At 45.0% G+C, this 72,089-nt stretch overlaps 1 long non-coding RNA gene across 1 annotated transcript; it reads right to left on the bottom strand.

Annotated features, from left to right (window-relative positions):
* Nucleotides 1-15,797: 15,797 nt before the first annotated feature.
* Nucleotides 15,798-51,547, bottom strand: LOC137332063 (uncharacterized). Its single transcript, XR_010965562.1, has 3 exons — nucleotides 51,360-51,547; nucleotides 50,086-50,160; nucleotides 15,798-16,235 (listed from the first exon to the last, which is right to left on the bottom strand). It is a non-coding gene; the product is annotated as an uncharacterized lncRNA (long non-coding RNA).
* Between the last annotated feature and the right edge of the window lie 20,542 nt (nucleotides 51,548-72,089).

Here is a 72,089-nt window from a genome sequence, read left to right as displayed (position 1 = left end):
CAAAAGGCATACGGGATAATTTCCTTTATTAGCCGAGGCACAGAATATAAGAGCAGGGAGGTTATGCTGGAATTGTATAAAACACTGGTTCGGCCAGAGCTTGAGTACTGTGTACAGTTCTGGTCACTACATTACAGGAAAGATGCGATTGCACTAGAGAGGGTACAGAGGAAATTGGCAAGGATGATGCCAGGACTGGAGAATTTTAGCTATGAGGAAAGATTGGATAGGCTGGGGTTGTTCTCTTCGGAACAGAGGAGGCTGAGGGATGATTTAATTGAGGTGTATAAAATTATGAGAGGCCTAGATAGAGTAGATAGGGAGGACCTATTTCCCTTAGCAGAGAGCTCAATAACCAGGGGGCATAGATTTAAAGTGATTGGTAGAAGGATTAGAGGGGAACTGAGGAAAAAACTTTTCACCCAGAGGGTGGTGGGGGTCTGGAACTCACTGCCTGAAAGGGTGGTGGAGGCAGAAACCCTCAACTCACTTAAAAAGTACCTGGATATGCATCTGAAGTGCCGTGACCTACAAGGCTATGGACCAAGTGCTGGAAAGTGGGATTAGATTGGGCGGCTTATTTTCAGCCGACGGGGACACGATGGGCCGAATGGCCTCCTTCTGTGCCGCAAATTTTCTATGATTCTTTGATTCTAGGAAAGACATTATATAAATGCAAGTCTTTGTTACATTCTACTGAAAGCAAATGCATGCCCTAACCTGCTGCAATTAAAATGAGAAATTTTTTCATTAGAACAGAAAGCTAAGAGGAGATCTGATAGATGTGATCAAAATTACGAGAGAGCTTTGATAAGGTAAATTAAGAAAAATTATTTCCCTTTTCACTGAATCAGTAATTAAATGACAAATTTAAGATCATCACCAAAAGAACAAAGGGAGAGGTTGGGAGAATTATTTTTTTTATGAAGAGCGTTGCTAGGACATTGAATGTCTGATCACAAACAGTAGTGGAAGCAGAATCCATCGTAGCTTTTAGAAGTGCATACACATTTGAAAAAGAAAACTTTATAAAAGGATACGGGGAAAGTACAGGGAAATGAGTCTTTCAGAGAGAGACACGGGTGGAATGGGACGAGTTGTCCCCTTCTGCGTAAAATTTTTTGGTTCCATAAACTCACAGGCCTGACCATTGTTACTGAAGGTCTGAAAAGGTTCTTCATCCTTCTTCATCCGAATTCCATCGTTCTACAGCAGCAGACAATGCTGAATGGCGGCGTCCCTTCATTAGTGGACAATGGTGCAGCTCCCTCCTAAGTGTCAGTTTGGATCAGTGGCTGTACTCTTGGCTTTGAATCAATAAACTGGGATTCTAAACTCTTCTCTAGAACTTGAGCGCATAACCTAGACTGACGCCCCAGCGCACTACTGAGGCAGTGCTGCACTGTTGGAGAGATAAGACGTTAAACCAAGGCCCTGCCTGCCCTCTCAGTTGGATGTAAAAGATCCCAAGGCACTATTTAAAGAAGAGCAGAGGAGTTTGCCTGTTATCCTGTCCACCATTTATATCCCTCAACCAACACTATTGAGAATAAGTTATCTGGTCATTATCTTATTGCTGTTTGTGGGACTTTGCTGTGCATAAATTAGCTGCTGTGTTTCCCTACATTACAACAGTGATTACATAGGAACATAGAACATAGGAACAGGAGTAGGCCATTCAGCCCCTCGTGCCTGCTCTGCCATTTGATAAGATCATGGCTGATCTGTGATCTAACTCCATATACCTGCCTTTGGCCCATATCCCTTAATACCTTTGGTTGCCAAAAAGCTATCTATCTCAGATGTAAATTTAGCAATTGAGCTAGTATCAATTGCTGTTTGCGGAAGAGAGTTCCAAACTTCTACCACCCTTTGTGTGTAGAAATGTTTTCTAATCTCGCTCCTGAAAGGCCTGGCTTTAATTTTTAGACTGTGCCCCCTACTCCTAAAATCCCCAACCAGCAGAAATAGTTTCTCTCTATCCACCCTATCTGTTCCCCTTATTATCTTATAAACTTCGATCCAATCACCCCTTAACCTTCGAAACTCTAGAGAATACAACCCCAATTTCTGTAATCCCTCCTCGTAACTTAACCCTTGAAGTTACACTTCAAAATTACTTCAATAAAGCATGTTGGGATGTGCTGCAGGTGTGACAGTCACTATACAAATGCAAGTTCTTTCTTGACTTTTGTGAATGGTATTTAATGATGTAAAATTTACTTAGCTTGGCTTGTTTTATAAATTATATCTGGAGTTAATTTCCCAAATTCTGCTGCATTCATTTTCTCATTCAGCTGGGAAAGTAATCCTTAATTTTTTTTAAGTTCCCTCCCAGTGGTGCTCAGCTTTTACAGTTGAAATGAGTAACATCACTGATGGAAAGGAGTTGAGAGATGAGACCCAGCAGAGAAGCACTGGCCAGATGCAATTTCATCAATAAATTGTGTTCTCAAGACTGGTAGAGCATTTGTAAATCAACTTTATTGTCACCCAAAATATAATGGTCCTCATTTGTGCAGAATTACAGGAAGCTTTGCCTTGCAGTCTCAAATCCACGGGAAACCAGGTTAGGACTGACCAAACTCATCTCATCGAGGCCTCGTACAGCGAAGGGGCTCAGCTGTCTGCTTTTAATTCATTGCGCCAACTCTACTTCACTAAAAATCCTTCCTTTGACTGTTTATTTTACAGGGATATCTGAGCAAGTCTCCTCCCTCCTGTTTTGGATTTTTAACCCACATTCCTTTGTCCAGCAGCTGAGAATATGAGGGTCATTTTGACTTTGGGCGATAGTGTAAAGTGGGGGATATCGATTCACCATCTGCTTATACATCTCTCCCGATTTTCATTTCTACTGACGTCAATGGAAATGAAAATCGGGAGAGATGTGTAACGGGCGGCTGGATCAATATCCCTCATTTCACACTATCGGCCAAAGTCAAAATTACCCCCAAGGAATGGATTGCCTCCAGTATCTGTTTCAGCTCGATATTTGGAAGAAGCGGATTGATGGGAACTATTCCATACAACCACTTAACATATGTGTACCAAATCTTTATAAATCACTGGTTAGGCCTCAGCTGGAGCATTGTGTCCAATTATGGACACCACACTTTAGGAAGGATGTCAAGAGGTGATTTACTGGAATGGTACTAGGAATGAGAGACATCAGATACGTGGATAGACTAGAGAAGCTGGGATTATTCTCCTTAGAGCAGAGAAGGCTATGGGGCGATGTAATAGATGTGTTCAAAATTATGAAGGGTTTTGATAGAGTAAATAAGGAGAAACTGTTTCCACTGACAGGAGGAACCAGAAGACACAGATTTAAGGTAATTGGCAAAAGAACCAGAGGGGAGATGAGGAGAATTTTTTTTACGCAGCGAGTTGTTATGATCTGGAATGCATTGTTTGAAAAGGTGGTGGAAGCAGATTCAATAGTAACTTTCAAAAGGGAATTGGATAAATACTTGAAGAGAAAAAAATTGCAGGGCTATGGGGAAAGAGCAGGGGAATGGGACTAATTGGATAGCTCTTTCAAAGAGCCGGCACAGGCCAGATTAGGCAATTGGCCTCCTTCTGTGCTATATCAGTCTATGATTCTATGATGATTCCTGTTCTGTGCTATCTCAGTGCAGCTGTTAACCCATTTTATATTAAATGTGTTAACACCTGCAATAAGAAAGGAAAACTGGAGGATTTTAGTCCCAACATGTTAAGCATGTATATAGGGACCAGTTGCTGGTCAGAAGGTTTACCTCAGTGTTATATCAAATGTGTTATTTAAAGAGAATTGCCTCGAATTTATAACACCATCTGACCCAACTGGTCTATGCCAGTGTTTATTCTCATCCCACCTTACTTCATCTAATCCTTATCAGTTTATCCTTCTATTCCTTTCTCCCTCATGTGTTTATCTAGATTCCCATTAAATGCATCGGCGCGATTCGCCTCAGCTGCTCCGTGTGGGAGCGAGTTCCACATTCTAACAACTCTCTGGGTAAAGAAGTTTTATCTGAATTCCTTATTGGATTTATTAGTGACTATCTTATATTCATGGCCCCTAGTTTTGGATTCCCTCAAAAGTGGAAATATCTTCTCTACATCTACCCTATCAAATCCGTATCAAAATGTCTATCAAAATTTGCGAAGGAATTTGGACTTTTGATATGGACATTTTGTTGTCTGATCTTTTAGTAAAAGAGCAGAATTTGGTTAAATGTATGAACGGCAAATGATGCATCAGTTATGTGCAATCAATACAATTGAGGTGAAATTACAGGTAGACTAATTTGGGATCGATAGATTAGCCGAGGAAGGGATTAATTGTATTAAGATACCAAAGGAGCAAAGCACGATGTTTAACTTAGCGAAATCAGAGTGCATGATAGTTTTTGCTTACCGTCCATGATTTTGAAGACAAAGGTATCATGGATCTTGCTGTTGCTAAGTTGTCTTGAGAAAGTACGCATAGTAGACTAGCAAGGAAAGGGACAGGTAAGCAGAGAGTAACAAAGGACAGCTGCTTTGATGAACCCTAGGAAATGAGAGAAAATCAAGAAGTTAAATTATGGTTATTCTGCCCAGTTACTGACCTTAGAAAGAAAGACATAAAAATCACAGGCTCACAGTAATTTTTAGGAGATTGCAACAAGCAGACAAAGAAGAAAAATTAACCACCCTTCGCCCAAAACCAACAAACTGATCATCCTGATTCTAAAGTTGCACTCCCCAGAATAAAGAAAGTAAGAACTTGCATTTATATAGCGCCTTTCACGACCTCAGGACGTCCCAAAGCTGTTTACAGCAAATTAAGTACTTTTGAAGTGTAGCCACTGTTGTAATGTAGGAAATGTAGCAGACAATTTGCGCACAGCAAGGTCCCACAAACAGTAATGAGATAATGATCAGTTAATCTGTTTTAGAGATGTTGGTTTAAAGATAAATATTGGCCAGGACATTGGGGAGAACTCCCCTGCTCTTCTTTGAATAGTGCCATAGGATCCAGTGGGCTCGATTTTCGGACCTCCGAGCCGGCAGGTTTGTGGCGGAGGGGCTCCAAAAATCGGGGATTCCCGGGGCGGGTCCAGAGCCCAGCTCCAACCTGCCCACTTCCGGGTTCCCCAGTGACGCGCTTAGATGCGCGCGCAGCCCCCGCATGTGGGACTCCCGCCGGCAATTAAAGCGGACGGGATCCCACTTGAACCAATTAAGTAGGTACTTCAGGTCGTTTGCAGACCTGATTGACATAATATTTTAGGAGGGGTGGGATTTTCAACTCAACTGAGACTGTTTCCCGTACTGAGGGAAACACTCCCAGTTGAAATGGATGTGTTGCAGCCACCAGCCTGTGGCAGCTGCAAAGGTCCATTTGACAGGTGGTGGGGGGAGACCATCACTCATTGCAGGAGGCCACTCTGTCACTTCGGACAAAGTTTGGCCCGCACCACCCCCCTTCCAACACTAAAATTCACCAACTTGGAACCTCAACCCCGAAGTGCGGACACATGTACCTACCTCGCGGACCCCCTCAACGTACATCTTCCGGATGGGGACCGCCGTAGCTGCAGTCATGACCTCCTCGGAGGGCGAACAGCATCACCAGCCTCGCCAACCACGCCGTCCACCTCTGACACGTGGAGCTCCACAACACAGTGCTGTGACACATCCACCTGCACAGCAGGAGGGAGGGCAACCACAGAGAGAGATGCATCGCAGAAGGCACTACCCTCGCCACAGGGTCTACAGACTGAGGCTCAGCTTCCTGGACCTCTCTGAGGAGCAGTGCATACAGAGGCTCAGAGTCAGCCGCCAGGTAGTCGCGGACATCTGCAGCCTCCTTAATGCCGAGCTGCTCCCGGATGGACCGAGCAGCATCTTCTTACCTGTCGCTGTCAAAGTCACCACTGCCCTCAACTTCTTCACCTCCGGATCCTTCCAGGGTGCCACTGGGGACATCACCGGGGTCACTCAGTTGTCTGCAAACAAGTGCATAAGGCAGGTCACCGACGGCTTGTTCTGCAGGGCCTCGCACTATATCAACTTCCCCATGGATGACCTCAGCCAGATGGAGAGGGCAGTGGGATTCCACGCTGTGGCTGGCTTCCCATGGGTGCAGGGTGTAATCGATTTCACCCAGAAAGCAATACGAGCACCTCCACACAAGCCATGACTGTTCATCAACATGAATGGCTATCACTCCATCAACACTCAGCTCATCTGTGACCACTGCAAGAGATTCCTTCACATGTGCACCAGATACCCTGGCAGCTGCCACGATTCCTTCATCCTCAGGGAGTCCAACGTCCCACCCCTCTTCCACTCACCCAACACCTGCAAGGGCTGGCACCTCGGGGACAAGGGATATCCCCTGCACACGTGGCTCATGACACCTCTGAGGAACCCCACCACTGAGCCACAGTGTCGATATAATGACAGCCACATCGCTACCTGGTCTACAATTGAGCATTCTATAGGGCTGCTCAAGATGCGCTTCAGGTACCTCGATCGTTCTGGGGGAGCGCTCCAATACGTGCCAGACAGAGTGGGACGCATTATAGTCGTCTGTTGTGCCCTGCACAATGTGGCACAACAGAGAGGGGTGCCGCTGGAGGAGACCCCATCCCACATCTGCCACCCATATTGAGGAGGAGGAGGAGGCCGAGGAGGAGGAGGACGAGGAGGAGGAGGACAAGGAGGAGGAACAACCCATGGGCAGAACAGCAGCTCACCTGGCTGCTTGTGAGGCCAGGGAGTCACTGATATGTGAACGGTTCTCCTAACATCAGACAGTGTGAAGAGTCCAGTCCTCACCACCTGGACAGAGGAGCGGCCACACCAGCCCCGCCACCTCCCCTGCCCCCTGCACGAAACAGTGGTGCAACTACACCTACACCTACTGTAGAGTGACCCAATGGGTGGCATCAAGTGTGCGTGTTCATGTTGAACCTCATGAAAGGGACCTATTCCACAAGCCAGTCAAGAATGGGCAAGATGTGGCAGTAGTGGTGATAATAATAAGATTTATTGTGAATGTGGAAGAAAACAAATATAAATAAAAAACATGACAAATCGTCAAACACCCTTGTGCATCCCCTTTGTGCTCACAAAACCTTCGCCTTACGTTTACGGGAACCCCTACGTGGTGCTACCCCTGTGGCTTCAGCAGAGGTAGTGGCAGGTTGCTCTTGTCCATGCCCTGACCGATGAGATGCTTTGCGCGGACGCCCTCTAGGTTTCGGTGCCCGAGAAGATCCCTCCGAAGACTGCTCCACCTGCAGACTCGAGCACCTTGAGAGGAGGCAGCACTGCGGGTACTGGTTGAGAGGGGGGCAACGGGTGAGACATGGAAGTCCCCACTTCCATGTCCCCTTTCGCCATCATCCATCTCCTGGGCCTTCTGGCATCTCTTCTCCTATCAAGGCAAAACACAGAGAGGCGTGATTGAGTGATGGTCGCGTAATGAGCCGCTGCATGCATTGGTGTGGGTGGGGTGACCGTGAGGGAGAGTCATGGGAGGGTGCGTGTGAGACATGGCCATGAGATTGTATGAGGATTGGGTTGCGTGCTAGTGTTCGAATGGGAATGCGGCGGTGAGTAAGTGCAGGCAAGGTTCTTGATGATGGCTGAGTGGATGTGAGGAGTGATGCGAGAGCATTGTGGTGGCAGTGCAGAAGGAGCTGTGTGGTGGTGGAGGTGATGTGGAAGACGGAGTGTTGGAGAATGCGTAAGTACACTCACTTTGTCTGACCTGGTTAGGTCATTAAAGCGCTTCCTGCACTGGACCCAGGTTCGGGAGATGTTACTGCTGCTGCTGACCTCCTCTGCCACCTCGAGCCAGACCTTCTTGGTGGTGGAGGGAGGCCACCTCCTCCCGTCCGCAGGGAGAAGCATTTCCCTCCTACTCCTCACCCCATCGAGCAGCACCTGGAGTGAGAAGTCAGAGAACCTTGGAGCAGCCTTGCCTCTGGCCTGCTCCACGCTCCTAAATTGGTTGTTTGCTGCAGGAGGAGCATTGGAGGACTGCCCCTTTAAATAGGGCTCCTCCTGCTGACAGCCTGTGATGCGGCTGCGCAGTGCGCCCGCTGCGCAGGTCCAGGACGGGAAACCTGGAAGCCAAGGTAAGCGCCTTCAATTAGGCTGCGATCGCGTGCGGAGCACCCCGAATTCACTGGGCACGTTACCCACGCGCCCAGTCGACCCCCCCCCCGCTGCCAACCTGCCTCCCTCCTAAAATCGAGCCCATTATGTCCTCCTGTGAGGCCTTGGTTTAACGTCTCAATCGAAAGGCTAAGGCTATGTGGCATCTTTATTTGGAGAACTGTTGCGTCTTAACATCAAAAAAATTATTTAGTGTTTTTAAGACCATTGTAAGGTGTTTCAGTCTCGGTCGATTCTTACCTTCCTAAAGAGTTAAAAACCCTCCATTTGACTAGAGTTGTAGTGTGGCACCTCACTGATCAGTTGCACCACTGCTTTCTGCTAGAGAATAAACATGTAAATATCAAATTCTAATTATGCTTGAAAGTGGAATGCAAATTGTGTTTGGAAACCTTTCCTGTGAAGTACAAAAGAAATTGGAATTGAGACTCGAACCTGGAATAATTTGGGACTTGGCTTAGGTTTGTTTATTTGAAGTCTTTGGCAGGAATTTGCTTATCGACTTCTTGGTTTGCATAAGATATAAATTTAAAAAAAAGCTTTTCACCTCAGTGGTGATCCTTCTCTCTCTAGCCCCCAAACTTTATCTTTCCATCACAATCCTGGCTTCTCCTAATTCACCAATCCCATTATGGTCATTATTCCACTGATCTTTCCTTTTTTGAAAGAAAGGAAAGAAAGATTTGCATTGATATAGCACCTTTCGCAACCAGTGAAGTACTTTTGAAGTGTAGTCACTGTTGTAATGTAGGAAACGCGGCAGCCACTTTGCACGCAGCAAAGTCCCACAAACAGCGATGTGATAATGACCAGTTTTAGTGATGTTGGTTGAGGGATAAATATTGGGCAGGACACCGGGGAGAACTCCCTGACTCTTCTTTGAGATCATGCCATGTGATCTTTTACGTCCACCTTAAATGCATATTTTAAACCCTAAACTACCAATTTAAACATTTAAATTAAAGCCTGGCTGGTAACCCGGCCAATAAAAAGCCCAGATTAAGATCAGTGATATCATTATATCAACCAGTAAACTCACCTGAAGCGCACAGATAGTTAAAAGGGAGCTCTGAAGGTGAGAGTCCCTCACTAATATCCTGCCAGCTTTACTAAAGCATCCTTTTAAATTTCATAAAAATATAACACATATTTTCTGAATACTGGAACAAGACTGTTCTCTAATAAGCCGAATTTGCATGTGCATCAATATTAGCATGGGGGGTATAACCTGTATCTATCGTAACAGCAGGAGTGAGGCTTATTCAGAAATTATTAATGAAGGTGTGGAGACACTATTGCTTCTGACGTCACCAAGACTAAAGCTGACCCCAAGGCCCTTCCCCTGCTCATATTCTTTGACCTGTTACATAAGCAAAGCCAAAACCTGAGATTAACAATATCAAAGTAGAGTCAAATTAAGAAGAAAGCATCACACAGAGACAAAAAGAAAGCCGTGGAAGCATATGGTCTGTCAAGGGAGGATGAAAAGTGTTATTGTGTTGTCTGCTTTGGAATACATTTGGTTTTATCCCCGTGCTGTTCTCACATTTTTCGATTAGTCAAGACAATGAACTTCGAGAAATGTGGCTTTTGAAGGGGCAACAAAATGCTCATCTGTCGCACGGGCCGTCCAATTCCTAATAATCCCCCCCCCCCGCGATTGCATTGCTCGCCATCCCATTGACTGTCTACTATAGACAGCTAGCCAGCAGGGAGCTATTAAAGCGTTTGTTTTGTACCAAGACTTTCATCTAATCAACTGCACACAAAGCACTTTAAATTTCTGTTTGTTTTGTGCAGTTTGATGTCTGGACAACTCCTGTCACTTTTCTGAGTTGTGCAAATCCCACCATTAGAACTCTTTTGATTCGGGTGGATTGTAAACAAAGGGAAGCCTTTGAGGGGGGCAATCGAATTAATTGGAGAGAGGGCTGATTAATGTGCTAATCGCAGATCTGTAGTGTGCAGCAATTCCTCCAGACATCAGAATGCACTCTATAACGTATAGTTACAACTAACGCATTGTGAAGGTATTTGGCTCGGATAGCAAGCACAGTGGATGGTTTGGAGAACATTTAATTAATTAATCAGGATTAATTAATGATCTCAACGTAAAGGATCCCTTAGGAAGCAGTGATCATAACATGATAGAATTTCACATCCGGTTTGAGAGCGAGGATCTTGGGTCTGAAACTACTGTATTAAACTTAAATAAGGACAATTATAAAGGAATGAGGGTGGAATTGGTTAAAGTGGACTGGGTAAACAGATTAGAGGGTATGATGGTGGATAAGCAGTGGCAAACATTTAAAAAGATATTTTATGACTCGCAACAAAAATATATCCCTGTGAGGAGGAAAGACTCCACAAAAAGGGTGAACCAACCATGGCTAACTAAGGAAGTCAAGGATGGTATCAGGTTAAAAGAAAAAGCATACAACATGGCAAAGATTACTGGTAAGCCCGAAGATTGGGGAAACTTTAAAACCAGCAAAGGATGATGAAAAGAATAATAAAGAGGGAGAAAATAAATTATGAGAGTAAACGAGCAAGAAATATAAAAACTGACAGTAAAAGCTTCTACAAGTATATAAAAAGGAAGAGGGTAGCTAAAGTAATCATTGGTCCCTTAGAGGATGAAGCTGGGGAAATAATAATGGAAAACAAGGAAATGGCAGAGAAAGTGAACAGACATTTTGTATCTGTCTTCACAGTAGAAGACACTAATAATATACCAATAATAGTAGAAAATCAAGGGGCAAAGGGGAGGGAGGAACTAAAAACAATCACTATCACGAGAGAAAAAGTACGAGGTAAACTAATGGGTCTAAAGGCTGACAAGTCCCCTGGACCTGATGACTTGCATCCGAGGGTCTTAAAGGAAGTGGCTACAGAGATAGTGGATGCATTGGTTGTAATCTTCCAGAATTCACTGGATTCTGGAAAGGTACCAGCGGATTGGAAAACCGCAAACGTAACACCCCTATTCAAGAAGGGAGTGAGACAGAAAGCAGATAACTATAGACCAGTTAGCCTAACATCTGTCATTGGGTAAATGCTAGAATTCATTATTAAGGAAGTAGTAGCAGGACATTTGGATACTCATAATACAATCAAGGAGAATCAACATGATTTTATGAAGGGGAAATCGTGTCTGACAAATTTATTAGAGTTCTTTGAGGAAGTAACAGGCAGGGTGAATAAAGGGGAACCAATGGATGCAGTATATTTGGATTTCCAAAAGATTACTGCACAAGATAAGAGCTCATGGTGTTGGGGGTAATATACTGGCATGGATAGAGGATTGGCTAACTAACAGAAAACAAAGAGTCGGGATAAAAGGGTCATTTTCAAAATGGCAATCTGTAACTAGTGGGGTGCCGTAGGGCTCAGTGCTGGGGCCTCAACTATTTACAATATATACCGGTGGCTTGGATGAAGGAACAGAGTGCCTTGTGGCCAGATTTGCTGATGATACAAAGATAGGTGGAAAAGCAAGTTGCGATGAGGACACAAAGGGCTCGATATTACCGGGGCGGCGGGTTCGCGGAGGGGGGTCTATTGGGCGCCTGGGTAACGCGCCCGATGAAATCACTCTGCCCCGCGCGCAATCACAGGCTAATTGGATCCACTTACCTGGTCTTCCGGGTTTCCCGCTGCTGATCTGTGCGTCGGGCGGGCTGCGCATGCGCAGTAAGGTCTGTCAGCTGGAGGAGCTCTATTTAAAGGGGCAGTCCTCCACTGACTGATGCTGCAAGAAATAGGAAAAATTACAGCCTGGAGCAGCCCAGGGGGAAGGCTGCTCCCAGGTTTAATGATGCCTCACTCCAGGTATCATTGGATGGGGTGAGGATGAGGGGGAGGACAGAGATCTTCCTCCTGGCGGGCAGGAGGAAGCGGCCTGCCTCTGCCACCAAGAAGGCCTGGCTCAAGGTGGCAGAGGAGGTCACCTGCACCACCAACATATCGCCCAACTGCATACAGTGCAGGAGGCGCTCCAATGACCTCAGTAGGTCAGCCAAAGTGAGTACACTTTCTCATTCCCCAACACTCCGTCTGCCACATCACCGCCCCCACCCCACATCTCCTTCTGCACTGCCAACACTACTCTGTCACATCACCCCTCACACCCACTCAAACCTCATCCTCATCTTACCTGCATGTACTCACCTCGCCAGTACTCATCCCGCCACTACCACTCAACCCAATCCTCATACAATCTCATGGCTCTATCTCATACTCACCCTCTCGTGCATCTCTTTCACAGTCAGCCTCACTCAACCTGCCACTACCTGTGCTGCAGCCACAGGGCATGTATCACATCTGTGCAGTAGGCAGCGTAAGGCAAACGTGTCGTGAGCATGAAGGGGATGCACAAAGGTGTTTGAGGGTTTGTCATGGTTTTTAATTTAATTTCTGAGCAACTCACATTACATATTATATTGTCACCATTACTGCCACGTCTTTGCGAATCTTGTCTGGTTTGTGCAATAATGCCCTTTCCTGAGGATCACAATGAAGACCCACACCTGATGCCACCCATTGTGTCACTGCAGAGTGGGTGTAGGTGTATTTGCAGGGCTTTTTTGTGCAAACGACTGAGAGATGTCAGCGATGTCCCCGGTGGCAACATTGGCGATGTCCCCGGTGGCACCCTGGAAGGATGCGGAGGAGAAGTTGTTGAGGGCAGTGGTGACTTTGACAGCGACAGGTAAAAAGATGGTGCTCGGGCCAGCCGGGAGCAGCTCAGCATGAAGGAGGCTGCAGATGTCCACGACTATATGTCGAGTGACTCTGAGCCTCCGTGTGCACTGCTCCTCAGAGAAGTTCAGGAAGCTGAGCCTCGATCTGTGGACCCTATGGCGAGGGTAGTGCCCCCTGCGACGCATCTCTATCTGCGGTTAACCTCCCTCCTGCTGTGCAGGTGGATGTGTCACAGCACTGTGTTGTGGAGCTCCACGTGTCAGAGGTGGACGGCGTGGCCGGCGAGGCTGGTGATGCTGTTCGCCCTCCGAGGAGGTCATGACTGCAGCTACGGCGGCCCCCATCCGGAAGATGTACATCTGAGGGGGTCCGCAAGGTAGGTACATGTCTCTGGACCCTGAGGTATGTGTGCAAGTTGGTGAATTTTATTGTCAGGAGGAGGGTGGTGGAGGCCAAACTTTGTCCAAAGTGACAATGAGTGAGGGTCTCCCCTCCCAACCTGTCAAATGGACCTTTGCAGCTGCCACAGGCTGATGGCTGCAACACGTCCGTTTCAACTGGGACTGTTTCCCCCAGTACGGGAAACAGTCCCAGTTGTTTGCAAAATCCCACCCCATGTAAAATATCTCCTTAATCAGGTCTGTAAACAACCTGAAATACCTAAATAAATAGCTTAAGTGGCACCCCGCTGGCTTTAATTGCCGGCGGGAGTCCCACATGCGGGGGCTGCACACGCATGTCAGCGCGTCTGTGTGAAACCCGGAAGTGGGCGGGTTGGAGCCGGGCTTCCGACCCGCCCCGGGAATCCTCGATTTTCGGAGCCCCCCCACCAGTAACGCACCCGATCGTGGGTGCTAAAATTGACCCCAAAGTGTCTGCAAAGGGATATTGACAGGTTAAGCGAATGGGCAAAAATTTGGCCGATGGAATATAATGTGGGAAAATGTGAAGTCATCCACTTTGGGAGGAAAAATAAAAAATCAAAATATTATTTGAATGGAGAAATACTACAAAATGCTGCAGTACAGAGGGATCTGGGTGTCCTCGTACATGAAACACAAAAAGTCAACATACAGGTGCAGCAGGTAATCTGGAAGCCAAACAGAATATTGGCCTTTATTTCTAGGGGGATGGAGTATAAAAGCAGGGAAGTCATGCTACAACTGTACAGGGTGCTGGTGAGACCACACCTGGAGTACTGTGTACAGTTCTGGTGCCCTTATTTAAGGAAGGACATTGGAGGCAGTCCAGTGAAGGTTGATTGCGGGTATGGAAGGGTTGTCTTATGAGGAAAGATTGAACAGGTTGGGTCTGTACTCATTGGAGTTTAGAAGAATGAGAAGAGATCTTATTGAAACATACACGATTCTGAGGGGACTCGATAGGGTAGATGCTGAGAGGATTTTACCCCTCACGGGGAAATCTAAATCTAGGGATCATAGTCTCAGAATAAGGGGTCGCCCGTTTAAGACAGAAATGAGGAGGAATTTCTTCTCCCAGAGGGTCATGAATCTTTGGAATTCTTTACCCCAAAAAGCTGTGGAGGCTGAGTCATTGAATACAATCAAGGCTGAGTTAGACAAATTTTTGATCAGCAAGGGAGTCAAAGGATATGGGGAAAGGGCGGGAAAGTGGAGTTGAGGTAAAAATCAGATCAGCCATGATCTCATTAAATGGCGGAGCAGGCTCGAGGGGCCGAATGGCCTACTCCTACTCCTATCTCTTATGGTCTTATGGTCTTATTTCAAACATAATCGCAAAGACTTGCGATCAATTAATTTGAAGGCAAATTGTGCATGATATTAAAGCCATGTAAACCCGATTTTGACCAGCAACATCTCTGTAATTCATGCCCCTAATATATTTTTTAAAGTATATATAGCACATGCTTGTCACTGATTGCACCATGGCATAATGCAGTCAAAGGAACATCACTCTGAGCTGCTCATGGGCAACTCTCAACAGCCCGTTCCTGATCACTAGTATAGATCTTGGCATTAGTCGTTCTACTGGGGATATTTTTGCATATGTTATGCACCTTTGGATCTATGATGATGAACACTTTGATAATTTGTTTACCATCACCACCATAAACTCTTAAAATGTCATCGTATTGTCTTGCACAAAGCCAAGTTCATGGCTATCTAGCTTCATCTCCATTCGCTCTATTTGTGCTGTAGTTGATAACTCATTTGCTAAGTCTTTTTTGGTCAACTGAGAGGCTACCCGATAACTGCGCTTTGCCTCCTACTCTGTTTCATAGAATCATAGAAATTTTCCGCACAGAAGGAGGCCTTTCGGCCCATCGTGTCTGTGCCACCCGAAAAAGAGCCATCCAGCCAAATCCCACTTTCCAGCTCTTGGTCCATAGCCTTGTAGGCTGTTGCCCTTCAAGTGTATATCCAAGTACTTTTTAAATGTGATGAGGGTTTCTGCCTCTACCACCTTCTCAGGCAGTAAGTTCCAGACCCCCACCACCCTCTGGGTGATAAAATTTCTCCTCAACTCCCCTCTAATCCTTCTACCAATTACTTTAAATCTATGCCCCCTGGTTTTTGACCTCTCTGCTAAGGGAAACGGGTCCTTCCTATCCATTCTATCTAGGCCCCTCATAATTTTATAAACCTCAATTAAATCTCCCCTCAGCCTCCTCTGTTCCAAAGAAAACAACCACAATCTTTCCTCATAGATAAAATTCTCCAGTCTTGGCAACATCCTCGTAAATCTCCTTTGTATCCTCTCTAGTGCAATCACATCTTTCCTGTAATGTGGTGACCAGAACTGTACGCAGTACTCTAGCTGTAGCCTAACTAGTGTTTTACACAGTTCCAGCATAACCTCCCTGCTCTTATATTCGATGCCTCGACTAATAAAGGAAAGTATCCCGTATTCATTTCTTATCCATTTTGATGACCTTCACTCACCATCCAACTTTATCCTTTATTTTGCTTATTGGCTACACTCTACATTTACATGTAAAAATCTCGATTCCACTTGTGGTGCAATAGCTGAATCACTGCATCTTCAATCTCCTCCATGTCCCTCTGATAAGGCAATGAAACGCATGGTCCTTTCGATTCTTCACATCTCTCACAAGTCCGACCACCATTGTGACCTTTGACGGTTGCATCCCTTAGTCTTGCTTCGTCTGTAGACATTCTTGGTCTCGCTGTTTCCTCTAATCTGAAATGGAGCTCCTCTAGGTCCTGCATTGCTAAAGCTATCTCCAAGTGGCAATGGTTTCTTTTCCCGTGCCGAACCCTTTTCTTCTTAAGAACTTTCAACACCCATATCAAGCCAAAGTGAATCCAAGGCTAGAACACTGCTCCCTTCCATGGTGATGTTCTTCTGGCATCCCTCTTTCACTCCTGGACAGGATAGAAGAAAAGTTGCTCTGCCATTTTCTTGTTCCCCATTATAAATTCTCCTGTTTCTGACTGTAAGGGACCTACATTTGTCTTCAGTAATCTTTTTCTTTTAACATACTTGTAGAAGCTTTTACAGTCTGCTTTTATGTTCCTTGCAAGTTTACTCTTATACTCTATTTTTCCCCTCTTAATCAATCTCTTGGTCCTTTTTTGTTGAATTCTAAACTGCTCCCAATCCTCAGGCTTGCTACTTTTTTCTGGCAATTTTATATGACTCCTCTTTGGATCTAATACTATCCTTAGTTTCTTTTGTTAGCCATGGTTGGGCTGCTTTTCCTTTTGTGTTTTTTGCGCCAGAAAGGAATGTATAACTGTTGCAATTCATGCATTCGTTCCTTAAATATTAGCCATTGCCTATCCACCGTCATGCCTTTTAATGAAGCTTCCCAATCTATCATAGCCCGATAAGTTCCATCCTTGTCCTCCAGCCTCCATTGCAACCTTTCTTGCCTTTATTTTATTGATAGCATGGTCACGTTGCTCTGAGCTTTCCTCTCTTGTTCACCTTAAGCTCCAAATACATTGTGTTGTATTCTTTTCCTCACCTCTGCATCCTTACCTCATTCAACCCTCCTACAATCTACAATCTTTTCAAAGGTTTCAGCCGTGTCTCAGTCAGTCGCACTCTTGCCTCTGAGTCTGAAGGCCGTGCGTTCATGCCCCACTTCAGAGACTGGAACGCATAATCTAGGCTGACACTTCAGTGTAGCACTGAGGGAGTGCTGCACTGTCGGAGGTGCCGTCTTTTGGATGAGACCCCATCTGCCCTCTCAGGTGCGAATGACCGGGTAATCTGTTTTTAGGTATTGGTTAAGGGATAAACACTAGCCAGGACACTGAGGAGGACTCCCTTTCTCTTCTTCAAAATAGTGCCGTGGGATTTTTTACATCCAGTCAAGAGAGCTGACGGCCACAGTAGAGAGTTTCAAGGTATCAAAGGCTTCTCCAATCCAAAACTAGGGTCCTGAATCTAAACAAAGGAAACTACAAAGGTATGAGGAGTGAGTTGGCTATGATAGATTGGGAAGCTTCATTAAAAGGCATGATGGTGGATAGGCAATGGCTAATATTTAAGGAACGAATGCATGAATTGCAACAGTTATACATTCCTTTCTGGCGCAAACACACAAAAGGAAAAGCGGCCCAACCATGGCTAACAAAAGAAACTAAGGATAGTAATGGATCCAAAGAGGAGTTGTATAAAGTTGCCAGAAAAAAGTAGCAAGCCTGAGGATTGGGAGCAGTTTAGAATTCAACAAAAAAGGACCAAGAAATTGATTAAGAGGGGGAAAAATAGAGTATAAGAGTAAACTTGCAAGGAACGTAAAAGCGGACTGTAAAAGCTTCTAAAGGTATGTTAAAAGAAAAAGATTACTGAAATTTAGGTCTCTTACAGTCATAAACAGGAGAATTTATAATGGGGAACAAGGAAATGGCAGAGCAATTGAACAAATACTTTGGTTCTGTCTCCACGGAAGGGGACACAAATAACTTCCCAGAAATGCTAGGGAACCAAGGGTCTAGTGAGAAGGAGGAATTAAAGGAAATTAGTATTAGTAAAAAAATAGTGCTGGAGAAATTAATGGGACTGAAAACCCATAAATCCCCAGGGCCTGATAATCTGTATCCCAGAGTACTAAAAGAGGAAGCCATGGAAATAATGGATGCATTCGTTGTCATCTTCCAAAATTCTATAGATTATGGAACAGTTCCTGCAGATTGGAGGGTGGCAAATGTAACTCCACTATTTGAAAAAGGAGGGAGAGAGAAAACAGGGAACTACAGACTGGCTAGCCTAACATCAGTAGTAGGTAAAATGCTAGAGTTTATTATAAAGGATATGATAACAGGGCACTTAGAAAATATCAACAGGATTAGACAAAGTCAACATGGATTTAAGAAAGGGAAATCATGTTTGACAAACCTATTGGAGTTTTTTGAGGATGTAACTGGTAGAATAGATAAGGGGGAACCAGTGGATGTGGTGTATTTGGATTTTCAGAAGACCTTTGATAATGTCCCACATAAGAGGTTAGTGTGCAAAATTAAAGCACATGGGATTGGGGGTAATATACTGGCATGGATTGAGAATTGGTTAACAGACAGGAAACAGAGAGTAGGAATAAATGGGTCTTTCTCAGGGTGGCAGGCAGTGACTAGTGGGATACCACAGGGATCAGTGCTTGGGCCCCAGCTATTCACAACATATGTCAATGATTTGGATGAGGGAACCCAATGTAATATTTCCAATTTTGCTGACAAGACAAAACTAGGTGGGATTGTGAGTTGTGAGGAGGATGCAAAGAGGCTTCAAGGTGATTTAGACAAGTTGAGTGAGTGGGCAAATACATAGCAGATGCAGTATAATGTGGATAAATGTGAAGTTATCCACTTCGGAAGGAAAAACAGAAAGGCAGAGTATTATTTAAATGGTGATAGATTGGAAAATGTTGATGTACAAAGGGATCTGGGTGTCCTTGTACACCAGTCACTGAAAGCAAACATGCAGGTGCAGCAAGCAGTTAGGAAGGCAAATGGCATGTTGGCCTTCATTGCAAGAGGATTTGAGTACAGGAGCAAGGACGTCTTACTGCAGTTATACAGGGCCTTGGTGAGACCACACTTGGAGTATTGTGTGCAGTTTTGGTCTCCTTACCTAAGAAAGGATATAATTGCCAGAGAGGGAGTGCAGTGAAGGTTCACCAGACTGATTCCTGGGATGGCAGGACTGTCGTATGAGGAGAGATTGGGTCGACTAGGCCTGTATTCACTCGAGTTTAGAAGAATGAGAGGGGATCTTATTGAAATGCATAAAATTCTGACAGGGCTAGACAGACTGGATGCAGGGAGGATGTTCACCCTGGCTGGGGGGTCCAGAATGAGGGGGTCACATTCTCAGGATACGGGGTAGGACATTTAGGACTGAGATGAGGAGAAATTTCTTCACTCAGAGGGCGGTGAACCTGTGGAATTCTCTACCACAGAAGGCAGTGGAGGCCAAGTCACTGAATATATTTAAGAAGGAGATAGATAGATTTCTAGACACAGAAGGCATCAAGGGGTATGGGGAGAGAGTGGGAATATGGTATTGAGATAAAGGATCAGCCATGATCATATTGAATGGCGGAGCAGGCTCGAAGGACCGAATGGCCTACTCCTGCTCCTATTTTCTATGTTTCTATGTTTCAAAGTAATTTCAATAATTATGTGGAGACCATACTTGCCAGTAGTTTGGCCTCATGTTGTGCCTTCAAGTCACCTGCCAGAAAATCGGGTGCCCAAGGAATTGGTTACATGAGTTCAGGTGACAGATATCATGACTCACGCCCGGTGTCACCAATACCTGGTACTGCCGGTGGGATCTTGGAAAATTGAAGTATCAGAAGGCAAATAAAGCACAGACCGAGCCCAATCCTGTCCTCATCCCATTGTCCGACACTTTCCCAGCAGGCTGCAGTCCAGTTCAAGGGTCAATTCTTTTCCCCTTCCCTACACCTGAAGCTAATTGTGGGCTCCTCAGTTGCTGCTCTCAGGTGAAGTTTAGCTAACTCAGGAAAGATAAGGATCAAATTTAGGACTTTCCCGCTGTATTTGGTTCATCCCAGGCCACCGAGATCAATTATAGCATCCAACAAGACTCCACAAGGAGATTTTTATGCACTTGGTATCAGCTGAAATGAAATGTAGTGCTGCTGGATGGAAAACATTGTGTTGAAATATGTGAACCATCCTTGTAACTCTTCCAAATTATTTATGAATCTGTTCTTGCTGGCATTATTTGTGGTGTGGCTGTTAAATTTTCAATTTGTTGGCGCACTTGACATCAAGTGAAGATCATCAGCATAACTTAGATCTCTTATAGACTTGTGCTATTTGCTCTGGGGTGGGGGACGGGACGGGGGCGTTGCATCATTTATATTAATGGCGGCATAACGCAGGAGGAGTTATGTATACCATTCTGTTTTACACCTGCCCCCTCCACCCCCACCTACCATCTCCACCTCCCACAATCACTCAGTCGAATCATTATTAATTTTGACATCGCAAACTGTCAGCTCATACATTTACTGATTATATTTACAAAGTTTCGTGGCACCGAGGTATTTTTATGGGACTGCTCAGCATTCACTGTCAAAGGCTCCTTCAGATCCTATAAAATTAAACCTGACTGAGTTTTCCGAAATTCAGCTGACGGTTAGTTTGAGCAATTCCATTAAATACAAAGAATAAATAATTCCAGCGTATAAATCACTCCTCTGTTTTTATGGATGGCGTTTTGGTTTAAAAGAAGCCACACTGGTGTGTAAATCTGTCTCTGTGTTTAGAAGATTGCTTATCTCGTTTTATTGGCGCGTGAAATCAAATGCGAAGATGTCGGAAAGGCTCAGCGTGTTGATCAGCGTCTGAAAGAGAAAAGCAACCTGACATTGTGATATGGTGATTGGTAATTGGCTGGGGAGGTAGGAGGCAGAGAGTTGCAGATAAAGGGCTCAATCTCTGATTGACAGGGATGTGAACAAGCAGTGTTCCCCAGGGATCTGTACTGGGGCCTCAGCTTTTCACCCTTGGTATTAATAACTGCAGTGGGGGCAGTAGTGTAGTGGTGATGCTATTGGGCTAGTAATCCAGAGGCCTGGACTAATAACCCAGATCAACGTGAGTTTAAATTCTACAATTTTGTTAATTTCTGTCAAAAAAAAATGTGGATTTAAAAAGCTCCTACCAGTAAATGGGGCCATGAAGCTATCGGATTGTTGTAAAAGCCCAACTGGTTCACGAATGTCCATTAGGGAAGGAAACCTGCCGTCCTTACGTGACTCTTATATGTGACTCCAGTCCCACACCAACGTGACTGACTCATAACTGCCCCTTAACACTCAGTTGTATCAAACCACTTTAAGAACATAGCAACATAGGAACATAGAAGTAGGCCATTTAGTCCCTCGAGCCTTCTCCGCCACTCAATTAGATCATGACTGATGTGTATCTTATCTCCATGGTTTCATATCCCTTAAAACCCTTACCTGATAAAAATCTATCAATCTCAGTTGTGAAATTTTCAATTGACCCCCCAGCCTCAACAGCTTTTTGGGGAGATAGTTCCAGATTTCCACTACCCTTTGTGTGAAGAAGTGCTTCCTGACATCACCCCTGAACGGCCTAGCTCTTATTTTAAGGGTGTGCCCTCTTGTTCTGAACTCTCCCACCAGAGGAAATAGTTTCTCTCTATCTATCCTATCGTATCCTTTCATGATCTTAAACACTCCAATTAGATCACACCTTAATCTTCAATACTCAAGGGAATATAAGCCTAGTCTATGCAACCTGTCCTGATAATTTAAATCTCTAAACCCCAGTAGCATTCTGGTGAACCTGCGCTGTACCCCTTCCAAGGCCAAAATATCCTTCCTGAGGTGCAGTGCCCAGAAGTAGAACGCGGTATCTCCGGATGGGGACTAACCAGAGGTCTATTGTTTGGTTAGAAACATAGAAACATAGAAAATAGGAGCAAGAGTAGGCCATTCGGCCCTTCGGGCCTGCTCCGCCATTCAAAATGATCATGGCTGATCGTCTAACTCAGTACCCTGTTCCCGCTTTTTCCTCATATCCCTTGATCCCTTTAGCATTAAGAAATATATCTATCTCCTTCTTGAATACATCTAATGACTTGACCTCCACTGCCTTCTGTGGTAGAGAATTTTCACCACCCTCTGAGTGAAGAAATTTCTCCTCATCTCGGTTCCAAATGGCATACCCCGTATCCTGAGACTGTGACCCCTGGTTCTGGACTCGCCAGCCATCGGGAACATCCTCCCTGCATCTAGTCTGTCTAGTCCTGTTAGAATTTTATATGTTTCGATGAGATCACCTCTCATTCTGGCTGCATCACGGCTGATCTTCGCAGAGCAGCTACGGATGGACAATAAATGTTGGCCTTGCCAGCTGCACCCACACCCCAGGAATGAATTAAAATATGATTTGGATGAAGGAATAGAGTCGTATATCCAAGGTTGCAGATGACACTAAGTTAGGAATCACTGTGAGTTGTGTGGATGGGACGAGAAAGTTACAAAGGGGCATTAACAGACCAAGTGAGTGGGCAAAACTATGGCAGATGGAGTTCAATGTTGACAAGTGTCAAGTCATCCAATTTAAATCTGAGAAAGACAAATCAGAATATTTTCTTAACGGCGAGAGAGTAGGAACTGTGGAGGAGCAAAGGGATTTAGTTGTCCATGCACACAATTCACGAACAGCTAGTGCACAGGTACAAAGGGTAATCAAGGAGGCTAATGGAATGTTGGCCTTTCTCTCAAGGGAGCTGGAATTCAAAAGTGAGGAAGTAATGCTTCAGTGGTCCAGGGCCTTGGTCAGACCCCAACTGGACTATTGCGTTCAGTTTTGGACACCGAAACTCAGGAAGGCCTTCGAGACGGTACAGCGCAGATTCACAAGACTGGTACCAGGGCTTAAAGGGTTAAATTATGAGTCCAGTTTGCATAAACCTGATTTGTATATCCTTGAGTTTAGAAGTTTGAAGGAGGCCATTCAACCCATCGAGTCCAAGCCGGCTCTCTGCAAGAGCAATCCAGCTAGTCCCACTCCTCCGCCCTTTCCCCGTAGCCCTGCAAATTTTTTCCCTTCAAGTACTTACCCAATTTCCTTTTGAAAGCCACGATTGAATCTGCCTCTACCATCCCCTCTGGCAGTGCATTCCAGATCACAACCACTCACTGTGTAAAAAAATTTTTCCTCATGTCGCCTTTGGTTGTTTTGCCAATCACCTTAAATCTATTTCCTCTGGTTCTTGACCCCTCTGCCAATGGGAACAGTTTTTCTCTATCTACTCTGTCTAGACCCCTCATGATTTTGAACACCTCTATCAAATCTCCTCTCAACCTTCTCTGCTCTAAGGAGAACAACCCCACCTTCTCCAGTCTATCCACGTAACTGAAGTCCCTCATCCCTGGAACCATTCTGGAAAATCTCTTCTGCAACCTCTCTAAGGGCTTCAACTCCTTCCTAAAGTGCGGTGCCCAGCCCTGGACACAATATTCCAGTTGTAGCCGAACCAGTGTTTTATAAAGGTTCTTCATGACTTCCTTGCTTGTGTACTCTATGGCTCCATTTATAAAGCCCAGGATCCCGTATGCTTTTTTAACCGCTTTCTCAACCTGCCCTGCCACCTTCAGCGATTTGTGCACATATACCCCCAGATCTCTCTGTTCCCGAACCCCTTTTAGAATTGTACTCTTTAGTTTATATTGCGTCTGTTTGTTCTTTCTATCAAAATGTATCACTTCGCACTTTTCTGTGTTAAATTTCATCTGCCACGTGTCTGCCCATGCCACCAGCCTGTCTATATCCTCTTGAAGTCTATCACTATCCTCCTCACTGTTCACTACATTTCCAAGTTTTGTGTCATCTGCAGATTTTGAAATTGTGCCCTGTACACCCAAGTCCAAGTCATGTATGAATTAAATTAATAAGGAATGATGACTCGTGATATACATAACCGCCAACTAATTAATGGCTACGATGATTCTGAAGGCATTTGATAAAGTTTCACATGCAAAGGTGTAAAGACGTCTAAACGGTGATGAAATCTATAGCAAATGAACTAGTTGGATTTAAATTTATCTTGACGACAGGAAACAGAGTATGACCAAAAAATGGGGTCCAGTGGGTTTGGCAAGACAGTGATCTGAGGCAACAGGGGTGAAATTGGACCTTGTCGTTTTCATTTCCCGACTGGTTTTCACCCATTTTGGGCTCTGGCAACAGTTTGGGGGCACGTTCGGGTGGGGGGGTGTTCCCGGGTGACTTCAGACATTCCACTCAGGACGGCACTCTTAGAATCATAGAAAATTTACGGCACAGAAGGAGGCCATTCGACCCATCATGTCCGCGCCGGACGAAAATGACCCAATCAGCCTAATCCCACTTTCCAGCACTTGGTCCGTAGCCCTGTTGGTTACTGCACTTCAGGTGCACATCCATGCACTTTTTAAATGAGCTGAGGGTTTCTGCCTCTACCACCCTTTCAGGCAGTGAGTTCCAGTCCTCCACCACCCTCTGGGTGAAACATTTTTTCCTCAGCTCCCCTCTAATCCTTTTACCGATCGCTTTAAGTCTATGCCCCCTGGTTATTGACCTCTGCTAAAGGTAATAGGTCCTTCCTGTTCAATCTATCCAGGCCTCTCATAATTTTGTACACCTCAATTAAATCACCCCACAGCCTCCTCAGTTCCAAAGAGAACAACCCCAGCCTATCCAATCTTTCCTCATAGCTAAAATTCTCCAGTCCTGACAACATCCTCACAAATCTCCTCTGCACCCTCTCTAGTGCAATTACATCCTTCCTGTAATGTTGTGACCAGAACTGCACACAGTACTCAAGCTCTGGCCTAACCAATGTTTTATACAGTTCTAGCATAACATCCCTGCTCTTATATTCTATGCCTCGGCTAATAAAGGAAAGTATTCCATATGCCTTCTTAACCACCTTATCTACCTGTTCTGCTACCTTCAGGGATTTGTGGACATGCACTCCAAGGTCCCTCACTTCCTCTATACCTCTCAGTAACCTTCCTTTTATTGTATATTCCCTTGCCTTGTTTTCTCTTACCAAATGCATTACCTCACACTTCACTTTTCCATTTGCCGCTTTTCTGCCCACCTGACCAGTCCATTGATATCTTTCTGCAGTCTACAGCTTTCCTCCTCACTATCAACCACATGGCCAATTTTTGTATCATCTGCAAACTTCTTAATCATGCCCCCCTACATTTAAGTCCAAATCATTAATATATATCACAAAACGCAAGAGACCTAGTACTGAGCCCTGCGGAACCCCACTGGAAACAGCCTTCCAGTCACAAAAACACTCGTCGACCATTACCCTTTGTTTCCTGCCACTGAGCCAATTTTGGATCCAACTTGCCACTCTCCCTTGGATCCCATGGGCTTGTACTTTTTTGACCAGTCTGCCATGTGGGACCTTGTCAAAAGCTTTGTTAAGATCCATATAGACTACGTCAAACGTGCTACCATCATCGACCCTCCTTGTTACTTCCTCAAAAATTTCAATCAATTTAGTCAGGAACAACATTTCCTTAACAATTCCATGCTGACTGTCCTTGATTACTCCGTGTCTGTCTAAGTGACAGTTTATCCTGTCTCTCAGAATTGATTTCAATAATTTGCCCACCACCGAGGTTAGACTGACCGGTCTGTAATACCTCAGTCTATCCCTCGCTCCCTTTTTAAACAATGGTACAATGTTAGCAGTCCTCCAATCCTCCGGCACCAAGCCTGTATCCAGTCAGGATTGGAAAATGATGGTCAGAGCCTCCATTATTTCCTCCTTTGCTTCTTTTAACAGCCTGGGATACATTTCATCCAGCCCTGGTAATTTATCTACTTTCAAAGATGCTAATCCCCTTAATACTTCCTCTCTCACTAAGTTTATTCCATCCAATATTTCATACTCCTCCTCCTTAACTACAATGTCTGCATCGTCCCTCTCTTTTGTGAAGACAGATGCAAAGTATTCATTAAGAACCATGCTCACATCTTCCGCCTCCACATGTAGGTTAACTTTTTGGTCTCTAATAGGCTCTACTCTTTCCTTAGTTATCCTCTTGCTCTTTATGTATTTATAAAACATCTTTGGGTTTTCCTTGATTTTACTTGTCAATATTTTTTCATGCCCTCTCTTTGCTTTCCTAATTTCCTTTTTAATTTCACCCCTGCACGTTCTATACTCGTTCTAGGCTTTCTGTAGTATTGAGTTCTCGGTGTCTGACATAAGCTTCCCTTTTCTGCCTTATCTTACCCTGTATGCTCCTTGACATCCAGGGGGCTCTAGATTTGCCAGTCCCACCCATTTTCTATGTGGGAACATGTTTACTCTGAACCCCTTGAATCTTCCCCTTGAATGCCTCCCACTGGTCTGACATTGAGTTACCTTCAGGTAGCTGTTTCCAGTCCACTTTTGCTAAATCACATCTTAGCTTAGTAAAATTGGCCTTTCCCCAGTTGAGAACTTTAACTCCTGTTCTACCTTTGTCCTTTTCCATAACTATGCTAAAACTAACTGAATGATGATCACTACCACAAAAATGCTCTCCCACTGATACTCCTTCCACCTGCCCAGCCTCATTTCCTAAAACTAAATCCAGAACTACCCCCTCTCTTGTTGGGCTTGCTACGTACTGGCTAAAAAAATTGTCCTGAATGCAATTTAAGAATTTTGTGCCCTCTATACCCTTCACACTGTTTGTTTCCCAGTTAATATTAGGGTAGTTTAAATCCCCTACTATTACTGCCCTACTATTTTTGCACTTCTCAAAAATTTGCCAACATATTTGCTCTTCTATCTCTCTCTGACTGTTTGGGGGTCTATAGTACACTCCCAGTAGTGTGACTCCCTCTTTTTTGTTCCTTAGCTCAACACATATGGCCTCATTTGATGATCCTTCTAACAAATCATCCCTCCTCACAGCTGTAAATGGCTCTTAGGCCTAGCAGTTCTTATGCCTGATGAGTTCTGTACCGGGCTTTTCCAGGACTCCAAGAAAATTGCAGATCTCATGTAATTACTTAGAATTACATGGAATTACATAGCACACAAACAGGCCATTCGGCCCAACAGGTCCATGCCGATGTTTATGGCTCACTCGATCCTTCTCTCTCCCTACTTCTGTAAGGAGTCTTAAGGAGGCTTCCTCCTTCGTCACTCACCTGGTGTTGTAAGACTCCTTACATTTGTCCACCCCAGTCCATCACCGGCATCTCCACATCATGTCCCCCTACTTCATCTAACCCTACCAGCATATCCTTCTATTCCTTTCACCCTCATGTGTTTATCTAGCTTCCCTTTAAATGCATCTATGATAGTCGCCTCAATACTCCATGCGGTAGATTCCCTGGGTGAAGAAATTTCTCTTGAATTCCCGATTGGATTTATTAGTGACTATTGTATATTTAGGGCCCTTAGTTCTGATCTCCCCCGCAAGTGGAAACATCTTCTCTACGTCTACCCTATCAAACCCTTTTATAATCTTAGAGACCTCAATCAGGTCACTTTTCATTCTTCTGTTTCTGGAGAAAAGAGCCCCAGCCTGATAGATATAACCTCTCAGTTCTGGTATCATCCTAGTAAATCTTTGTTGCACCTTCTCTGGCGCCTCTATATCCTTTTTATAATATGGAGACCAGAACCCTTCACAGTACTCCATGTACCATCTAACCGAGGCTCTACACAAGTTTAACATTAATTGATAATTGATCCCAGAGGGAATCAATTATATCCCATAGCAGCCCCGTTGCTTTCCTTAAGGAAAAATATTTTTTTTTTACTGGACCAAAGTGGTCCGTGAAGACGAAATGCTTGCGATGCCCTGCCTTAGAAGATTAAGTTGGTTGAAGTCCATGAAGGGGTAAATTAATCTGAAAGAGAAGAGTTGATGGGCTGAATAAGCTTTTCTCATTCCATGCTTTCATACATTCTTATCTATCTACTTTCCAAATCTTCTGCCTGGTAAATTCAAATGTATTTGTGAATCCCCTTCTGCTGAGAAAGAATTCCCAAATGATTAAACTGTCAATGGCACACAGGATGATTAACTTCTGCCGGTGATCCATTTCCCCTGCCTCTTCGATATTATCTCTCAGATATTTGGTACCTGTTGCACAAAAATATAATGGATATGTTACCTTGGAGATGTAAAACTGCCCAGAATTTCTACTGCTCATTGTAATTTAAAAATAAGCAAAATATACTTTTTTTGCCCTGTACAAATGATAAGGAGACTCATCATTCTGTTTATATAATGCCCCAGGAAGATACTAGAGCCTAAAATTAACTGTGCCAATTAAAGTGGATGAACACCTAATGCATCCATATGATATTCATTCATCTGTTATTTACTGAAGGCATTAGCCCAGTTTTTTTTAAATGGGTTGACGCCTCCTACGCTAGGAGGGATATCATATCAATTCTGAACCAGACTGTTCACGACCTCTGAGTCCTATTTGACCAAGGGCTGATCATCCGACCCCATATCCTCTCCCAGTGCTCTACTGACCGGCCTCCCATCTTCCACCCTCCATAAACTTGAGCTCATCCAAAACACTGCTGCCCGTATCCTAACTCTGCATCAAGTCTTGTTCACCCATCATCCCTGTGCTCGTTGACCTACATTGGCTCCCGGTCCACCAATCCCTCAAATTTAAAATTCTCATCCTTGTGTTCAAATCCCTCCATAGCCTCACTCCCTCCCTATCCCTGTAACCTTCTACAACCTTCCGAGAACTCTCTGTTCCTCCAATTCTTGACTCTTGTGCATCCCCGATTTTAATCACTCCACCATTGGCAACCGTGCCCTCAGCTGCCTAGGCCCTAAGCACGAGAATTCCCTCTCTAAACCTTTCCACCTCTCTACCTCTCTCTCCTCCTTTAAGACGCTCCTTAAAACCTACCTCTTTGACCAAGCTTTTGGTCACCTGTTCTAATATCTCCTTATGGACTTGGAGGCCTGAGAGCGGGGATAAAAGACCCGAGAGGAGAGTGAGAGCAGAGACCTGAGAGGAGAGCGGGAGCGGAGGCCCGAGAGGAGAGTGAGAGCAGAGGCCTGAGAGGAGAGCGGGAGCGGAGGCCCGAGAGGAGAGCGGGAGTGGAGGCCCGAGAGGAGAGGGGGAGCGGAGGCCTGAGAGGAGAGTGAGAGCAGAGGCCTGAGAGGAGAGCGGGAGCGGAGGCCCGAGAGGAGAGCGGGAGTGGAGGCCCGAGAGGAGAGCAGGAGTGGAGGCCCAAGAGGAGAGGGAGAGTGGAGGCCCGAGAGGAGAGCAGGAGTGGAGGCCCAAGAGGAGAGCGGGAGAGGAGGCCTGAGAGGAGAGCGAGAGCAGAGGCCCGAGAGGAGAGCGGGAGTGGAGGCCCGAGAGGAGAGGGAGAGTGGAGGCCCGAGAGGAGAGGGAGAGTGGAGGCCCGAGAGGAGAGGGAGAGCGAAGGCCCGAGAGGAGAGGGGGAGTGGAGGCCCGAGAGGAGAGCGGGAGTGGAGGCCCGAGAGGAGAGCGGGAGTGGAGGCCCGAGAGGAGAGGGGGAGCGAAGGCCCGAGAGGAGAGGGGGAGCGAAGGCCCGAGAGGAGAGGGGGAGTGGAGGCCCGAGAGGAGAGCGGGAGTGGAGGCCCGAGAGGAAAGGGGGTGGAGGTCCGAGAGGAGAGGGGGAGCGAAGGCCCGAGAGGAGAATGAGAGCAGAGGCCCGAGAGGAGAGTGAGAGTGGAGGCCCGAGAGGAGAGCGGGAGTGGAGGCCCGAGAGGAGAGTGAGAGCGGAGACCTGAGAGGAGAGGGGGAGTGGAGGTCCGAGAGGAGAGCGGGAGTGGAGGCCCGAGAGGAGAGCGGGAGTGGAGGCCCAAGAGGAGAGCGGGAGTGGAGGCCCGAGAGGAGAGGGGGATCAGAGGCCCGAGAGGAGAGGGGGAGCAAAGGCCCGAGAGGAGAGGGGGAGCGAAGGCCCGAGAGGAGAGGGGGAGTGGAGACCCGAGAGGAGAGGGGGATCAGAGGCCCGAGAGGAGCGGGGGAGTGGAGACCCGAGAGGAGAGGGGGATCAGAGGCCCGAGAGGAGCGGGGGAGTGGAGACCCGAGAGGAGAGGGGGAGCGGAGGCCCGAGAGGAGAGGGGGATCAGAGGCCCGAGAGGAGAGGGGGAGTGGAGACCCGAGAGGAGAGGGGGATCAGAGGCCCGAGAGGAGAGGGGGAGTGGAGACCCGAGAGGAGAGGGGGATCAGAGGCCCGAGAGGAGCGGGGGAGTGGAGACCCGAGAGGAGAGGGGGAGCGGAGGCCCGAGAGGAGAGGGGGAGCGGAGGCCCGAGATGAGAGGGGGAGCGGAGGCCCGAGAGGAGAGCGGGAGTGGAGGCCCGAGAGGAGAGCGGGAGTGGAGGCCCGAGAGGAAAGTGGCACCAGGGACCGAGAGCGGGGATAACAGGACTGGGAGCGGGGATAACAGGACTGGGAGCGGGGATAACAGGACTGGGAGCGGGGATAACAGGACTGGGAGCGGGGATAACAGGACTGGGAGCGGGGATAACAGGACTGGGAGCGGGGGGACCTCCTTCACTTACAATTGAAACCAACTCACACTAGCAGAAATTTGAAAGAGTGATGTCACAGGACACCAGGTCGGTGATTAGTTGGTAATTATTACCATTTTTTTTTGCTTGCTGGGTTAGGGCAGTGGATTAAACTAAGAGCTGGGAAACTATAACTTGCTTTTATTTTATTAAATTAATAAGTTCAGCTAGATAAACTAATTAGAACTAACTAAAAATATTGAGTGAATAAAAACTTTAACTAATTAAATATATAAAACAAGGTTTGATAGGGATGGCAGGGCAGGTGGTGTGTCGTAACTGCAGCGTGTGGGAGTTTGTGAAGACCAGCGAGATCCCCGGCATCCACATCTGCAGTAAGTGTCTGCAACTCGAGGAACTTCGGCTCAGAGTTGTTGAGATGGAGTCGGAGCTGCAGACACTGCGATGGATCAGGGAGGGGGAGAGTTATCTGGACACTTTGACCCAGGGGGCAGTCACTCCCTTTGGGTTAGGTAGTGGTTTAGATTCGTTCAATGATGAGGGACAGGAGGATGTGAGTGCGAGTCAGGCAGGTATGGGGACCCAGGATGCAGTGATGGAGGAGCCTCAGCCTTTGACCTTGTCCAACAGGTATGAGGTACTTGCTACCTGTATGGATGAGGTTAAAGACTGCAGGGAGGATGGGCAAACTGACCACGGCACCGTGATACAGGAGGCCATTCAAGTGGGGGCAGGGAGGTAAAAAGGAATGTGGTAGTGGTAGGGGATAGTATAGTCAGGGGGATAGATACAGTTCTGCAGCCACGACCAAGAGTCCCAAAGGCGGTGTTGCCTGCCACCGCAGTGTGAGGGTTAAAGTCATCTCCTCGTAGCTGGAAAAAAACTTGGAGAATGAGGGGGAGGATCCAGTTGGCGTGGTCCACGTAGGAACCAACGTCACAGGTAGAACTAGGAATGAGATTCTGCTGAGGGAGTTTGAGGAGCTCGGGTCCAAATGAAAAAGCAGAACCTCAAAGGTAATCGTCTCTGGATTGCTACCTGAGCCACGTCCAAATGGGAATAGAGACAAACAGATCAGATGGTTAAATGTGTGGCTGAAAGAGTGATGTGGGAGACAGGGGTCCCAATTCATGGGGCACTGGCACCAGTACTGGGAATAGAGAGAGCTGTTCCGTTGGGACGGGCTCCACTTAAACCGGGCTGGGACCAGCGACCTGGTGAATTGAATAACTTGGGTGGTAGAAAGGGCTTTAAACTAATAAGGGGGGGGGGGAACGGGGGTTCAGGTAAGGGTAATTTTTTCAGTCCGAAAAGAAAAGTTAAGGCTGTAGAGCAGAGTAGCGATTTGGGTAAAAGCAAGCAGTGTCGGGAAGGGACTGAGAGTTTAACAAAGGTAACAGGGCATTCGTGAATAAAGTCACATCAGGGAAAAAAAGTCAAAAGTTAAAATTAAAGGCGTTGTATCTGAATGCATGAAGCATTCGTAACAAGATAGATGAATGAATGGCGCGAATAGAGATAAATGGGTTTGATCTAGTGGCCATTACTGAGACATGGATGCAGGATGACCAAGGTTGGGAACTAAATATTCCAGGGTACTCGACTTTTAGAAAAGCTAGGGCAAAATGGTAAAAGTGTGGTGGGGAGGGTTGGGTAGCCCTGATAATAAAGGATGAGATAAAGACTCTAGTGAGAAAGGATCTTAGCTCAGAAAATCAGGAAGTAGAATCAGTATGGGTGGAGCTAAGAAATAACAAGGGGCAGAAAACACTGGTGGGAGAAGTTTACAGGCCCCCTAACAGTAGTTATAGTGTCGGACAGAGTATAAATCAGGAAATTGGAGAAGCATGTCACAAAGGTGAATGCAATAATCACGGTAGACTTTAATCTTCATATAGATTGGGCAAACCAAATTGGCAAAAGCAGTTTGGAGGACGAATTCATGGAATGCATTCGAGACAGTTTTCTAGAACAACATGTCGACGAACCACCTAGGGAACAGGTCGTTTTAGATCTAGTATTTTGTAATGAGACAGAATTAATTAGTTATCTTATAATAAAGGATCCTCTGGGGAAGAGTGATCATAATATGTTGGAATTTCACATTGAGTTTGAGAGTGATGTAGTGAAGTTTGAAACTAGGGTTTTAAATTTAAATGAGGCCAAATATATAATTATGAGGGGCGAGTTGTCTATGGTAGATTGGGAAATTAGATTAAAAGATATGATGGTAGATAAGCAAAGGTAAACATTTAAAGAAATAATTCATAATTCCCAGAGAATATACATACCCTTGAGGAATAAAAACTCTACAGGAAAAGTGATTAAACCCTGGCTAACTAGAGAAGTTAAGAATAACATTAGTTTATACAATGTTGCCAAAAAGAGTCGTAAGCCTGAGGATTGGGACAGTTATAGAAATCAGAAAAAGGTAACCAATAAATTGATAAAGAGGGAAAAAATTGACCATGAGAGTAAATTAGCAAGAAATATAAAAACAGATTGTAAGAATTTCTACAAGTATATAAAAAGGAAGAGATTAGCTAAAGTAAACATGGGTCCCTTAGAGGCAGAGACAAGAGAAATTATAATGGGGAATAAGGAAATGGCAGAGAAGTTAAACAAATATTTTATATCTGTCTTCTCAGTAGAAGACACAAAAAACATACCAGATATAATAGGGAACCAATGGTCTAATGAGAGTGAGGAACTTAAAGTAATTAAGATTAGTAAAAAAAAATTAGAAAAACTAATGGGACTAAAAGCCAACAAATCCCTTGGACCTGATGGCCTAAATCCTAAGGTTTTAAAAGAGGAGGCTGCAGAGATAGTGAAAGCATTGGTTTTGATCTTCCAGAATTCCGTGTATTTTAGAATGGCCCCCGTGGATTGGAAGATAGCAAATGTTACCCTGCTATTCAAGAAAGGAGGGCGGGAGAAAACGGGGAACTACAGGCCAGTTAGCCTGACATCAGCAGTAGGCAAAATGCTGGAATCCATTATTAAGGACGTAGTAACAGGGCACTTAGAAAATCATAATATGATTAGGCAGAGTCAACATGGTTTTATGAAAGGGAAATTGTGTTTGAAAAATCTATTGGAGTTTTTTGAGGGTGTGACTGGCAGGGTAGATAAGGGGGAACCAGTAGATGTAGTATCTTTGGATTTTCAGAAGGCATTCGATAAGATGCCACATAAGAGGTTGTTACAAAAGATTAGAGCTCATGGAATTGGGGGTGATATATTAGCATGGGTTGAGGATTGGTTAACGGACAGAAAACAGAGAGTAGGAATAAATGGGTCATTTTCAGGTTGGTAGGTTGTAACTAGTGGGGTGCCGCAAGGATTAGTGCTGAAGTCACAGCTATTTACAATCCATATTAATGACTTAGATGAAGGGACCGAGTGAAATGTATCCAAGTTTGCTGATGATACAAAGCTAGATGGGAAAGTCAACTGTGAGGAGGACACAAAGATATTGATAGGTTAAGTGAATGGGCAAGAAGGTGGCAGATGGAGTGGGGAAATGTGAGGTTATTCCTATTCAGGAACAATATAAAAATGGAATATTTTTTAAATGGTGAGAAACTATTAAATGTTGGCGTTCAGAGGAATTTGGGTGTCCTTGTACATGAAATACACAGTTACCATGCAGGTACAGCAAGCAATTAGGAAGGCAAATGATATGTTGGCCTTTATTGCAACGGGGCTGGAGTACAAGAGTGAGGACATCTTGCTGCAATTGTACAGGGCTTTGGTGAAACCGCACCTGGAGCATTGCGTGCAGTTTTGGTCTCCTTACCTGAGGAAGGATATACTTGCCTTAGAAGCGGTGCAATGAATGTTCACTAGATTGATTCCTGCAATGAGAGGGTTGGCCTATGAGGAGAGATTGAGTAGAATGGGCCTATACTCTCTGGAGTTCAGAAGAATGAGAAGTCATGTCATTGAAACATATAAGATTCTAAGAGGGCTCGACAGGGTAGATGCTGAGAGGATGTTTCCTCTGGCTGGAGAGTCTAGAACTAGGGGGCATAGTCTCAGGATAAGGGGTCAGGCATTTAGGATTGAGATGAGGAGGAATTTCTTCACTCAGAAGGTCGTGAATCTTTGGAATTCTCTACCCAGAGAGCTGTGGATGCTCAGTCGTTGAATACATTCAACAGGAGGCTGCAGAGAGAGTGGAAACATTGGTTTTGATCTTCCAGAATACCCTAGATTTTAGAATGGACCCCATGGATTGGAAGGTAGCAAATGTTACCCCGCTATTCAAGAAAGGAGGGCGAGAGAAGACAGAGAACTACAGGCCAGTTAGCAGTTGTAGGCAAAATGTTGGAATCCATTATTAAGGACGTAGTAACAGGGCACTTAGAAAATCATAATATGATTAGGCAGAGTCAACACGGTTTTATGAAAGGGAAATTGTGTTTGAAAAATCTATTAGGGTTTTTTAAGGGTGAGACTGGCGGGGTAGATAAGGGGGAACCAGTGGATGTAGTATATGTGGAGATTGCGCAGGAAAGTGGAGTTGAGGTCGCAGATCAGCCATGATCTTATTGAATGGCGGAGCAGGCTCGAGGGACTGTATGGCCTACTCCTGCTCCTATTTCATATGTTCTTATGTGTCAATTTTTGTCTGATTACGCTCCTGTGAAGCGCATTGGAATGTTTTACTACACAAAGGTGCTATATAAATGCAAGTAGTTGGTTGTTGTTGTTGTTGTTGTTGTTGTTGTTGTTGTTATGATTCTAATTCATTGGTTTGTGAGTTTAATCAAGAATTGATTTTGATCTGGTCTGCCACCTTGAGCTAGGGAGTTCTTGCACAGATAGGTAAAATTAATACGTCTGATCATGTACTACAGTGAGGACAAAACAGAATCACTGCAACTGGTGCCATGGACTAGGAGTCAGTGACTAAATGGTCCTGTTCTTCAACACTAAAGCTTTCAGGCACCCCTGAAGGATACTTTTGAAGAAAATAACTATCTAGAGAGTTGCCTGGGTTAAAGTGGAAGAACTTAAAACAGACCTCAGAGGAAAGATTATCAATTACTCCTTAGAGAGGAAAGAAGAAAAAAGGAGGGAAAAAAATAATTTTGAACTCATATACCTACCTAAGCAGCACATTACAGAATCCTTAGGGAAAGCACTTCACCAAATGGCTAAAGCAAAATATGAGCGTAACCAAGCAACGATGAATGAGGCAAATTATGCACTATTTCACACAAAGGTTAGTCATTATGAACAAGGCAAAAAGGTTACCTTTGAACAGTCTACATCACTTCACAGCTATTAAAAATAGACAAGCACTTTGCACAGGTAAAGCCGATATCTGTAATCTATGTAGATTTGGAGATGTTGACAGAAGTCATGGCAGGACAGTTGGGGGAAATGTTGGGTTGTCGTGCCGACCAGCATCAAGTGGGGCTTGTTAAAAAATTGTGCTTAGTAAGTCAATATAAGATATCTTGTGGATATAATTAATGAGGTGTGGGGGGAGCCAGCCATCTCGTTTATACTATCTCATGATTTACAAGAAACGTGGTGCAGTGGGGATATTTAATTCATAGCTCAGAAAGGTAGTGGTTCTGCAGAGAGACCGTTTGCTACCGGAGTCCTGCAGGGATCGGTGTTCAGACTGATGCTCTTTACAATCCTTATTACCGATCTGGATGAACATAAGTCAACTCCCAGGATATGGTAGAGGTTTGAAATGGCTTCTTTGCATCAATCTTCACTTCCAGTAGACTATTGCGCAGTTACCAATAATGCAGCGTACAGCTGATTCTGAAGTTGCCAATGTCAAAGTGGACGCAGATATAATCCTGGAAAGAATAAGGGATTTCAAAGCACATCATACTACTGGTGCAGACGGAATTCACCCAAGCATGCTCAGTAAATTAGGAGCCGTGCTCAGTGAACCCTTTGCTTATATATTTAACAGCTCGCTTGTGTCAGGGACAGTTCCAGGGGAAAAGAGGGAGACGCATGTTGTGTCAATGTTTAAAATAAGGACAAAATGTCCGAAGCAGGAAATTATAGACCCACTAGCTTGGTTTTGGTTATAGACAAGTTACTAGAAGGAATCATTAGAGATACTCTACATGACCACATGCACAGAGATGGGGTTATTACGGACTCTTAATAAGGTTTCTGGAAAAGAAGATCATGTCTTTACCAAGCTGGTGGAATTTTTTGAGCAAGTTACTAGGTTGGTAGATCAAGGTAGCCCAGTCAATATTGTATACTTGTAATTTCAAGAAGCTTCTCAGGACGTACGAGCTGCTATCTCTGCTTTTCAAGCTAGACAGCTGGATTTGAAAACTTTTCCCTTTCCTTTTCTTTCAAAAGAACGCCAGGGAATCAAGGGATATGGGGATCGGGCAGGAAAGTGGGGTTGAGGTTGAAGATCAGCCATGATCAGATTGAATGGCGGAGCAGGCTTGATGGGCCGTGTGGCCTACTCCTGCTCCTATTTCCTATGTTCTTATATAGTAGCCAGGATAATCTCAGCTTCTTTAGAGTAAGTGGAATGACCCACAATCAGCATTGAGATAAATGACCAGAAATCTTTTGGTTTGGGGGATAAACGTTGGTCAGGACACCATAGAGAACTCCACTGCCGTTCTTCGAATTGTGCAGTGGGACCTTTTACGTCCACCTGAGAACCCGAAAGACGGCACCTCCGACAGTACAGCGCTCCCCACAGTACTGCACTGAGACGTCAGCCTGGGTTACGTGATGAAGTCTCCGGAGTGGGGCCGAGAACTCAGACGCAACACTGAGCCAAGGCTGACAGCAAGGCTGTCAAAAAGAACGTATCGGCCGGGGATTTCCTCTCATCTGCTCACGGGGTTTCCAACGCACTTCCGGTGAAGTTACGGCAGCGGAGCGAGAGCATCTCCGAGGAAATTCCCAGCAAACGGAACAATTTTTCCCATTGTATTGGGAATTGAAGGCGCAAGAAAGAACCTGCGTTCATATTGTACCTTCACACATCCTCAGGCCATCCCAAAGTGCTTTATAACTATTGGATTGTTTTTGAAATGCAGTATTGTTGTTATGCAGGCAAACACAGCAGCCAATTTTGCACAGAGCGGTAAATAAATCTGATTTTGGTTGAGTTGGGAGTGTTGGCCAAATACACCATTAGAACACCCTTTGAAAAACTCCCAGGGGATCATTTACATCCAGCTGAGCGGACAGATTAGGGCTCGGTTTAATATCTCATCCAAATGACAGAACCTCCGGCGACGCAGCACTCTACACTGAAGTCTCGGCCTGGATTGTGTACTCAAGTCCATAACCGTCTGACCCCGAGGCAAGAGTACTACCAACCGAGCCAAGCTAACACTTTAAGCAAGGACTACCATCCCATCACTCTGTGGTACAGTATGTTCCAACATTTGAAAGAGTTGCCCTCGAGCATGTCATTTGTTGGGATTGCGTCTCTCAACAAAAGTCATTGAGTAATGCTGCCTTAGAACCACTGAAACGAGACACCAGGAATGCGTTGGTGATTTGCAATGGATTTACTCGCATGAGGTTGTGGGTTCAGGTCCCACTCCAGGGTTTTGAGCACAAAATCCAGGCCGACACTCCCAGTGCAGTATCGGGTGAGACGTTAAACCGAGGCCCCGTCTGTTCTCTCAGGTGGACGTAAAAGATCCTGTGGCACTGTTTCGAAGAAGAGCAGGGGAGTTCTCCCCAGGGTCCTGGCTAATATTTATCCCTCAATCAACATCACTAAAAAACAGATTATCTGGTCATTATCACATTGCTGTTTGTGGGACCTTGCTGTGCGCCAATTGGCTGCCGCATTTCCTACATTACAACAGTGGCTGTAAAGCACTTTGGGATATCTTGGGGTTGTGAAAGTCGCTAATAAATGCAAATCGTTCTTTCTTTTTCTTTCTTTCGTTCTTTCTTTCAATGTGTGTAGACAGTATCCTAATATTACAGAACCGTTAAAAATGGACTCCTGGTAGTTTTCAGGAGATTAAATGAATTTGCAGGGATTTTCAGATATAAAATAAATTGGAATAAGTCTGAGGAAATGCCCATGATCAGACATTCTACATTGGCCAATGTAAAGTTGCTGCTTTCATTTAGAAGACTGACAGGATGAAATAATTTGGCATATGGTTAAACCCAGGCTTCAAGAATATAGCAAACATTAATTAGAATGAGGTGCTGAGAAAAATTAATGCAGAATGATGGTGCTATCAGAGCGGGTCAGGGCAGACTCAATTAAGATGATTTTAGTACTTTTAAGGTAAATGACAAAAGAACCACATGGGGGAAAAAAAATTCCGCACTGAGTTGTTATGATCTGGAATTCACTGCCTGAAAGGGCGGTGGAAGCAGATTCAATAGTAACTTTCAAAAGGGAATTGGATAAACACTTGAAGTGGAAAAAAATTGCAGGGCTATATGGGGAAAGAGCGGGGCAATGGGACTAATTGAATAGCTCTTTCAAAGAGCTGGCATCGGCATGATGGGCTGAATGGCCTCCTTTATTCTATGATTCTATGATTCGAAAGATAAACTATCTGAATACCATGGTAGTTTTAAACAGGCCTACTTGTGGGAGGGTGAAAAGAATGTTATTGACCCCAAAAGCCAATAGGGCCGACTTTTCTCTGAAGGTCCCCGGTGGATGCCGAACAGGTACAGCGTGCCAGCGGTGTGCTGTGCCTTCGAGGGCATAAGTTCACCAAATCTTCTTGGCCTACCTGGCTTCACACCCACCCAATGCAGGCTTACCTCCAGCAGGGTCTTGCGTTGGGATCGGCGGGTAGAAACAGGAGCACCCCCCGGCGGGAGAGGCCTGTAGCTGCGCTTCTAGCCACCAGACTCGGGGCCCTTTGGTCTCTGGCGCTGCTCTCTCCCAGGAACAGCCAGAAGGCACCAAGGTCTAAAGATCATGCTCGGGAGGGCGGGGGTGGAGGATTAATTTCTTAAACTGTTGGATCGACAAATATCCAAGACATTTCTGGCCTCCTTCTGGTCTAAGGGCAGTTGGCGTTAGTCTCACCATCAGCCTTTTTGGAGCGTTCCTCCATTTGTACATCCCACGGGTGCACACAGGGGAAAGTGAGGTGGGAGGGCTCTCCCCTCATGAGAATGCTTACACTAGGCCTGAGGCTCCTGTCGGCCTACTTACGTCGCCTTAGGGATTCCCACGGAAATCGGGCAGAGTGTAAAATGGCCTGCCGATTCGTTATCGTCTAAAACCTTTTTCTACCCAATTGTATTTAATTTAACAACTTGTGATGGTGAGATTTGAACTCAAAATTATTACACGACCATTAAGGATTATTGCACAGGCAAGTTTAATGCTATTGCATGGGCAAGTATAGCCATTTTCTTGTACGTTTAGTAATTTTTTTAGGTTCCTAACTAACAAACCTTTTTCCAGTTGTAAATGCTCAACTTAGTGGAGAAACCAAGATGGCGGCTAGAAGGAATTTCCAGAAAAGATTTGAAGCAATTCGATTACTTCCCCGTCTTTCTTTTGATAAATTTTGTTGACTGATCATTTTTTTAACTTGTCGTTTTCATATATCCTTTTAGGAATTCTCACTGTAGATTGATCTAACTACTTGATTTGGCCTTTCACATCTCTTCAGTTGTGATTCGTTATTATTGAATCAGTATGACATTTCAGTCATCTAGCTGCAAGAAATTTGCATATATACAGGTGCAATGCCAAACTATGACCCAGGAAGTGTGGCATACAGGTGAAAGGCACAATCAGGTAAATTTCCTTCTTCCGTGAACTCAGTGCAGAACACTTACAATCAGTGTCAGAAAACAATCGATTCAGATGGTGCAATGTATGCATTCCTAATTTGTCCCAGTAGCAGAGAAACAGAAAATTGAACCCAAAGTTTGATGTTTACTAGGAAATATCCTGTGGTATCACCGACAATGAGTTAGAGGATATGCTGTTCTATAGGTGTCGCCGCGTGTAATACGCAATAGGCCAGATTTTGCTGAAAAATTAACGGCGTCTGAATGACGCACTGTTATCAAAACACAAATTGGCCGTTAACTTGTAGCGGGGAAGAGATACCCCTTGAATTGCGAATCGCTACAAGTTGCTGGTCGATTTACGCCACTCCGCCGTTAGCTTAGCAAAAACGGCATCTCGCCCTCAACCCCCCCGTGAGTTTCATGAAGTTGCTGCATTTGCACATTGATTGCCCATTAAACTCACCGCAGAAAGTTAAGCCTAGTAATTAACAGCGTAAGTGCCTTCTTAACGACGTGATAATTGTTAATGGCTGCCAATCAACCATTCTTGCCCAGAAAGTAAACAGTTATCAGTGTGGAGTCTCATTCCTTCAGGTAGTTAATTGTTTTAGGAGATTTTAAAAATGTCAAATTTGAAATTTAATTTTTTTTCCTTACTGTTTCATTTTTCTCTCTCTTCCAATCTTTCTTTCCCTCTCTTTATTTCTCTTTCTGTACCTGATTTGACATTGAATTCACCCACTCCAATTCACCATCCTTCTCAGTCCTTCCTCTGCTTCTTTCATGATCCGTAGATCTCATTGGTTAAGGAGACAATCTGTTTGCCCCATTGCTCTTCCAGGTCCCAGATGCCCTCTTATCTTTGTTATCAGCTCGCACTTTCAGCAACTCTTGAAACCGAAACATGCAAGGGCAGGTCTAACTAAAGCCAGATGCCGTTAGATTCCCTGCTACAGTAAATTAAGGCCCACAATGTTATTATCAGGACTCGTGATATACATTGGCTCAATGGGGCCAGTTTTCAGGCTAGATTTTCAACTTCTTGCTAAAGTGTTAAACTAGCATTGTAGATGGGGCCGTCGTTATAGAAACCACCTGACTAAATTGTTGTGCTTGATTGGTTTAAAATATCCAGCCAATCAAGAAGTATTGTGCTAATTTGTGACACCGTGGGCTCGATTTTCGCACCCCTGAGCGGCTGTGTTCGTGGCGGGGGATGGGGGTGGCTCCGAAAATCGGGGATTCCCAGGGCGGGGTGCCACTTAAAGTAATTAACCAGGTACTTCAGATCGTTTACAGACCTGATTAACATGATATTTTAGGAGGAGTGGGATTTTCAAGTCAACTGGGACTGTTTCCCACACTGGGGGAAACACTCCCAGTTGAAATGGACGTGTTGCAGCCATCAGCCTGTGGCAGCTGCAAAGGTCCATTTGACAGGTGGGGGGGGAGATCCTCACTCATTGCAGGAGGCCACTCTGTCACTTTGGACAAAGTTTGGCCTCCACCGCCCTCCTCTGAACAATAAAATTCACCAACTTGCACACTTACCCCAGGGTCCAGACACATTTACCTACCTTGCCGACCCCCTCAAATTTACATCTTCCGGATGGGGGCCGCCATAGCTGCAGTCATGACCTCCTCGGAGGACAAAGAGCATCACCAGCCTCACCGGCCACGCCGTCCACCTCTGAGACGTGGAGCTCCACAACACAGTGCTGTGACACATCCACCTGCACAGCAGGAGGGAGGGCAACCGCAGAGAGAGATGTGTCGCAGAAGGCACTACCCTCGCCACAGGGTCCACAGAACGAGGCTCAGCTTCCTGGACCTCTCTGAGCAGCAGTGCACAAGAAGACTCAGAATCACTCGACATGTAGTCGTGGACATCTGCAGCCTCCTTCATGCCGAGCTGCTCCCGGCTGGCCCGAGCACCAACTTCTTACCTGTCGCTGTCAAAGTCACCACTGCCCTCAACGACTTCTCCTCCGCTTCCTTCCAGGGTGCCACCAGGGACATCGCCGACGTCTCTCAGCCGTCTGCACAAAAGAGCCCTGCAAATACACCTACACCCACTCTGCAGTGACACAATGGGTGTCATCAATTGTGGGTCTTCATAGTGATCCTCAGGAAAGGGCATTATTGCACAAACTAGACAAAATTCACAAAGACGTGGCAGTAGTGGTGACAATATAATATGTAATGTGAGTTGATTAGAAATGAAATATAAGTAAAAACCATGACAAACCCTCAAACACCTTTTTGCATCCCCTTCATGCTCACGACACGTTTGCCTTACGCTGCCTACTGCACATATGTGATGCATGCCCTGTGGCTGCAGCACAGGTAGTGGCAGGTTGAGTGAGGCTGACTGTGAAAGAGATGCACGAGAGGGTGAGTATGAGATAGAGCCTTGAGATTGTATGAGGATTGGGTTGAGTGGTAGTGGCGGGATGAGTACTGGCGAGGTGAGTAAGTGCAGGTAAGATGAGGATGAGCTTTGAGTGGGTGTGAGGAGTGATGTGATAGAGTAGTGTTGGCAGTGCAGAAGGAGATGTGGGGTGGGGGCGGTGATGTGGCAGACGGAGTTTAGGGGAATGAGTAAGTGTACTCACTTTGGCTGACCTACTTAGGTCATCGCAGCGCCTCCTGCACTGTATGCAGGTGGGCGATATGTTGGTGGTGCAGGTGACCTCCTCTGCCACCTCGAGCCAGGCCTTCTTGGTGGCAGAGGCAGGCCACTTCCTCCTGCCCGCCGAGGGGAAGATCTCTGTCCTCCCTCTCCTCCTCCTCACCCCATCCAATACGACCTGGAGTGAGGCATCATTAAACCTGGGAGCAGCCTTCCCCCTGGGCTGCTCCATGCTGTAATTTTGCCCATTTTCTGTCAGTGGAGGACTGCCCCTTTAAATAGGGCTCCTCCAGCTGACAGCCTATGCTGCGCATGCGCAGTCCGCCCGCTGCGCAGCTTTCCAGCGCGAAACCCGGAAGCAAAGGTAAGTACCTCCAAACAAGCTGCAATCACGTGCGGAGCACCCCGATTTCACTGGGCGCATTACCCACGCGCCCAGTCCACCCCCCGCTGCCAACCCACCGCCCTCCTAATATCGGGCCCCATAGTTTGATGTCAAGGAAATGCATGCAATCCTATCACTCTTATGGACCTCAGCATGTCCCAAAGCACTTTACACCGCATTAAGTATTTTTGAATTATAGTCACTGTTGCAATGTGCGCACAGCAAGGTCCCACAAACAGCAATGTGATAAATGACTGTTTACCGCTATAAAATCTGTTTTAGGGATGTTGCTTGAGGGATAAATATTGGCCAGGACACCAGGGACAACTCCCCTGCTCTTCTTCTAACAGTGCCATGGGATCTTTTATTACGTCCACTTGAGAAGGCAGATTGGACCTCAGTTTAACGTCTCATCCAAAAGACGGAAAGAGAGAAGCATGTAGTTGACCTGATATCACTGTCAGAAATGGAGTAATTAAAAGATTTAACTGAGTTTGTTGGGCAATAATATTCCAGGTCAGATTAGGGCTGCTAAAGTTCTCCTTGTGAAGATTTTCACTTCTCGGTAACAAATAACCTTCATGTTGCATCGAATTACATCGAATTTACAGCACAGAAACAGGTCGTTCGGCCCAACAGGTCCATGCTGGTGTTTATGCTCTACACGAGCCTCCTCCCACCTTACTTCTTCTCACCCTATCAACATATCTTTCTTTTCCTTTCTCCCTCATCTAGCTTCCCCTTAAATGTATCTACGCTATTCGCCTCAACCACTCCATGTGGTAGCAAGTGCCACATTCTAACCACTCTCTGAGTAAAGAAGTTTCTCCTGAACTCCCTATTGGATTCATTAGTGACTATCTTATATTTATGGCCCCTAGTTTTGGACTCCCCCACAAGTGGAAACATCTCCTGTATGTCCATCCTATCAAAGCCGTTAATAATTTTACAGACCTCTATCAGGCCACCTCTCAGTCTTCACTTTTCCAGAGAAAAGAGGCCCAGTCTGTTCAGTCTGCCCTGATAGTTATACCCTCTCAGTTCTGGCATCATCCTTGTAAATCTGTTTGACACTTTTTCCAGGGCTTCTATATCCTTTTTGTAAGATGGAGACCAGAACTGTTCTGAATGTAAATTAACGGTTCCTTCAATCTGGTAAACACAAGGTGCAAAGTGGCAAGGTCAGACTAATGGCTCTGGTAATAGCTTTCTAAATGTGTTTTGTAAAGGGTAATTTGGTCAATTTCTCCTGGAGATGTTACTCTACAGATTGCGATCAAGACAAAATGAATTTTCTAGTGGTTTTTAACAATTAACGGAGATATATGCCTCTCGGTATTTCAAGAATATGCTGATACAATACTAAATATCTCTGTTCATTTCTAACGTAGTTGTCCCCATGGATCATCCAGCCAATGTTCTTTGGTTTCATGTTTCTGTTGTCAGACAAGGACATCTCCAGATGCAGTTGAACCTTAGCACCCTTCGCCCTCCAAGCGTACACAACTATTGTCAGAATGCAGTGAAAGCACCTTTCTAGCATTAGACATAGTTTACCTCGTAACATTTATTTCCCTTTGCTTTGTACGCATCTCCGTATAAAATGGCCTGGAATCTGCTCTCACAGCGCTCACCGTTATATCTGTGCAAATAATGGTAGATGAACTTCTGACGACCGCACATGCGCAGTTAAACGCGGAAATCCGTTAGTTGTTCTAACAGATGCCCTGATTGTCCAGAAGCTTCGTTGGGGGTGGGGTGGGGGGGCAGGGGCGGGGGTGGGGACAGCTCGCCGGCTGGCTCCCCATTGAAATAAATGCAACGGCACGAAGCTCCTCTCCTGCCCTGCTGGAAACGAACTAATCTCCCCAGAAAAAGGTGTGTCGAGTTTTTGTAGTCTAACCAAAATTATAACGGCGAGAAAAGTCTTAATGACTGCCAAACAACCTCTGTGGGACTGAAAATTAACTTTTACAAGTGTGGAGTCTCATTCCTTCGCATTTAACTGTCATTGGACATTTAAGAAAAAAATTCAACATTTTTATTTTTTTACTTTTTCTTTCTGTCTCTTTTAATCCAAATCTTTCTTTCCCTCTCTTTATTTCGCTTTCTGTAACTGATTTGACATTGAATTCACCATTCTAACTTACACTTCCTGGTTCGGTGTCTGCTTGGCTTATTACCATGCTTTAACCTGACAGGTTAAGGGGATACACAGCTGTTTGCCCTGTTCACACAGGTCCCAGATGCCCGGGAGAGGGAGCCGTGCTAGATTGAGGGCCCCATGAGAGGAACTGGCCACGAAAAAGCCCATGAAAAGTCTATGGCAAGTCCCAGTCTAACGAGGGGTGGGCACTGTTCATGTGCCGCTCAGAGCAAAATCCAGCCGAGTGAGTATGGGGAAAAAGAAGGACACTCTAAGGGGGGAGTGCTTTTTTGTCAAGCTGTCGACTTGGCTTATTGGTGGCCCTCTCACTTCTGAGTTAGAAGGTTAAGGCTTGAAGCCCCCATCCAGGACTTGAGCATGTAATCTAGGTCGCACTTCAGTTCAGTGCAAGGGAGAGATGCATTGTTAGAGGCGCTGTCTTTTGATGAGCTGTTAAACCAAGGCCACATCTACCTGTTCAGGTAGACGTAAAAAAAAAGAAAGAAAGAAGAAATAAAGACTTGTATTTCTAAAGCGCCTTTCATGACCTCAGGACTTGCCAAAGTGCTTTACAGCCAATGAAATACTTTGTAACGCAGTCACTGTTGTAATGTAGGAAATGTGGCAGCCAATCTGCTCACAGCAAGCACCCACATACAGCAATGTGATTAAGACGAGATCATCTGTTTTAGTGAGGCTGGTTGAGGGATAAATGATGGCCAGGACAACCTATGGCATTGTTTGAAGAAGATCAGGGAGTTCTCCTGGAGTCCTGGTCAATATTCCTTCTTTAACCAATCACACCAAATAAAGAGATGGATTTGTCATTTATCTAATTGTGTTTTTGGAACCCTGCTGTGTGCAATTCTTTATATTATCATAGTAGGTACAGCACAGGAGGAGGCCATTTGGCCCAACATGCCTGTGCTGGCTCATTGAAAGAGCTATCCAATTAGTCCCGTTCCCATGCTCTTTCCCCATACCCCTGTAATTTTTTTCCCTTCAAGTATTTATCTAATTCCCTTTTGAAAGTTACTATTGAATCTGCTTCCACCACCCTTTCAAGCAGTGCATTCCAGATCATTAAAACTCGTTGCATAAAAAAACTTTCCCTCATGTTGTCTATGGCTCTTTTGCCGATCACCTTAAATCTGCGTCCTCTGGTTACCGACCCTTCTGCTACTGGAAACAGTTTCTCCTTATTTATTCTATGAAAACCGTTCATGATTTTGAACACCTCTATCAAATCTCCTCTTAAACTTCTCTGCTCGAAGGAGAACAACCCCAGCTTCTCCAGTCTCTCCACATAACTGAAGTCCTTCATCCCTGGCACCATTCTAGTAAATCTCTTCTGCACCCTCTCTAAGGCCTTGATATTTTTCCTGAGGTATGGTGCCCAGAATTGAACACAATATTCCAGCTGTGGCCTAACCAGTATTTTGTAAAGGTTTAGCATAACTTCCTTGCTTTTGTACTCTATGCCTCTGTATACAGTGGTGTTCCCCGGGGGTGGTATTAGGAGCATTGCTCTTTTTGATATATATTAATGACCTGGATTTGGGTAAACAGGGTATAATTTCAAAATTTGCAGTTGGCACATAACTAGGAAATGTAGTAATCAATGTGGAGGATAGTAACAGACTTCAGGAGGACATAGACAGACTGGTGAAATGGGCAGACACATGGCAGATGAAATTTAACACAGAGAAGTGTGAAGTGATATATTTTGGTAAGAAGAATATAATAAAGCCCAGGATCCCATATATTTTTTTTTAACAGCCTTCTCAGCTTGTCCTGCCACCTTCAAAGATTTGTGTACATACACCCCCAGGTCTCCCTGTTCCTGCACTCCCTTTAAGATTGTACCATTTACCAAATTGTCCTTATTCTTCTTACCAAAATATATCACTTCACACTTCTCTGTGTTAAATTTCATCTGCCATGTGTCTGCCCATTTCACCAGTCTGTCTATGTCCTCCTGAAGTCTGTTACTATCCTCCACATTGATTACTACATTTCCTAGTTATGTGCCAACTGCAAATTTTGAAATTATACCCTGTTTACCCAAATCCAGGTCATTAATATATATCAAAAAGAGCAATGCTCCTAATACCACCCCCGGGGAACACCACTGTATACTTCTCTCCAGCCTGAAAAACAACCGTTCACCACTGCTCTGTGCTGTCTGTCCCCTGGATAATTTTGTATCCATGCTGCCATTGTCCCTTTAATTCCATGGACTTTAATTTTGCTTGCAAGCATATTATGTGGTTCTTTATCAAATGCCTTTTGAAAGTCCATATACACAACATCAACCAGACTACCCTCATCAACCCTCCGTTACTTCATCAAAGAACTCAATCAAGTTAGTCAAACACAATTTTCCTTTAATAAATCGGTGCTGACTTTCAATTATTAGCCCATACATTTCTAAGTGCCAATTAATTTTGTCCCGGATTATTGTCTCTAAAAGTTTCCCCACCACCGACGTTAGGCTGACTGGCCTGTAATTATCACTCTCCCCTTTTTTTGAACAGGGGGCAACATTAGCAATTCTCTAGTTCTCTGGCACCGTTCACGTAGGTTCACATTTCGAGCATATCTATTTGCCTCTGTCTTGGAAAAAGTCACTTGTGATTTAGAACTAAAGAAAGTACGCGGGAGGTTTAATGGAGATATAAAGAAAAGAAGGAACTTGCAGTAATATATTGCTTCTCATGTCTTCTGCACACCCCAACGTGCTTCACACTCGATGAAGTACTTTCGAAGAGTAGTCACTGTTGTAATGTAGGGAAATGTTGCAGTCAATCAGCCGACAGCAAGGTCCCACTAACAGCAATGAGTTAGATGACCTAATAATCTGTGTTAATTGTGTGGGTTAAGGAATAAATATTGGCCGGGACACTGGGAGAACTCCCCTGCTCTTTTCCAAATAGTGCCATGGGATCTTTTGCATCCATCTGAACAGGCTGACAGGGCCTCGGTTTAACGTCTCATCTGAAAGACGGCACTTCTGACACTGCAGCACTCCCTCAGTACCGCACTGGGAGCGTCTGAGTAGATTAGGTACTCAAATCTCTGGAGTGGGACTTGAACCCACAACTTCCAGACTCAGAGGCAACAGTGGCACTACTAATCCACAGCTGATACTCAAAATGAATAAAAGATGCATTTTTCTTATCTTATTAACTGGAACTACATCTCCACAAGAGTCATTTGCAGAATTTGAACTTTTCTGAAAAATTCCCTTCCGTATTTTGAACTAGGGCAACATAATTGTTGCAAAAATCAGTGTCTCACCCACCCTGCCTCCCAGAAGAAAGGAGGAAGGACTTGCATTTATATAGCACCTTTCACAACCTCAGGACATCCCAAAGTTCTTTACAGCCAATGGAGTACTTTTGAAGTGTAGTCACTGTTGTAATGTCGGAAACGCAGCAGCCAATTTGTGCACAGCAAGGTCCCACAAACAGTAATTGGATAACGACCAGATCTGTTTGTGATGGTGGTTGAGGGATAAATATTGGTCAGGACATCGGGGAGAACTCTCCTGCTGTTCTTTGAATAGTGCCATGGGATCTTTTACATCCATTTGAGATGGCAGACAGACTCTCAGTTTAACATCTCATTGGAAAGACGGCACCTCCGACAGTGCAGCACTCCCTCACTGTCAAGACTAGATTTTGTACTTAAGTCTCTGGAGTGGGACTTAAACCCACAATCTCCTGACTCAGAGGCAACAGTGATACCCACTGAGCCACAGCTGATACCTAGCCTAGCCACGAAGGACACACAAAGTGTCTTCTAGGAGATTGGAGAAAAGATAAATCAAAGTGTTGGATGTAAATGAGTCTGTATTTAGAGTAGCTGTTTGTCCTTTGCATTAAAGAGCAATTTGGCCTAAGCTGTTGCCAATAGCAACACACCCACTAAGCAGTGTAAAAGAAGGCATCGGATTGACATTCTGTTTGAATTTTTTTTTTTGAAGTGTTAAACAATCCAATCTTCATATAAAAAAAAGATCTTTTCAATCCACCAGAGCTGGCAGATGAGGCCTCGGTTTATCATCCCATCCAAAAGACAACACCTCCATCAGTGTAGCTCCTCACCAATACTGCACCACCATGTTAGCCCAGGTTATATACTCAAGTCCTGGAGTGGGGCTCAAACCCACAATCTTCTGACTCGGAAGGAAGACTGAGCCAATTTGACATTTATATTTGGGGCACCATTAGAAATTGTTTTTGAGTATGGGGTGTTGCGGAGTACTCGCCTCTGATGGCTTCGTGGGCGGTTCCACCATGGAACTGAGCCCAGCAGAGTGGGAAGATCCCAAGCTTTGGTCCCCAGTTTGCTGATCTCAGCTATGGCAATCGTAAAGTGCTACAATTGGCCACAGCGCTCCGGGGATAGGAAAAGGGGAAATAGAACAGGAAGTCTGCTCCTAATAGCTACCCAATGGCATTCTGATGGCAGTGCCCATGTGCGGGCACTGGGCTTGGACAGCATCAGGCCTGGGGGTGATACCCTACAAATAGCCTGCTAACACGTATGCTCACACATCTCACGCATTAAGAATGGCCAATTGGGCGAGCTACTAATGAGCATCCAGTGCCCATGAAACTGTGTTCCAACAATCAATTAATGACTTTAGGAGAGGAGGGGATTGGAAAAAAAAAGATGTTGAATCTTTGATGTCAAACAGGGTTAACAGACGTGTTGGTTTTGATATTTGAACAGCTAAAAGCAGAAGTTTGAAAAAGAATTACATCGAACTTACAGCACAGAAACAGGTCTTTTGGCCCAACTGGTCTATGCCAGCCCACGCGAGCCCAGAAGAACAGTTCTCTGACGCCTGTTTGGAACGAAAGGCTCAGTTTTAACACACTCTTTGAGTGACATGGCATGACATGAGATACAACGATTTTGCGAAGAGGCAAAACTGGCTGAATTTGACATAACCAGTGCCTTGGTCTTAAAACTGACAAAGACTATTACATTTAGTCGAAAGCACTTCTTACTAAGGATAAGTTAACCAGGGCACAGTTACTCATTTTAGGCATTTTCCAATACATCTTAATTTTACAATTTGCCAAATTTTATGATTTTTTTTACTTTTAATGAAGATATTAACTGCTTTCGTCTGTGTGGTAATATTTGTTGTTTGAAGAGAGTTTCATGGTATAGCTTGAAACTACATTAAACTCAGTAAGCATACCACCGTAAATGGAGTAACTGTTAACCTTTTGAGTATAACAAGGAAACAATATAATAAAGTACACCGTCTGGGGAACAAGTCCTTTTACCCAAACTACTGATAGATCACAGAGAGAAGACTAGACCCTAAGCTCTGGAATTCCCTCCCCAAACCTCTCCCCCTCTCTACCTCTCTCTCCTCCTTTAAGTCGCTTGTTAAAAACCTCCCTCTTTGACCAACCTTTTGGTCACCTGTCCTAACATCTCCTTATGTGGCTCGGTGTCACATTTTGTCTGATAATCGCTCCTGTGGAGCGCCTTGGCACGTTTTACCGCGTAAAAGACGCTATATAAATGCAAGTTGTTGTTGTCGTAACCAGAGTCATCTATAAACATTATCAATTAGCAGAAAGCCACAGAATTCCCTGAAGTGCGTGATGAGGCTGCAGTAATATGAATCGGAAGCTAACATAAAATTAGAAGAAAGGGGAAAAAAATAACACTTATAAAATCAATCAGTTAGCTGCCAAGAGCTTAGGCCTAGACTGGGCCTAAAATAAAAAAGGTAGCAGCTTCTATTCCTGATCTGCACTGAGTTGGCTGACCCTAGATAGCTTTTTGGCAACCAAAGGTATTAAGGGATATGGGCCAAAGGCGGGTATATGGAGTTAGGTCACAGATCAGCCATGATCTTATCAAATGGCGGAGCAGACACGAGGGGCTGAATGGCCTACTCCTGTTCCTATGTTCCTATGACCCTAGGCATTCCAGCTATCCTTGGAGCCCCCGGAGTGGGGAGAGGATTAATTCCACCCCCCCACCGCCACCCCCACCCCTCAGCCCCCCAGGATCACTAACCTTTCTTCGCTGTCCAGTGACCCCTTGCTGGAAAAGGTTGACATTAGGAGAGGTTACGCATTAGGCTCGGATGTGATGCCTACCAAGGTGGAGTAGACTGCCTGCGCACATCGTCTGTACGCCTGCACCAATGGTGAAGGGAGGGGGGGTTAGGTATCGATAGGGCGCTGGCAGTGGGAGAACTGAATCCCCTGCATCAATCGTGTCTTTGAGAATAAGGGAAGGAAGTGGTAAAACATTGTCAAACGATGGGGATTTTTTTTTCTTTGCAATACATTTTTCAAGCTACAGTTCAGTAACCAAAGCACTGTGAGGACACCCTGAAATATGAGACTGAAGGCAGTAATTATCATGTTTTTTTTTTGCTAGTTCATATCTCGGATTATTTTGATGTTTTTTTTGGGAGCAGAAACGATTTCAAAGATGTTATTTTTTGCATTTCCCTCTCATGTAAAATATATGAGTTTGTTCAGTGTTCCCCAGTGCCTTTCAACAACATGTCTGCACATCACAGAAAAATACCTCATCATATCCTGTCATTTAAAGTCAAAACCCAATGCGCACTTTTGAAATTTGCATTTGGTAAAATATAATTACGGTGGCTGTTATTAAGATGTAATTTAGAAAGTGGAAATGTTTCTTGATAATCAGCGTAATAATACTTTTCAGTAATTACCTTCATTAATAGGGTGGCTGTTACACTTTAATTACTACTTTACAAGTCTTTTAATGCTCACTGCACCAAAATATTTTGAACCAAAGAGTTTCAAAGCACTTGTTAGCTTCCTATATTACACTCAAAAGTACTTCATTGGCTGTAAAGCGCTTTGGGACGGTCCTGAGGTCGTGAAAGGCGCTATATCAATGCAAGCCTTTCTTTCTTTTCTTTTTTCTTTTGCTAGTTAATCCATAGAACCATAGAAAAAATACAGCACAGAAGGGGGCCATTCGGCCCATCGTGTCCGCGCCGGCTCGAAGAACAACCAGGTGCCCATTCTAATCCCACTTTCCAGCACCCGGTCCATAGCCCTGCAGCTTACAGCACTTTAGGTGCAGGTCCAGGTACTTTTTAAAAGAGTTGAGGGTCCCTGCCTCTACCACCAATTTGGGCAGCAAATTCCATACACCCACCACCCTCTGGGTAAAAATGTTTTTCCTCATGTCTCCTCTAATCCTTCCGCCAATCAGCTTAAATCTATGTCCTCTAGTTCTTGAACTCTCCGCTAGGGGAAACAGGTACTTCCTGTCTACTCTATCTAGGTCCCTCATAATTTTGTACACCTCAATCAAGTCAGCCCTCAGCCTCCTCTGCTCCAAGGAAAACAACCCCAGCCTATCCAATCTCTCCTCATAGCTGCAATTTTCAAGCCCTGGCAACATTCTTGTAAATCTTCTCTGCACTCTCTCCAGAGCAATTACATCCTTCCTGTAATGTGATGACCAGAACTGCGTACAATACTCCAGCTGTGGCCTTACCAGTGTTTTATACAGTTCCGTCATTACATCCCTGCTTTTGTATTCTATACCTCGGCTAATAACGGAGAGCATTCCGTATGCCTTCTTCACAACCTTATCTACCTGTACTGCCACTTTCAGGGACCTGTGCACATGCACTCCAAGGTCTCTCAGTTCCTCTACCACTCTCAATATATTCCCGTTTACTGCGTATTCCCTTTTACCGTTTGCCCTCCCTAAGTGCATTATCTCACACTTCTCCGGGTTGAACTCCATTTGCCACTTCCCCACCCACTCCACCAACCCATTGATATCTTCTTGGAGTCCACAGCTATCCTCTTCACTATCAACTACACGGCCAATTTTTGTGTCATCTGCAAATTTGCCAATCATGCCCCCTACATTCAAGTCCAAATCATTAATATATAACACAAACAGCAAGGGACCCAACACTGAGCCCTGTGGCACACCACTGGAAACGGATTTCCATTCGCAAAGACATTCATTGACTTTTACCCTTTGTTTCCTGTTACTGAGCCAATTTTGGATCCATTTTGCCACATTTCCCTGTATCCCATGGGCTTTTACCTTTCTGACCAGTCTGCCATGTGGCACCTTGTCAAATACCTTACTAAAATCCATGTAGACAACATCCGCTGCACTACCCTCATCAATCCTCCTTGTCACTTCCTCAAAGAATTCAATCAGATTTGTAAGGCATGACCTTCCCTGAACAAATCCATGCTGACTATCCCTGATTAAACCATGCCTTTCCGAGTGACAGTTTATCCTATCTCTCAGTATTGATTCTAATAGTTAATCTTTCTTTTGGAACAGAAAGCAAGAAATGCTCACATCCCTACACCTCAACATTTCATGCAATGAACTTCTTTTGGTAGTGCAGGCTCGGTTGTTATGTAGGTAACCGTGGCAGTCATTTTGCATCAGTGACATCCCACAAAAAGCAGTGAGATGGACAACTGGTTGACTTGCTTTTGACTGAGGCTGGTGTTTGTTGAGACAGGAATGTTGGTCAGCTTCCATGAAGTACTCCCTGCACTTCTCTGAATGATGCCTTGGGAATTCAGCATTCACCTGACCCAGCAGTCAGGACCTTGGGTTTAACATTTCAAGGATGGCACTGTGGACAATGCAGCACTCTCTTAGTATTGCACTGGACTGTCAGCCTACGCAATGTGCTGAAGTCCTGGGCTGGGTTTCAAAACCACAACCTTCTGACCAAGAGGCAAAACCGCTGCCAAGTGGACAAAGCTGGCAAAAATTGGCATTGAATTTTAGAATACCCGAGTTAATAGGAACAGGAGTAGGCCATTCAGCCCCTCGAGCCTGTTCCAACATTCAGTTCGATCGTGACCGATGTGTTCCTCAACTTCATTTACCTGCCTTAGTTCCATATCCCCTGATACCCTTACCTAACAAAAATCTATCGATCTCAGTCTTGAAAGCTCCAATTGTTCCCCAGCATCCACAGCCTTTTGGGGCAGAGAATATTTACATTAGTACTGCCCGTTGTGTGAAAAATTGCTTCCTGATTTCACTCCTAAATGGCTTAGCTCCAATTTTAAGATTAGGTCTCCTCGCTCTTCATTCCCCCACCAGAGGAAATAGTTTCTCCGTATCTACCCTATCGAATCCTTTTAACATTTTAAACGCCTCGGCCACATCACCCCTCAATCTTCTAAACTCGAGGGAATACTATCCAAGTTTATGCAACCTGTCCTCATGAATTAACCCTTTAAGACCCGGATCAGTTCATTTGTTTTTTTTTTGGTGGCATTGGTTGAAGGAGGAATGTTGGCCAGGGCACGAGAGGAAATCCATGATCTTATTTCTCCCACCACAGGGAAACGTTGCTAGCCTACAGCAACAGCAACTATGAGTGAAATCGAGAGCTCACTGCATGGACAAACACAAGTGTAAGCCCTCCTTGTTGCATTACTCCCCGCTGCAGCGTGCTCCTCAAGTAAGACTTACTTGGCACGTAAAGTCATTGAGCAGCACCGGTTTGACCGCGAAGGGGCGCCCACCGCCTCTTTAAGTGTCAGCTCAGTTTCCCCCTCCTGGAATAATTCACCGCATTGTCATTCAGCTCCCGCGAAGCAGCTCGAGCGATTAAGCCATATCGAACGGTAATTTTTTTTTTCAAAATACGGAAAAGATTGTATAAAGCATCGAGTGAGTTTTCTTCTACTGGAATCCAAATGAGTTTGAGCTCAAATTATCTTTGAAAATGAAGAACAACAGCTCCCGGAGCTAGTTAGGCATGAAGCAAGGTGCCTCAAATAGGAGATATCAATGTGACCAAGATTTCATTTATTGCTTTCTCGATAGGCCAAGCTGACAGTAATAGATGGAGATGCTGAATGGTTATCACAAATTGAATAATATAATAACACACACGATCAGCATGTACAATAACTATCGGTTTTAACACGTGAAAGGTTAGGCAAGCTGGTTTGCTTCACTTCTCTGACAAATGTAGCGATTAAGAATGTAAAATAACTTTCTCTCTCTTGGTTTATTCTGGGTACGCACAGGGAGCAGAATGACAATGATAGAGAGCCAAACATTATTTTTAAGTATTGTTCTTCTTCCCCGGTGCTGGTTCCTGTGGAATGAGTGACCTCCTTGCATTTCAATAAGCATCCACTTAGCTTCACTTAACATTTCCTTTTTTTAGCACTCTCACCAAGCAGCCCTCATGTGTGAGCCTTGACAATGAGTATCGGTTGGCTATTCAACTGTGGGGGAGATGTGACACAATCCTGTCCTCGTTCAGCATCGGCACACATGCGCTTTCTACCATGAGTCACTGTATAGTGATCGGGAAATGGGGTGGGTTGGGAGGGTGGTCATTGTTCCCCTACCCAAGGGCCCTGAGGTTAATTGTACTGGTCCCGCATCCAAATGGTTAATAGAATATGGAACACAATTACCACAAGTGGCTATTGAAGCCACAATAGTTGAGAGAAAGCATGATTAGCACTTGAAGAGAAAGGTATTCAAGGTTACAAGGAAAATGGGACTGGAGTAGATAGTTCCAGTGTGGCTGGAGGCTACAGAGAAAACAGGCCAAGATTCCCATTCCAAAATGGCCTCCCTCTGTGCTTAAATTTCTATGATTCCACCACAGCTTCAGCTGAAGTAGTATCTGTTTGTGTCGATGTGTGTGTCTGCATATGTGTGTGTGTGTGCGTGCCTCTCTACGTGTGTGTGTGGGTGTGTCTATGTGTGTGTACATGTGTGTGTTTGTGTATAAGTAATGTGTGTACATATGTATGTTTGTGTATGTGTAGTGTGTATATGTGTGTGTTTGTGTATGTACATGTGTGTGCATGTATGTGTTTGTGTATATGTAGTGTGTGTACATGTGTGTGTTTGTATACGTATAGGTGTGTGTATTTGTGTATATGTAATGTGTGTACATGTGTATGTTTGTGTATGTATAGTTTGTATACATGTGTGTCTGTGTATGTGTAGTGTGTACGTGTGTGTTTGTGTATGTACATGTGTGTGGTTGTGTATATGTACACATGTGTGTTTGTGTATGTGTATGTGTGTGTTTGTGTATGTGTACGTGTGTGTTTGTGTATGTACATGTGTGTGTTTGTGTATATGTACATGTGTGTGTTTGTGTATGTGTAGTGTGTGTACATGTGTGTGTTTGTGTTCGGGGAGGTGGGTTTATATATTTTTTACTTCTTACAGATAGGTATGATCATGGTTGAAAAATTGAATTTTGATTTCAAAGTCAGTGAATTAATTTGTCTCCTTGGTGAAGCATTTATTAAACTCCTGTAGGAGACATCGGGAGGAGAAAACTTGAATTCTAGCTGAGGTGAAGAATTGAAAGAAAAATGTTACACATCACACCCAGTCGCTCCTCAGAGACACATCTGAGTTGGAACATCTCAAATTGTCTACACCAGGTTTGATACTAATCCTTTTCACCACAATATTCAGGGCAGGTCATTGATGAAGCAGTTGAAAGTGCTTAAGCTGAGGATGATATCTTGAGGAACTCGTGAAGCAAAGTCCTGGCCTGTGATGATTGGCCTCTGACAACCAAGACCATCTTCCGTTGTGTGAGGTACGACGCCAACCGTTGCAAGGTTTTCCATTCGACTCCCATTGACCTCGGTTTTGCCAGGGCTCCTTGGTGTTATCTCCGCCGATTGCTGCGTTGATGTCGAGGGCAGCCACTCTCACCTTTCCCCTGGCATTGAGCTTTCTCATCCATGTCCTGATCAAGGCTGTGATGAGCTCTGGAGCTGAGCGTTGCGGCAGATTGCGAACTGAGCCTTGATGAGCAGGGTATTGGTGAGTAGCTCGATGGGACTATTTTTTTTTAGATTTAGGCCCCCCTTTTATAAGAAGTGGGAGGGTGGGGGGTTAGGGTGTGTTTTATGTGCAGCAAATCAAAAAAAAACAAAATATGTGTCAAATAATAATTTTATTGTGAGCATCCAGGATGCACCCAAGCCCCTGCGGTGCCCATGGTCGTGGAAATCGATGGGACTATTGAGGACTCTGTCCATCACTTTACTGATGATTGTTAATTGTATGATTTCTCAATGAGGGTTAATAGTATTCAGGTGGTGGGAATGAATTGGGGGCTCTCGTATCCTTTTTATAAGAGAGCTTATCGAGGGTGTGGTGTGCGTGTAAAGGGAATTTCTGTGAATAAAGGCTTGGAAGCAACTGGAGACCAGGGTCTAGAATTCTATCCTTCTCCACCTGGCTATCCAAGTTTAACAATGATTGGGAAGAGGTTGATAGGGCAGTAACTGGCTGGGTTACACTTATTTTGTATTCTGGTTGTTTGGACGTACCTGGGCGATCTCTCGCATTGTCAGGTGGATGCCAGTGCCATAGCTGCACTGGAGCATCTTGTCGGGGAGGGAGTGGGAAGGAAGCAGCTAGTTCTCATGCAGAGACCTACAGCACTACAACAGGAATGTTGTTAGGGGTCCATAGCCTTCACCGTGTCTCGGCCACATCTACTGCCTATGGCTGGATTTGACCCTCAGATGCCATGTGTGAAAGGATAACATTCTCACATGCCGCCCTTCCTTGTTCCTGATCTGAGAGATTTGGTGGTTTGCACTGTCTCCGGTTTACAATGCCACGCTCCTGAACTGTGAGGCAGCGCTGTACTCTGCTCGACCATCGAGTTTCTCATCAGAAGCTATCATCCTACCTGTCTGAGCTGGATTCGAAACAAAATTCTGGAGAGGAAAGCAGATTTTTCAAATGCACAGCACTTTCCAAACTTGCTTATCAGAGGCTGAAGACATTTACTCCTGTCTCTGTAGGCAGTGGGCAGAATTCAAATCCAGGTCTCAGAGGTGACAAGAGCACACGAGCACATCATCTGGGTATGTTTCTAGCTGGAATGGAAAGATTTATTACATATTTGATGTAAAGTACAGAACGCAACTGCCTAATCCTGGAAATATAAGCCACAGATTTGAAGTGGCAGACTCCGTCTCACAGAGAGAAATAAACAAGTGGGCCCGGAACCAATAGAGTGTTAAAGAGTCAACCTTAGTCTTTATGAGGGAGTTTTAAATTCGAGTTTCACGGTAGCTTAGGTTAATTATGAGATAATGACATATATTTATCCTAACGCTAGGGACACATAACATTTCTCCCCTCTCCTTCGCTGGATCTCCCTTTGCCTTGTATCCATCCTCGATGGCAGCGTTCCACTTGGTTTGGCTCAGTGGTATCACTCTCGCCTCTGAGTCAGAAGGTTGTGGGTTCAAGTCCCATTCCATAGTCTAATCTGACACTCCGCAGCAGTACTGAGGGAGTGCTGCACTGTCGGAGAGTGCCGTCTTTAGGATGAGACGTTTAACTGGGGCCCCGTCTGCCCTCTCAGGTGGACGTAAAGGATCCCACGGCCATTATTTGAAGAAGAGCAGCGGAGTTCTCCCCGGTGTCCTCGCCAATATTTATCCTTCAACCAACATCACTAAAACAGATTAACCGATCATTATCTTATTGCTGTTTGCGGGGCCTTGCTGAACGCAAATTGGCTGCTGCGTTTCCCTACATTACAACAGTGACTGCACTTCAAAACGTACTTCATTGGTTGTAAAGTGCTTTGGGAAGTCCTGAGGTCAGGAAAGGTGCTTTAAGGCAGTGGATATTAGGTCAAAAACCCAATGCAGAAATTAATCCCAGATAATGGCCTTGTCTTGTACCCTTTCCAGTAGCATGAGAGAGGTGTCAGGCGCGAGGGATCACCGTAAGCTGCACAACATCAGCACGTCGCTGTTTCTCATTATTATTTATATGAATATATATATCCATAGATCTGGGGCTCTAGTGCAATATTGAAGGAGTGTTACATTACCGGAGGTACAATTCTTCCAATGAGATGTTATACTAAGCCTGCTAGTTCAAGTGGACATTAAAGATCCCTTGGCAGGGAGTTCTCCTGGTGTCCTGGACTTTGTTCATCCTTCAATCAACATCGCCAAACAATCGGATTAACTGATCATTCATCTTATTGCTGTTTGTGGGATGTTGCTGTGCGAAAATTGTCTTCCACGTTTGCCTACAAAACTACAGCAGCTGCACTTTAAATTAATTAAATGTTTGTGAAGCACTTGCTGATATCTTGAGAGACACGATGAGGCACTACGTAAATGTAAGCTCTTTCTTCTTTCTCTCAACAGACACCGTCTTTCTTTCTCAAATAGGTCTGTTGGGATCCATACGCTTACACAAACAATGATTCATCAGCGGTAATTACTTCATTATATCTTAAACAAACTTCTTAACTGACTAAAAATTGCTTATTTATGTTTTAGTAATTAGCTTGATTGCTATTGAGAAGTGAATGCTGACTTCTGAACAACCTGTTCCCTTGATCAGTACCACTGCCATCAGATTCAATATTCATCCCCTTCACCACTGACAGACCATGGCTGCAATAAATATGATCTTCAGGATACACTGCAGCAACTCACCAAGATTACTTTGTCAGCACCTTACCCCCCCATTCCCCATGACCTACTCCATTGAGGTCAAGGGCAGCACCTCCAAGTTACTCCCCAAGTCCTGGCTTGGGAATATATATATCGTCCATTCCTTCATCATCGCTGGGCCAATATCCTGGAATTCCCTACCTAACACCATTGTGGGAGAACCTTCACCACACGGACAGCAGCAGACGGAGGGCAGCTAGAGATGGGCAATAAATGTGACCATGCCAATGTCGCCCATATCTCGAGAGCCAACAAAAAATGTAACAGATACCAAAAGAAACGGATGAACTATAAAGAATAGGATTTTTTTTTAACAAGTGTTACTTCAAATGTGTTTTGACTTCATTGGAGCTAAAAATCAGGAGAGATGTAAAACGGGTTGCCGATTTGCTATCGCTCGTTTTACACTATTGCACAAAGTTAAAATTACCCCCATTGTGTTGGAAGGTTTTTGAATGGCTCACTGGCTGGGTAAGGCTTTACTGGTCCTGACCTTTATAGGTCAGGGGGTAAATTTGAATCCCCAAGAATGGGTGGGTTGGGGGCGGGTGGGAGATTAAAATAACAGCTTTTCAGAGCAGGACCGCATCTCGGCTCCAACATGCCTACTTCTGGGTTTAACCCAAGCAGGTTTGTCTGCGTGTGGACAGCAGACAGCAGGAAGTCCCGTCCCCACTTAAAGTCAGCGGGCCGATACGTAAAAGGGCAATGTACCTCATCGAGATACTTGAGGTACTTAATATTTTGTGTATTGGAATAATAAAACAAATTTAACTTTACCTGTTCAGGTTTCCCATCGCTTCCAATTCACGTCAGGTGAAAACAGACGGGTGGGGCCGGATCCATGAGGTGAGTGAGGGCCTTTACTGCACTGTTTGTGGGCCCGGAGGAGCAGGAGTGGTTCATCCAGGCCCAACAAGCTCACCTGGCTGACAGGAACCCCGCGATCAGCCGACCTCCCCACCCTTCCTCCCCCACCGATTCTGGGCACCCCGCCCCCTATGCTGGGCCCCACCCCCCACCCCGTCCCCACGATCTTTGTTGCTGGCTGGACCCCCCGATGTCATCGCTGGCTGGCCACCACCCCACACACAATTCCTGCTGCTGTCTGACCCCCTCCCGATTTCGTCCACATTCCCCCCCGCCTCTGATTTTTTGCAGTGCCGATGATCTCTCTCTCTCCCCCTCCTGCCCAACTCTCCGATTTGCGGGTCCTTTCACTGCCGACAGGCAGCCAGCCCTGTTAATCTGGCTGCCTGGTGCATGGGAAAACGAGAAGCACAAATACTTACCTTCAGTTGAGTTGCGATCGCAGATTGAGATGTGGTCAATTTGCTTCCGGGTCCCCCACGCGAAAACCTGCAGATGAGTGGGGTACGCGGCTCGGGGTAAACATCATGACCCAGGAGTTCAAGCTTGTACGTTGTGTTGGTTCTGGGGTAGTAGTAGGGATTATACAATTCGCCCCAGCATCCCTGGGCTAGGTAGAGTAAAAAACAATTCCTGCTCCTGATCAATATCCAGTGACCCCCGCTGGGAAGTACATGTGTGTGGTCGCTGGCCGATGAATTCATATTCCGTTGTCCGAGACTGACTCTTGTCCTGTGTTGTTCCGTTCCTTCTTAAAATTACATGGAATTACGTAGAATTCACAGCACAGAAACAGGCCATTCGGCCCAACTGGTCCATGCTGGTGTTTATGCTCCACGTGAGCCTCCTCCCTCCCTACTTCATCTCACCCTATCAGCATATCCTTCTATTCCTTTCTCCCTCGTGTGTTTATCTAGATTCCCCTTAAACGTATCTCTGCTAATCGCCTCAACTACTCCTTGTCGTAGGGAGTTCCACATTCTAACCACTCTCCGGGTAAAGAAGTTTCTCCTGAATTCCTTATTGGATTTATTGGTGATTATGGCCTCTAGTTTTGACTCCCCCCACAAAGTGAAAACACCTTCTCTACGTCTACCCTATCAAACCCTTTCATAATTTTAAAGACCTCTATGAGCTCAGCCTTCCCTTTTCTAAGAAAAGAGCCCCAGCAGTTCAATCTTTCCTGATCGGAATAACCTCTCAGTTCTGATATCATCCTTATAATTCTTTTTAAAATTGTAAAATGTTGGAACTCCTACCTCTCTCAGCCTTCCCTTCCTCCTACAATTTCCAGGTTTTTAAAGCCCAAGCTTGATCTAACCCAGGAATTACTTTTCAATTCGTCTCGCCTTCTTTCCTAAATCGTTCCGTCCTCCTTAAGTCTTCCGCAGTTATAGGTCTTGGGCCTTCACCAAGGTTTCGCAGTTAAAAATGAGCAACCGAGTCATACAGACCCGGAAAGTCGCTACTTTGAGGCCTGGTCCGTGTCTCGTCAGCTGACCTCAGCTGGGGCGGCTGAAAGAGTGTTACACTTGGACTCAGGGTCCCTGTGTTAGCAAGGTGAAAACAGACCAGGGCTGCTGTTCTCGGTTGTTATCCTGTGCACTCTGCTGAAAATGGTTGTTGTGTCAGGACAGAAATGGAATGCGCTGTCATGAGCAGGCAGGCAGTCACAGGGTCTCGGGCGGTAGGACCAAATGGGCGTTCTCGCATAGGCGGTCCAGTTATACGCCTGACCCGTTGTACACCCAGCCCTATATTGACTTTGATAGAAGTGAATAGCGGGGAGTATATCGGGCGGGGAGTATGTTGGGCGGGGAGTATATCGGGCGGGGAGTATATCGGGCGGGGAGTATGTCAGGTGGAGAGTATATCGGGCGGGGAGTATATCGGGCGGGGAGTATATCGGGCGGGGAGTATGTCGGGCGGGGAGTATGTCGGGCGGGGAGTATATCGGGCGGGGAGTATATCGGGCGGGGAGTATGTCAGGTGGAGAGTATATCGGGCGGGGAGTATATCGGGCGGGGAGTATGTCGGGCGGGGAGTATGTCGGGCGGGGAGTATGTTGGGCGGGGAGTATATCGGGCGGGGAGTATATCGGGCGGGGAGTATGTCAGGTGGAGAGTATATCGGGCGGGGAGTATATCGGGCGGGGAGTATATCGGGCGGGGAGTATGTCGGGCGGGGAGCATGTCGGGCGGGGAGTATGTCGGGCGGGGATTATATCGGGCGGCCAAAGCCTTGTGTACAGAAGATCTAATTGAGGTGTTTAAAATGATTAAAGGAGTTGAGAGGGTAGATGGAGAGAAACTATTTTGTCTGGTGGGGGAGTCCAGAACAAGGGGGCATAACCTTAAAATTAGAGCTAGCTCATTCAGGGGTGATGTCAGGAAACACTTCTTCACACAAAGGGTGGTGGAAATCTGAAACTCTCTCCCCACAAAAGCTGTTGAGGCTGGGGGGTCAATTGAAAATTTCAAAACTGAGATGGATAGATTTTTGTTCGGCGAGGGTATTAAGGGTTATGGAACCAAGGCGGGTAGGTGGAGTTACAATATAGATCAGCCATGATCTAATTGAATGGCGGAACAGGCTCGAGGGGCTGAATGGCCTTCTCCTGCTCCCATTTAAAGCAAAACCGCTCATTTTGCACTACCACTCTAGACGGATTTCTACCCCAAAGACTCACGCACGAAAGATGGCCGCTTGGGCAGGAAGCACTGCTCCAGGGAGGCATTCGAGACAGGAAAGGAAGGACAAAAAAATTGGCAAAGGGGCAATAAAAATGCAAACCCCTTGGCCTGCATTATGCTTCTCACCGCAGCCCCACAGGGGAGGACTTCCCCTGATCATTATACGCAGCCACGCCCATGGTAACCATTTTGCCCCGGAAATGCTACGGGTGGCAATCCTGGCGGTTGTGCCAGGGTCGCGCCCCTCCGACACCAACCCACTGTCATAATTTGCAGGTCAATGTGAGGGGCGCCTCATTTGCACGGGGTAGGTGGCCTCAAACGCCTCCTAGGGTGCATCCTTGGCACAGGGCTGCCCCATGACAGTGGCAATTCAGCCAGCTAGCAGCCCCCGCCCCTCTCAACAAGTCCTTTAATTGCACAAGCACTGCTGCCCTATTCAGCACCAGTTCCGACCGGACCCTGAGCTCTGGGATAACTTTCTTTCTAGTGTTTGTTTTTAGTTCTTGAGGGCCCCAGGCCTACAGCCCACCAGTGAGGTCCACACGGGGCCCCCGTGCAGGCCGGTATCCCTCATCTTTCTTGACACAACATCCGCCACTCCTGTGCCAGGTTACCAGTGAGCCTCGGGAGCAGGAGCTCTGGCAGAGGGATTTTCCCCCTCCCCCCCCGTTGGCCCGTCATTTGCCTTGTTGTGAACACTTGCAAACTACCAGCCAGCTGATCTGTGCCATAACTGAACGACGCATATTCATTTTACTTATATTTTTTTCAGGTAACTTTAAAACCCAAAACTTTTTCTATTTGTCGCAGCGAAATGGGGCGACAGCAAAAGCCGGCAGTGGAATGAAATATAATTTCTATTTTCACTCACCCTTGACTTTCCATGCGAGCAACAAATTTCAACGCGTTGCTGAATATTTAGCTTTCTCTACTTTAAAAAACCTCTCTATCAAGGTAATTTACACGGAGGTTGTTACAGAAATACATTTTTGCAAATGTATCGCATGGTGCAACAACAAGCTGCGGCCAGAGACAACTGTAATAAGGATAGATGTCTCATTAGTTTACTGCTGGCGCATGTTTGGAGCACAATGTAAGTTGTTCAGGTTTAACAAAGGGAACGCACAATCTGATACGTGCTTCGGCAACCCGAGATTTTTATGGCAAAACTGAGGAACTGAGGGGGAGGTTTAGGAGACTGCTTATTCCCCGGGCAAATGGCGCAGGAGGATGAGGCGCAGACACTTGATGCTGGGGTATTGAACCCCCTCCACGTTACTCTGAGGGGCATCCCCAGGGAGTGGGGATTGGGTGGGTCAGTACCTAAATAGGTGCAGGCTATAAGGGTTGCCATGGTAATGAGGCCCTCCTGCCTCATTTTCCACCCATAACGCCAGAGAGATGCCCGTTTCGATGGATGCCCTGTACACAACCCCCTTCTCCAATTCGACGATTGAGCAGCCAACAGGGACAACAAGACAAGACCCAAAATAAGTTTCCCTTGTTTCTTCCAAGGGCAGGACCCTGTTTTTGTATCCAACACTAGCAGATATTCCCAGCTACCTTTTCTTCCCAGTTTCCAGGTCCCAGACCCTGCCAGGGTTTGGGCCTGCACTGGTGGGATTGTCTGGCCTGTATAAATGACCTAAACTTGTTCCAGGGAAGCCACATTTCAGAGAGGAGAGTCCCATTGTGAAGAGAAATTATGTATGAAGTGCCACCGTTAATATTCAGTACAGAATTTTACTTATCACCACAACTGCTAAAGGAAACTCATTAAGTAATAAGAAGGATCTCATTAAAGTAATCCTCTGGAGGACTAAATATCGTAATTTTCCAAATAAACTAATTTTCTGTTATTTGACATCTGCAGAAAAGATTACTTTGTGAAGTGTGACTGCTGAGCACAAGATACAATGATAGAAAAGCAAGCAGCTGTAGAAAATGTCTTAATTCTATTACATTCTTCAGATAAATCAAATGATAATTTTGGGCCTTGTGTGATTTTGCTAACAAAACGTGTTAACTTCCCCATGTGAAATTCCTCTGTCTGCTGTTTTTCCAAATCCTTTAATCCATTTAAATAAATGAGATTAACATTTTCAAGTAAGGAAGAAAGTACTTGCATATATTTAACACCTTTCATGATGTCCCAAAGCGCTTCACAGTCAATGGAGTACTTTTTGAAGTGCAGACGCTGTTGCAATGCAGGAAAACGGGGCAGAAAATTTGCACCCAGCAAGGCCCCACAACCAGCTATGAGATGATGACCAGATAATTTGTTTCAGTGGTATAGGTTGAAGAATAAATGTTAGCAAAAACGCTGGATGAATTCCCCTGCTCCTCTTCAAATATTGCCATGGAACACCTCTGCAATCAATACCTGGGGTCATCTCTTACATATGCCCAAGGCATTTTTTAAAAAAAAGGCCTCGGAGAGGGCACAGCGCAGATTCACCTGAATGATACCGGGGCTTAAAGGGTTAAATCGTGAGTAAACGGTTGCATAAACTTGGCTTATATTCCTTTGAGTTTAGAAGGTTGAGGGGTGATCTAATCAAGGTTTTTAACATAACAAAGGGTAGATGCAGAGAAACTATTTCTTCTAGTGGGAGAATCCAGAACAAGAGGACATAATCTCAAAATTAGACACCAGGCATACAGAAGTGAAATTAGGAAACACTTTTGTTCACACAAAGGGTAGTGGAAATCTGGAACGCTCTCTCACAAATGGCTGTGGATGCTGGGGGTCAATTGAAATTTTCAAGACTAACACTGTTATTCAAGAAAGGAGGGAAGGAGAAAACAGGGAACTACAGGCCAGTTAGCCTAACATCAGTCGTCGGGAAAATGCTGGAATCCATTATTAAGGAAGTGAAGAGTGCAGAAAAGATTTACTAGGATGCTACCGGGACTTGATGGTTTGACTTATAGGGAGAGGTTAGATAGACTGGGACTTTTTTCCCTGGAGAGTAGGAGGTTTATAGAAGTCTATAAAATAATGAGGGGCATAGATAAGGTAGATAGTCAAAATCTTTTCCCAAAGGTAGGGGAGTCTATAACGAGGGGACATAGATTTAAGGTGAGAGGGGAGTGATACAAAAGGGTCCAGAGGGGCAATTTTTTCACTCAAAGGGTGGTGAGTGTCTGGAACGAGCTGCCAGAGGCAGTAGTAGAGGCGGGTACAATTTTGTCTTTTAAAAAGCATTTGGACAGTTACATGGGTAAGATGGGTATCGAGGGATATGGGCCAAGTGCAGGCAATTGGGACTAGCTTAGTGGTATAAACTGGGCAACATGGACATGTTGGGCCGAAGGGCCTGTTTCCATGTTGTAAACTTCTATGATTCTATGATTCTATGATAATAGGGCACTTAGAAAATCATAATATGATTAGGCAGAGTCAACATGGTTTCATGAAAGGGAAAGGTGTCATGGGGTATGGAGCAATGGCAGGTAAATGGAGTTGAGGTACTCCATTTGATCAGCCATTTGTACAGCTAATTGAATGGCAGCACAGGCTTGAGGGGCTGAATGGCCTTCTCCTGTTCCTATGTTCCATCTGCAGTTCAAGGCATCTACATTTGAAAATACACTGATGCATTGGAGAAGGTTTAGAGATAAGAAGCATTGATGATTCCGGAATCTGGTCTTCTCAGATCTGAAGAGAACGGGATCAAAAGTTATAAGGACAAATTACAAGGTAATGAGATAAATTGTGTGGGATGGAATTTTTGCCAAGCTGTCGGAATCATGGAAATCTCATGCCATGGAAAGCAGCCAGTCAGATGAATAATGTTGGTTATTTGAGCAAAAAAATCAGGCTGACGCTCCCGTGCAGTACCGAGCGAGTGCTGCATTGCCTTTCGGATGAGACGTTAAACGTCTGCCCTCTCAGGTGGACGTAAAAGATCCCACGGCACTGTTTCGAAGAAGAGGAGGGGAGTTCTCCCCGGTGTCCCGGCTAATATTTATCCTTCAACCAACATCACTAAAAAAAAAATGATTATCTGGTCATCTCTCATTGCTGGTTGTGGGATCTGGCTGTGGGCTAATTAGCTGCCACATTTCCCCACATTACAACAGTGACTGAACTCAAAAAGTACTTCATTGGCTGCAAAGCGCTTTGGGACATCCTGAGGTTGTGGAAAGTATTGTATGAAAGCAAGTTCTTTCGTTCTTTCTTTCCTTCCAGGTTATAAGGTCTATCTTCAACAGTTTCAATCAAATACTTAATTACTTAATCAGTCGATTAATGTTGTGAAGAATAATAGTAAGACTAAAGATTGGGAGAGTTTCAGCAACCAGCAAAGGATGACCAAAAAATTTATAAAAAGGGAGAAAGTAGAATATGAGAATAAACTAACATGAAATATAAAAACTGATTGTAAGAGCTTCTTCCAGCATGTAAAAAGGAAGAGAGTAGCACAAGTAAACGAACGTTGGTCCCTTAGAGGCTGAGACAGGAGAAATTATAATGGGGAATAAGGAAATGGCAAATGCGTTAAACAAATATTTTGTATTTGTCTTCACAGTAGAAGACACAAAAAGCATACCAGAAATAGTGGGGAGTGAGGAACTTAAAGTAATCAATGTCAGGAGAGAAAAAGTACTGGACAAACTAATGGGACTAAAAGCCGATAAATCCCCTAGGCCTGATGGCCTACATCCTAGGGTTCTAAAAGAGGTGGCTGCAGAGATAGTGGATGCATTGGTTGTGATCTTCCAAAATTCCCTAGATTCTAGAATGGTCCCAGCATATTGGAAGATAGCAAATGCAACACTGTTATTCAAGAAAGGAGGGAAAGAGAAAACAGGTAACTACAGGCCAGTTAGCCTAACATCAGTCGTCGGGAAAATGCTGGAATCCATTATTAAGGAAGTGGTAAGGGGGCACTTAGAACATCATAATATAATTAGGCAGAGTCAACATGGCTTTATGAAAGGGAAATCGTGTTTAACAAATTTATTCGTGTTTTTTGAGGATGTAACTAGCAGGGTAGATAAAGGGGAACCAATGGATGTAGAATATTTGGATTTCCAAAAGGCATTTGATAAGGGTCATTTTCAGGTTGGCAGACTGTAACTAGTAAGGTGTTGCAAGGATCTGTGCTTGGGCTTCGGTTATATACAATCTATATTAATGAATTAGATGAAGGCACTGAGTGTAATATATCTAAGTTTGCTAATGATACAAAGCTAGGTGGGAAAGTAAGCTGAGAGGAGGACACATAGAGTCTGCAAAGGGATATAGACAGGTTAAGCGAGAGGGCAAGAAGGTGACAGATGGAGTATAATATGGGGAAATGTGAGGTTATTCACTTTTGTAGGAAGAATAGAAAAACAGAATATTTTTCAAATGGTGAGAAACTATTAAATGTTGGTGTTCAGAGAGATTTGGGTGTTTTTGTACTAGAAACACAAAAAGTTAGCATGTAGGTACAGCAAGTAATTAGGAAAGCAAATGGCATTTTGGTCTTAATTGCAAGGGGGTTGGAGTACAAGAGTAAGGAAGTCTTGCTGCAATTGCACAGGGCTTGGGTGAGACCACACCTGGAGTACTGTGCATAGCTTTGGTCTCCTACATACGAACATACGAATTAAAAGCAGGAGCAGGCCATTCGGCCCCTCGAGCCTGCTCTGCCATTTGATAAGATCATGGCTGATCTGATTGTGACCTCAACCCTACTTTCCCGTTTACCTACTATAACCTTTGACTCCCTTGTTAATCAGGAATCTATCTAACTCAGCCTTAAAAATATTCAATGACCCTGCCTCCACCACTCTCTGGGGAAGGGAGTTCCACAGACTCATGACCGTCTGGGAGAAAAAAATTCTCCTCATCTCCGTCTTAAATGGGAGACCCCTTATTTTTAAACTGTGGCCCCTAGTTCTAGTCTTTCCCACAAGGGGAAACACCCTCTCAGCATCTACCCCTTCTAGTTCACTCAGGATCTTATATGTTTCAATAAGATCACCTCTCATTCTTCTAAACTCCAGTGTATACAGGCCCAACTTGACCAACCTTTCCTCATAAGATAACTCCCTCATCCCTGGAATCAGTCGAATGAACCTTCTCTGAACCACCTCTAAAGCAATTATGTCCATTCTTAAATAAAGAGATCAAAATTGCACACAGTATTCTAGATGTGATCTCACCAATGCCCTGTACAACTGCAGCAAAACATCTCTACTTTTATATCCCATTCCCCTTGCAATAAATGACAACGTTCCATTTTCCTTCCTAATCACTCGCTGCACCTGCATATTAACTTTTTGTGATTCGTGTTCTCGGACACCCAGGTCCCTCTGTACCTCAGAGTTCTGCAATCTCTCTCCATTTAAATAATATACTGCTTTTCTATTCCTCCTGTCAAAGTGGACAAGTTCACATTTCCCAAATTATACTCCACCTGCCAAATTTTTGCCCACTCACTTAACCTATTTATATCCCTTTGCAGACTCCTTATGTCCTCTTCACAACTTACTTTCCTACCTACCTTCGTGTCATCAGCAAATTTAGCAACCATACATTCGGTTCCTTCATCCAAGTCAATGATATAGATTGTAAATAGTTGAGGCCCCAGCACTGATCCCTGTGGCACTCCACTCGTTACATCTTGCCAACCTGAAAATGACCCATTTATGCCTTCTCTCTGTTTCCTGTTAGCTAACCAATCCTTTATCCATGCTAATATGTTACCCCCTACACCATGAGCTCTTATTTTGTGTAGTAGCCTTTGATGTGGCACCTTGTCAAAAGCCTTCTGGAAATCCAAGTACACCACATCCACAGGATCCCTTTTATCCACTTTGATTGCTACTTCCTCAAAGAACTCTAACAAATTAGTCAAATATGATTTCCCTTTCACAAAGCCACGTTGACTCTGCCTGATTGCATTGAGATTTTCTAAGTGCCCTGCTATAACCTCCTTAATAATAGATTGTTCTCTACCCCAGAGGGCTGTGGATGCTCAGTCATTGAGTATATCTAAGGAAGGATATACTTGCCTTAGATGTGGTGCAACGAAGGTTCACTAGATTGATTCCTGGGACGAGAAGGTTGCCCTATGAGGAGAGATTGAGTAGAATGGGCCTATATTTTCTGGAGTTCAGAAGAATGAGATGTGATCTCATTGAAACGTATAAGATTCTGAGGGGGCTTGACAGGGTAGATGCTTAAAGATTGTTTCCCCTAGCTGGAGAGTCTAGAACGAGGAGGCATAGTCTCAGGATAAGGAGAATAATCTATTATTAAGGAGGTTGTAGCAGGGCACTTAGAAAATCTCAATGCAATCAGGCACAGTCAATGCGGCCATTTAAGACTGAGGTGAGGGGGAATTTCTTAACTCAGAGGGTTGTGAATCTTTGGAATTTTCTACCCCAGAGAGCTGTGGATGCTGAGTCGTTGAGTATATTGAAGGCTGGGATAGATAGATTTTTGGACTCTAAGGGAATCAAAGGATATGGGGATCAGGTGGGAAAGTGGAGTTGAGGTTGAAGATCAGCCATGATCTTATTGAATGATGGACTAGGCTCGAGGGGCCGTGTGGTCTACTCCTGCTCCTATCTCTTATGTTTTTATGTTCTTATTACCTTTGGCAGCTAACAAGAAATTTTTCCGAAGCTTCCCTTGTCTTATTTTGGATGGAGTCCACGTTGTAGCTGTAGCTTAGGACGAATTCACTCAGTGAGCTGAATGGTCTTTTCTGATTGAATGCTTTAACAAATTATCTAGGTGTGTCACGGGATCTTAAACAATGGCCCAGATTTTTTGGGGGGGTCTCCCGCCATTGTAATGGCGCATCTACATCATAGGGAACCTTGAATGGCGCAAAGCGAAGAGGAACATAGGAACAGGAGTAGGCTATTCAGCCCCTCGAGCCTGTTCCACCATTCAATTAGATCATGGTTGATCTGTATCTCAACTCCATCTACCCGCCTTGGTTCCGTAAACTTAATACCCTTGCCCAACAAAAATCTATCAATCTCAGTTTTGAAATTTTCAATTGGCCCCCAGCCTCAACAGCTTTTTGGGAGAGAGCGTTCCAGATTTCCACTACCCTTTGTGTGAAGAAATGCTTCCTGACATCACCCCTGAACGGCCTAGCTCTAATTTTAAGTTTCGGCCCTCTTGTTCTGGACTCCGCGGACTAGAAGAAATAGTTTCTCTCTACCTACCCTATCAAATCCTTTAATCATCTTAAACACTTCAATTATATCGCCCCTTAATCTTCTATACTCGAGGGAGATTATCAGAGTAAGTGACTTAAGCCATTAATTACACCGTTCCATATTTTCCTGGGACTTTTGCATTGCTCCGCCCTCGCCCTTGTTGAAAAACAATTAGAATTTAATTAGCATAGCTCCTCCCATCTCCGTCAATGGCAGTTGGGCTTTTCCTGCCACTTAGACTAAAAAATAATGGCGTCGGTAGCCTGGCGGAGATGTGGGAGGCAATTTTAACCTCCAAGGTGGGCTGTACTCTTACGCGCCCAAGTTAAAGCTGGAAGTGGAGCTGGGTTGCGGCCGCGACCCACAGAGCAACTATTTTCAACTCACACCCGACACCAACCCACCGATTCTTGGGGGTTAAAGTCCCCCCGCCTCCCTCACCGCCCCCGTATGATTTTATGCTCCATAATGGAAAACGGAGAGCCAAAAACCAAATTGAATTCCACGGTGTGTTG

Source organism: Heptranchias perlo, chromosome 14 (genome assembly GCF_035084215.1).
Source record: "Heptranchias perlo isolate sHepPer1 chromosome 14, sHepPer1.hap1, whole genome shotgun sequence".
Lineage (NCBI taxonomy): Eukaryota > Metazoa > Chordata > Chondrichthyes > Hexanchiformes > Hexanchidae > Heptranchias > Heptranchias perlo.
This window is presented reverse-complemented; position numbering and strand designations above follow the sequence as displayed.